The sequence below is a fragment of the Antechinus flavipes genome, chromosome X (genome assembly GCF_016432865.1).
Source record: "Antechinus flavipes isolate AdamAnt ecotype Samford, QLD, Australia chromosome X, AdamAnt_v2, whole genome shotgun sequence".
Lineage (NCBI taxonomy): Eukaryota > Metazoa > Chordata > Mammalia > Dasyuromorphia > Dasyuridae > Antechinus > Antechinus flavipes.
In genome coordinates this window covers 54,913,711-54,985,799 of record NC_067404.1, presented here as the reverse complement: position 1 = coordinate 54,985,799, position 72,089 = coordinate 54,913,711, and the positions used below count along the sequence as shown (strand labels likewise).

The window sequence follows — 72,089 nt, the reverse complement described above, 5'->3', positions numbered from 1 at the left end:
TTGGTGGGACTGTGAACTGATCCAACCATTTTGGAGAGCAATCTGGAATTATAACCATAGAATTATAAAACTATGTATGCTCTTTGACTCTACTCTAACATTATTAGATGTTTCCCAAAGTAATTAGGGGGAAAGGAAAAAAAATTATGTATTCTAAAATATTTATAGTAGTTCTCTTTGTAGTGGCAAAGAGCTGGAAAATGAGGGGATACCGATCAATTGGGGAATGACTGAATAAGTTGTGGCTTATGATTGTCATTGAATACTATTGTGTTATAAGAAATGACAAGCTGTTTGGTGTTAGAAAAAAAATGGAAAGCCTTGCATGAGATAATACAGCGAAATGAATAGAACCAAGAGAACATGGTACACAGTAACAGCAATATTGTTCTAAGAACAATCAACTACAAATGATTTCTGAAAGAAAATGCTATCCACCTCCAGAGGAAAAAAATGGATAAATTTATGTATGCTTTCCATTCATAAATATATATGTATGTGTGTGTTTATATTTGCAACAAATGGTGGTGTTCTCTAATGCAGAATGAGGAGGGAGGGAGGGGAAGCAGTTCAAAACTGAAAATGTAACAAAAATAAATCAAATTAAATATTTTTAAAATATAAGAAAGCAAAAAAGGACTATATTTGTTTGTTAAAAGGAGTCTGATGTTGTGCATTCCAATCATGATATAAGAATTCTTTTGTGAATCCATCAGGACCAGAAGTTCCTCCACCCTTTGGTAGTTCCTTTCCAGCTAGTTCTATTTCCTTTTCTGAGACTAGATTATTTAAGATCTCTATTTGGTCTTTTGTTAGTTTGACTATATGTTTGAAGGTATTCTTATGTTTCTTTTTGTTCTCAGATTTGATATTATATAACCATGCATATCTTATACTTTAAAAAATCTCTTCTGCTTTGTTATGATTTCACCTTATTCATCGGCTAGTTTGTTGATGTAATTCACAATTATTTTTTTCAGTTTGTCTAACTGAATCAGGATAACTAATCAGGATAACACATGATTTATCAGCTTCTACATTAAAGACTGGAGGGGCTTGGAATATGATATTCTGGAGAACAATGGAGCTAGGATTATAACCAAGAATCACCTACCTGATAAGACTGAGTATAATCCTTCAAGGGTAAAAGGGAAACATTCATTGAAAAAGAGGACTTTGAAACATTCATGATGAAAAGACCAGAGCTGAATGGAAAATTTGATTTTCAAATAGAGAACTCAGGAGAAGCATAAGGAGATAAACAGAAAAGTGATACCTTAAGGGACTTAACATGGTTTCTCTATTTACATTCCTACATGGAAGGATAATACTTGTAACTCATCAGAACTTTCTCATTATTATCGCAGTTTGAAGGAGTGTATATATAGATAGAGGGCACAGGTCTGAACTGAATATGGAGGGAAATTGTCTTTAAAAAATGAAATTAAGGGATGAGAGAGAAGGGTACTGAGAAAAAGGAAAAGGGAGAAGCAGAATAGTGCGAATTATCTGTCATAAAAAGAAGCAAGACAAAGCGTTTATAGTGGAGGGAGTAGAAGGGGAAGAGAGAGTGAGTGAACCTTTACTCTTATTAGAATTGGCTTAAAGAGGAAATAACATACACACTCAATATGGATATTGATAGATATAGAAAGAAATCTATTTTATCCTGCAGAAAAGTAGAGGGGATTAAAAATGAGGGGAGAGAAATAAAAGAAAGGGTATCTTGAGGAAAGAGTGGTAAGTAACAAAAAACACTTTCAAGGAGGGACAGGGTGAAAGGAGAGAGAGAATAGAATAGATGGGGAGAAATACAGTTAGAAATATCATTTCTCAAACATAGAGGAAACTGAGTAAAATTTACAAAAAATAAGAACCATTCCCCAATTGATAAACGATCATAAGATACAATCTATACCCAAAAGGCTATAAATTCTTGCATATCCTTTGACCTAACAATACCACAATTAGGTATGAACACCAAAAGAGATTTTTTTGAGATTTTATTTATTATTTAAAGGTAAAAATACTATGTTGTGATCCACATTCAGTCCCCATAGTCCACTTTCTGGATGCAGGTGGCTCTGTCCCTCACAAGTCTGTGGAATTGGCCAGAAGCACCTCACTGTTAAATAGAGCCACGTCCATCAGAATTGATCATCATATAATCTTGTTGTTGCTATGTACAATGTTTTCTTGGTTCTGCTCATCTCACTCAGGGTCGTTCATGTAAGTCTCCCCAGGCCTCTCTGAAATCCTCTTGCTGGTCGTTTTTTACAGAACAATAATATTCAATTGCGTTCATATACTATAACTTATTTAGCCATTCTCCAATTGATGGGCATTCACTCAGTTTCCAGTTCCTTGCCACTATTGCTATAAATATTTTTGCACACGTGAGTTCTTTTCCCTTTTTGATGATCTCAAAAGAGATTTTTAAAAAGGGAAAAGGACCTATATATACAAAAATCTTTATAACAGTTCATTTTTCAGAGCAAACCAATTGGAAAATGAGGTGATGCTCATCAATTGGGGAATGGCTAAATAAATTGTGGTATGTAATTACGATGGAATATTACTAATCTACGGGAAATGATGAGCAGGATGCTCTTGAAAAAAAAACCTGTAAAGTCCTCCATGAACTCAAGCAAAATGAAATGTACTGTGTATAAAGTAACAACAATATTCTGGGATGATCACTGTAAATGACTTTGCTATTTTCAGTAGTATAATCATCCATGAGTACTCTGAAGGATTTATGATGAAAAATCCTGTTCATACCCAGAAAAGTAACTGATTGTGTCTGAATACATATTGGAGCATGCTCTCCTTCCCTCCCTCTCTGTCCCTCCCCACCCCTCTTTAAAATTAATTTTGTACTTAATTTTTCATGAAGATTTTTTTTAGGGTGAGAGATCTACATTTTTTTTCACAACATGATTTCTTAAAATGTTTTACATAACTTCACATGTGGTTCCTTAATGGGGGGTAGAGATAGGGATAATGGAAAAATCTGGAACTCAAAAGTTTTAAAAGCAAATGTAAAAATTGTCTTAAATGTAAGCGGGGAACATATTAAATAAATACAATTTTAAAATGCATATTCAGTAAAGTTTTCCTTTTGTATTTTGTTAATTAATGCCTGTTTTTAAGGATATATTTTCCCTCCAGGGACCACTTTAGCTGAATCCCATACATTTTGTTATTCATTGTTATAATTTTTTCACAATATTGTTCATATGACCTGCTTTTTGACCTATTCATTTAGGGTTCCTTGTCCACTTTGGATTTTATTAAGCCTCTATTATATTTATTGTAATCATATGGAGTAGTAAGAGATATAAGGAAAAGATCACTTATTATTGGATGGGGGGGAGGAAGAGATAACTGGGAATTGTGGAAAAGAGAGGGAAGAGGCAAAGGGCAGGGATCACTCAAGATTTGGGTGGGAGGATAGAAGGACAAAATTAAAGGATCACTTTGGAGGGAAAAAAATAGTAGAAAGATAGGGGAAGGTAGAAAAGTAAAAGAAAGATACCAGAGAAAAAAGACAGAGAGAAAGAGACAAAATAATTACACTAGGTTCTGGGAATATGATAAAAATGAATCAGTCCTTGTCTTCAGGGAGTTTACATTCTTTTGGAGGGAAACAACATTTATACATATAATATTTATTTTATACACATATTTTTATTTTATTATTACAGTTATAATTATTTTATTTTTATATAATATGTATTTTACATATAATATATATAATTTATATAAAATAAATATGTAAAACATGTACATATTATATATTATATAATTATAATTATTTTATTATTATATTTATATATATAATTTTACATACAATACATTTTACATATAATGTAAAAAATATATCAAGTATGAGGACTGACCTGTGATTTCATTGGTACAGGAAAATTCCCAGGGAAGTAAAGTGACTATCAATGCAAGTGGCCACATTCTCTACAATTCATAGTCTTAGAGGGTTGTCCTGGGATACTGAGAGTTGAAGTGACTTAACCAAAGTAACTTCTAGGGGCATTATCAATTGGGGTGATCAGAAAAGGCTTCATGGAGGAGGTGATACTTAAGCTGAGTTCTGAATAAAGCTAGTAGGAATTCTCTGTAACAGAATGAAGGAGCAGGGCCCTCAGTAGGGGGTTTGCTGGAGCCACAGCTACACAATATGTGGGGAATGCCCTCTAGCAAGGTGCAGAGATAGAATTTATTGAGAAATGCAAAGAGCAATTTAAATCCATAGTGGTGGGGGGGGGAGGTGTCTTCTAAGCTATGAGGAAATAATCATCTAATGCAATATTGATAGTGAGGCAATGTGTTGGAATGAGTAGAGCCCCAGGCTTCAGAAAGACTCAGTTCTAAATTCAACCCATGTCACATATTGGTTTTATAACTTTTAACACCCAGGCAACTTTCTCTAAGACTAGGATTCTGATTTCAATAAAGAGATGAGGCCTCTTCATGGAATTCTTGATGCAGATAAAATCACAGATCTGGTGTGAAAAATCTTGAATTGAAAATCGATCCAATTTTAATTTTATTGGTACATTTTGTTTTTATATGTCATTTTTATACAGATCCTTTACAAGAAAAACAAAAAAGCAAAACAAACCACTCAATGACCTTGTCCGATGTTGTACACAATAGAAGGAGGAAGGTAGGGCAAACAAACGTTTTAGAGAACAAAATGCAACAAGTTACAAAACATCATTAAAATTCTGTAGCTAGAATTTTATCCTTTTTTAAAAAATCACAAAAAGGACCCATTTCTGAAGGAACATGGGAAATTAAAAAGAGGGATGAGGTGGTTCCCTCCACAAAGACAGTAATATTTAAAAGAATAGTTGAGTTTGTGGGGAGAAAGCTAATTCTCTTCATTTGGAGGCCACATTCTAGTGGAAAAAGTCTTGCATTTGGAATGAGATAACCCAGTTTTGAATGTCCTGGATCTAGCACTAACTAGTTATGGAACCCAGGGCATATCCCTGCCCCTAATTGGGCTTCCTCTGTCTCCTCTTTAAAATGAGACTGGACTGGATGATATCTGAGATTCCATGCCAACTAAAAAGAATGTGATCTTAAGCTACCACTCTTCAGATTGTAAATGCAAATGCTAAGTTATCACCGCCTCTGAGAATTTTTATAAACAATATCTTTTAAAAATTATTTTGTATCTTTTGTTTTTTCTTCTGAATCTCTTAAATGTTCTTGGACACACACCCAAAATGGGCTTTTGCTCCAAATTCTGTGAAAAATTTCGTTGAATGCTGTAGCGGATCACAGATAGTAGGGGAACTCTGGGTGAGGTATAACCTGCTGACTTGTCTGATTTGGTTCCCCATCCCCCCAAGGGCTCTCTGCCTTCCTGAGAAGTCAGGGAGCGGTGACAACCTGTGCTGTAATTGAAGCAGAGTGATACCAGGTGGCAAAGAGACATCATTACACAATAGCAAGTTGTTTATGTGGTCCCACATGTGCAATATATAATTAGTACATGTGCAGTGCATGTAAGGACATTATGTAAAGTTATTAGGGTATATAAAGCTGAGAGAATTTGGGATAAACAGACTCCATGTTTGACCAATCACATGAGTTCCACCTCTTCACTCCTCACCCATGATCAGGATTTGGGCTGGTATTGAAATCCTCCAGAGAGCAAGTCCAGACAGAATGCATCTAACAGAATGGCAACTCCCAGTGGACCTGTATGGAAATTGACTTTCCTCATATAACTGGCAGAGAGAATATTAGAGACATATAGGTAGTGTGGAACTGGCCTTGGAGTTAAGAAGATTGATTTCAATCTGGCCTCAGAAACTTATTTAATGGGTATAGCCATGGGCAAGGCACTTAACCTCTCTTTTTCTCAGATTCATCATCTGTAAAATGGGGAGATACTCCTCCCTCAACGGTCTTGTAAGGATTGAAAGAGAAAATATGTACAAAAAAAAAAATCTGCATACCTTAGAACAGTTAATAAAACTGTTAGCTAGAGTAGCCATTTGCTCTACAGGATAAGAGTTGAATCAGTCCTAAGCACAGAAATTACTTTCTAATGTTAAAGGTTGTTTTTTTTTAAGAGGGAAAGAGAGAACAAAACCATTTTTAAAATTTTCTGTCTTCATAATGAATCCGCCTCATTCCAGAATGGCAACTCATCTGTAACTTTTAGTCTCAATCATCAAGTTTGCCCAACAACGACACTCCAAGTATTTATCAGAAACTCTATTTGAATCCAGTTTTTCCTGCTGCCAAGGCCAGGATTGTGCTGTATCCACTGTGCTCTGGAACAACCCATCAGAATATGTTACAATTATTATCAAGAATTCCACTAGCTAAGATGGTGAAAAATTATTCTGTTAAAATGTCGGTCATTACACAACTGGTATCGGGAGAAAAGCCAGGCATTTATGTGTGGCCAGTAGAACAGCCATTCCATGAGAAAAAATACCTACCTCTTCAGTCTTGTGCTTCTTCCTTTGTGTGGAAGCCACAATCCAGTAATACTCGTTTTCTTGCTGTTCCTCAAACACAATGTTCTATCTTTTGACTGTTTCTCTCTACTGGTTGTCTCCCATGTTTTCCCAGTTTGTTGTTTCCCTTATAATCTTGTCTGCATTAGTTTTGTTTGTACAAAAACTTTTTAACTTGATATAATCAAAATTTTCTATTTTATGATCAATAATGACCTCTAGTTCTTGTTTGGTCATAAATTCCTTCCTCCTTTTCTTCCCGGGTTACTTATACTTTCTGAATCCAATTCTCCCTGTGCAACAAGAGAACTGTTCGGTTCTGCAAGGATATACTATAACCTATTTAACATGTATAGGACTGCTTGCCATCTTGGGGAGGGGGTGAAGGGAGAGAGGGGAAAAATCGGAACAGAAGTGAGTGCAAGGGATAATGTTGTAAAAAATTATCCTGGCATGGGTTCTGTCAATAAAAAGTTATTTTTAAAAAATAAAATAAATAAATTCCTTCCTCCTCCACAGGTTTGAGAGATAAACTATCCTATGTTCTTCTAATTTATTTATAATCTCATTCTTTATGTCTAGATCATGAACCCATTTTGACCTTATTTTGGTATAGGTGTCAAGTGTGGGTCAATACCTAATTTCTGCCATACTAATTTCCAATTTTCCCAGCAGACTTGTCAAACAGTGAATTCTTATCCCAAAAGTTGGGATCTTTGGGTCTATGAAACACTAGATTGCTATAGTTATTGCCTATTTTGTCCTATGAACCTAACCTATTCCATTGATCAACTAATCTATTTCTTAGGCAATACCAAATGGTTTTGGTGACTGTTGCTTTATAATATAGTTTTAGAACTGGAACAGCTAGGCCGCCTTCATTTGATTTTCTCTTCATAAATTCCATTGAGATTTTTGACCTTTTGCTCTTCAAGATGAACTTTGTTATTATTTTTCCTAGATCTCTAAAATAATTTCTTGGGAGTTTGATATGGCACTAAATAGGTAGTATTATCATTTTTATTATATTTGCTCAGCCTACCCATGAGTATCCTGTTATTTTTTCCAACTTAGTAGATCTGACTTTATTTGAATGGAAAGTGTTTTGTAGTTGTGTTCATATAGTTCCTGACTTTTTTTTGGCAGATAGATTCCTAAATATATTTTTTTTTAATGTTTGGATTGTGGCCTCTGTAGCCGTCCTTTGAAACCTAACACATTCTCATCTCCCCTTAGTGGAAGAGAATGTCTGTCAAGGACGGATCTGACTCTTGGAAATGGCTACAAGTCATTTAGAAGACTGATTTGGGGCATGACGGATTTGGTCGGATGTGAGGCAAAGAGGTGAGATGGGTGAGAAGTGGCCTTTTTTGTGGATGTGCCTTGTAAATCACCACTAATGGTCCAAAGGCCCACTTTTCCTTCCAAATAAAAAGAATTCCAAAACAGCCCTAGGGACCTGTTTGGAATGACGATGCTCCTCCTCTCCTCCAAGGATTCTGTTGCAAAGGAGGTAGATAATCCATTTGAGCATGTAAATCTGCTCTTGTGAGTTGCTTTAAAGTCTCCTTATTTACACCTTGCACCATATATGCTAATAAAGACAGAAGTATCATTTTCAGGGTATAGGCCTTTCTGGTTGTAACCAGGCTAGTCTTCAGATGAAAGGCATATGGTTCCACACCAGGCCTTTAACTGATCGTTGCTCTAGAGCTGAAAGGAAGCTCTGAAACTATCCCCTTTAGGCCCATCCCCTTCATTTTACAGAGGGAGAAACAGAGGCTCAGAGATGGGCAGAGACCTGTACAAGAGTATAGAGATACCAAGAGGCAGAATCAGATGTTAAAGGAGAAAATGGAAATAAGAGTCCCAGAGAAGATAGTCTTTGCTCAGGCAAGATAGACTGAGACAGTGGTTCAGAATAATCCCCTAGTGATTTTTTAAAATGTTTTAAAAATAATTATAACTTTTTATTGACAGAAGCCATGCCATAATTTTTTTTACATCATTATCCCTTGCACTCGCTTCTGTTCCGATTTTTCCCCTCCCTCCCTCCACCCCCTCCCCCAGATGGCAAGAAGTCCTTTACATGTTAAATAGGTTACAGTACATCCTAGATACAATATATGTGTGCAGAACCGAACAGTTCTCTTGTTGCACAGGGAGAATTGGATTCAGAAGGTAGAAATAACCGGGAAGAAAAACAAAAATGCAGATAGTTCACATTCGTTTCCCAGTGTTCTTTCTTTGGGTGTAGCTTCTTCTGTCCATCACTGATCAATTGAAACTGAATTAGCTCTCTTTATCGAAGAGATCCACTTCCATCAGAATACATCCTCATACAGTATTATTGTTGAGGTATATAATGATCTCCTGGTTCTGCTCATGTCACTTAGCATCAGTTCATGTAAGTCTCGCCAGTCCTCTCTGTATTCATCCTGCTGGTCATTTCTTACAGAACAATAATATTCCATAACGTTCATATACCACAATTTACCCAGCCATTCTCCAATTGATGGGCATCCATTCATTTTCCAGTTTCTGGCCACTACAAACAGGGCCGCCACAAACATTTTGGCACATACAGGTCCCTTTCCCTTCTTTAGTATCTCTTTGGGGTATAAGCCCAGTAGTAGCACTGCTGGATCAAAGGGTATGCACAGTTTGATAACTTTTGGGGCATAATTCCAGATTGCTCTCCAGAATGGTTGGATTCATTCACAATTCCACCAACAATGTATCAGTGTCCCTGTTTTCCTACATCCCCTCCTACATTGTGCATTATCTTTCCCTTGTCATTCTAGCCAATCTGACAGGTGTGTAGTGGTGTCTCAGAGTTGTCTTAATTTGCATTTTTCTGATCAATAATGATTTGGAACACTCTTTCATATGAGTGGAAATAGTTTCAATTGTCTGTTCATATCCTTTGTCCCCTACTAATCTTAAAATACCCATTTTGCTTTCCTTTCCTGAGAGCTCCTGGGACTAGGTTCTTTCTAGTCTTCAGTGTTTTAGATCCTGAAGGTTGGAGCTAGAGACTGTGACAAGAAACAGATGTAGTGTTGGTGGGGTGAGGTGGGCTGGCGCAGTTTGGGCTTCCTCCAAGCTTCCTATGCCTGATGTGGATGGAGCTATCAACAACAAAGAGGTATCTGCCTTCCAGCAAAGATTTGAATTTTAAAAATCCTTTGGTTCTAGTTAATTATGACAAGGGAACCAGAATCTCCACAAACAACTTCTGAAAATACATTAGCTTTAGCTGACATGAGTTGAGATATTGTTCTTAGTCTATTTTAGCCAGTGCTAGTCTCTGTGGGACTCAAAGGGCCTTACTCACCTTTTTACTGAAGCTCATCTCCATCCAAACATGGTGATCATATCACCCTGGGGAAATACTTGATTGGTGCAGTGGAAATGATTTAGTCAAGACTTCACAGATTGAAAGAAGTCAGAATTACAGCCTAAACTAGCTGTCGATTTTCTGAAAACCTCCCATCCAAAAAATCAAAAACAATTAAAAATAAGAAGTTCATTTGTTATCTTTTTACTCACAGCACCAAGGATGGGATCCAGAAAAGCTATCAGAAAGACACATGAGGAAACCCATGTTGCCATTATGTTCTGCCCATTGCTATAACAAGTACTGCCAACTAAGTTTTTAGTGGTAACAGTAAAATACGGCTTTACTGATTAGAATAGACGGATTGGTGTTAATGGACTCGTTAAGAAAACGAAAAATGATACAAAATAATTTCCATACTGAAAAAGGCCTTTTTTTCTAGTTCAAAAAGAATATCTCCTCCATCATAAACTTAGATGGCATTTCTTGTAACACCGAACTTGCTACTTAGTCCTCACTTTGAAGTTCTCAAGGGAAAAAAATGGTTCAGTTAGCATGAGTCATCCTTTTTGAACTTTGAGAAATGGCCAATTCCTTTTGAGTAACTAGGGCCAGCAAGTAACAGTTGAAGGGGATATGAAGAGTGGGACAGAAATAGCCTGAGACCTTCAAAGGAGCTTTCAGGAGGACAAGGATGAATTCTTACAGAAAACAGGAATTTTCAGGCTGAACATGGGAAAATTCACAGGTCTAACTTTCAGAGTCAGGGAGATTTTTCTTAGTGCAGAAAAGCAACAAAGATGGCCAGAAATTAAAAAGGACAAAATGACTCTTCCCTCCTCTAAAACCCAATGGCTTGAAAGTAATAATATTTATATAGCACTTACTATATAGCACTATATAAATGATATTTATATAGCACTTATAGACACTGTGCTAAGCACTTTAAAATTATCTCTTTCCTTGTGCAGCATGATAATTGGAGAAACATGGATAGAATTGCACATGTTTAACATATATTGGATTACTTGCTGTCTAGGGGAGGGAGTTGGGGAAGGGAAGGAAAAATTTGGAATACAAAGTTTTGCAAGGGTGAATTGTTGAAAAATTATCCATGCATATGTTCTGAAAATAAAAAGATAAATAAAAAGAAAAGAAATAAAAGAAAAGAGATCTTAAGAGTTTGAACTTTTTTATCTAAAATATAAAGATTTTTGTTTGAAATTCCTATCATTAAAACTATTTTAATTAATTTTAATTTTACAGAGGAGGAAACTGAGGGCCAGGAGGGGGACTTGTTGAAGTGAAATCTAGCATCCTAGATATAGAGCTAGAAGGAAACTCAGATGCCCTCTAGTTTAGTCATTTCATTTTACCAAGCAGGAAATTGAGGCTCAATGTTGGAAGTGACTTGTCCACAGTAATACCTAGGCTCCTAAAACTAGAAGGGCTCTCCAAGGCCCTCTAATCCAATCCCCTCATTTTGCAGACGAGGAAACTGAGACCCAGGGAGGAAGAAAGAGACTTGCCCAAGGACATCCGGGTGGGTAGTCTACTTGTGGATAGCCTCAAATTCTGCAGGTGGGATTTGAACCCAGGTCCTTTGACTTCAGGGCCAGTTCTCCTTCCAGACCACCACCTTTTCCCACTTAATTCCTTCGTAAGATCTAGTAAAATCAGAAAAATGGCTAAGAATTTGAGTGAAAACTAAAGGAATATGGAGAGTCAAGGGGGAAAGTGACTGTTTTTGTCCCTCTCTTTTTTGTGTGTCTTTACAGTTTAATGAATGAGTGCTTGTTGATTGATGCCCAATCAGATTCATTATTACCACTGCATTACAGTGGGGGATAGGGGAATAATAGAATAGGTTTCCCTCCCTCCATATTCATACTTCTTGGAAGTCATTTCATCTCTCATTAGATTCCTCTAAGATCCCTCTTGATTCTAAAACAGCGATCGATCCTATGATTTTCTAGGTTGGATTTGTTAGTAAAAAAAAAAAAAAAATTAGACTTTTCTTTGCCCAACCATTGAATTAATGAATTTCCTCAGAATTGTTTAATTTTGAAGCTGGACGTGACCTCAGGGATGACTTAGTTCCTGAAAAAGGTACTTCTTCCCTTCCTTCATCTTCCCCTGGCTGTTACATGTACCTGAAATATTAATTCATCGTGATCATCCAGCCTTTGCATATAACTTTCAACTGCTTTTAGGGGCCAAATAGAATGAATATAACTCATCTCTCTTCTGGGATACTAAGTGGCACTGCAGTGGATAGAGTACTGGGTCTGGAATCAAAATGACTCAGACTCCGTAATTGTGTGACCCTGGGAAAGTGACTTCATCCTGTTTGCCTCAGTTTCCTCACCTGTAAAATGAGCTGGAGAAGGAAATGGCCAACCACTCCAGTGTCTTTGTCAAGAAAACCTCAAATGGGGTCACGAAGAATCGGACAACTGAAAGAACTGAACAACCACTTGGAAAAAGCCAAGTGGAAATCCTTATCAACTGGCACGGGCTTATTTAGACTGTGTCGATGTGTTGACACTTTCCAAGGGAAGACACTTAGTGAAAACCCTCCAATCCCTAACCACCACCACCACCAGAAGAAAAGTTTGAAAGGGACACAGTCAAGGCAATTTTGAATGGTCTCATTAAAATTTCCTATTTCTAACAACGAAATGTAGCAAGTTCTGTTTGATGTACAGTCCTAGATTGTGAACTCCTTGGGAGCATTGATTGTATTTTGTTGTTGTTGTTGTTGTTGTTGTTCAGGCAATTGGGGTTTAAGTGATTTGCCCAGGATCACACAGCGAGGAAATGTTAAGTGTCTGAGACCAGGTCAGGACTGGTACTCTTATTCACTGCGCCATCTAGCTGCCTCACACTGGCTGTATTTTTGCCTTTTTTTGTATCCCTAGAAATACTGAGCAGGGCATGGCACGTAATAGGTGTGTTCTGCCCGACTGGATTTCATTCGTTTGTGAAGTTCATTCTAAAGAAAAAAAATAGGCTATGCCTGCCTGAGTTCACTTCATTTTTTTGATAGGGTCACTAGATAAATGAGGAAAATGATTCGGAAATGATACCTGGAGATTTCAGCAAGATTCTTGACAGAGCCTCTCATAACATCTTTCTGAGGCAGCTGGGTGGTACAATGAATGGGTAGAGGGCTAGACCTGGAACTAAGGCCCAAGTTCAAATTCTCCCTCAGATGCGTCCTGTGGTCCTTTCCCATCTCTTTGGTCCAGTGACATCAGCCAGCCTGTCCTCCCTTCCGTGAGACACTCCATCTCCTGGTCTAGAGCATTTTCTCTGGCTGTCCCCATTCCAGAAATGTTTTTTCTTTTCATCTCTGTTTACAGACTTGAAGTCTCAACTAAAATCCCATTGTTTTCGGGAAGCCTTTGCCAACTCCTCTTGCTTCCTACTTATTCTATATATGTGTTGTTTTGATTTATTTGCTTGTTGTCTCTCCCATTGAGCTTCTCTTGAGAAGAGACAGTCCTTTTTCTATCTCCAGTGTCTGGCACATAATCTTTCATCGATCCTGGGCAACTCACTTGCCTCAGTTTCCTCAACTGTAAAAAGGATCAGAATAGCACCTACTTCACAGGGTTGGGAGGATCAAATGAGGTTTTTTATAAAGTGGTCTGGCCTCTAGCAAATACCTAATAAAATCTTGTTCTCTACCCTCTGCCCTTACTTTGTGGGCAAGATGGACCCGTGGAGATGATCCAGTCATCTCAATGACTAGGTTTTCATAAAGAACCAGGCAGACCAGTAATGCATAAACCAATACCTTTATTATGGGGCAACCTGCTAAAGTAACAAGTGTTATTTAGATGAAGTTCCTAGAGGAAGGGATGGGAGAGGGAGGGAAAGAGAAGAGGGGAGCAGGATAAAAGGTATGAGCAGATCAGTCCCTGGGGTGTAGTGTCATGGATTTCTGGTAGTTATCATGGGAATCAGCTGCTGACAGAGGGGAATTGCCGAAGAATCTTTGAGCTGCCTTCGTGGTTACGTAGGACACCCGGATTCCTCATATCTTTCACATCCCGGTGGTTATTCTTCATTGAAATCTGGACCCAAATCCCTGCTAGCTAAATGAATGCTTATGAGTGCTTCTTGCGATGGAGCGCTAAAGTCAAGAAAGTGGGTAGAGCAAAAGGGGGCAACATGGAGGAGTAGGGGAATGGAGGGATCCTTTCACTGGGCAATTATCTCCAACTGCCATCGGGTGGATTCAGAAATGGGCCAACAGTGATTCCTTGACAGAAACACTACTTTTGGTTCCACAAGATATTTTAAAGCAATGACTTGGACATTTATTCAAATATGCAGATGATAAACTGAGGGATAGATGGCTAAGAGTGGGACACGGGATCATCATCTTCACCTCTCTGAAGGGATCGGCCAAGTGACTCTCTTGAAGTATGGGACTGTCATCAACTCCAGTGACTCACTAACACAGCCAGAATAGAGAGCATTTGTAAAGGTTTACTCTGTGCGAGGCATTGTGCTAAGGGCAGAGGATACAGAGAAAAGCAACTGGCCCTGTCCTCTAGTTCACATTCTAATGGGGAGGACAGCATGTAGAGAAAGTGGGTAAACGGGAAGTAACTTCAGAAAACAATAGGGAAAGGCCTCCTGTAGAAGGTGGGATTCAGAAGCCAGAAAAATCAAGTAATAGGTGGGCATAGGGGACAGCCAATGCAAAGGCCCAGAGATAGGAGATGGAAGGTCAAGGGTGAGCAGCAGCAAAGAGGTTGGATGGTAGAATGTGTAGAGGGGAGTAAAGTACAAAGCAGGGGTGGGAAACATCTGGCCTGAGGGCTGTACATGACCCCATGAAATCATCTGGTTTGGCCCTGCCAAGTCAACCACAGGCAATGATGAGTTGAAAGCTTGGGAAAACAACCTCCCACTGATTGAATTCTAAAACTTGATAATATTGTTTGGCCCATGAATGTTGTTATAACTATCCAGATGGCCTTTGGTAGAAAAAAGGTTCCTCATCCCTAGTGTAAAGGTAGGAAAGGGGCCAGGCTGGGAAGGGATTTAAGTATCAGAAGACCCATATTTGACTCTTCTTAGGACTACTAGCCTGCTTCCTGTGATGCTCCATTTCCCATTTTGGGACTGTTCTCCATGCCTGGAATACATCTCTTTTACATCTGCCTTGACAATCACTGGCTTCAAGATTTGGCTAAAGACCTCTTTTTCAGGCCTTCCTGGTCCCTTCAGCCACCTGAACACTTTTCTATGGTTATTTCTGAAGTTTTCCACATTCACTTCTTCAGTTCCTTGGGGACAGGGGTCGCTTTTATGTTTTTGCCTTTCTTTGTATCCTCAGTGCTTAGCAAAATGCTGGGGACATAGAAAACACTTACTAGGTGTTTGTTGATTGACATCTAAGGAGGCTTTTTGGCATTCTGTTTGGTCCTGAAATAACCAGGACTACTGGGCATGTTTCAGGGAGGCAGCTTCCGGCTTGACATGAGTTTCTGGAGAAAGTTGGGGTGCTAAGATAGGACTTGTGCTTTAGAACCATCGATCTGCCTGCTTATACTGAGTACCGACTAGATGGAGGAAGCTTGGTTGGGAGGCTGTTGTCACCTAATGTTCCAGGCAAAAGATAAAGAGAACCTGAAATGGAGTGCTGGTTATTGATAAGGGGATGGACACAAGAGCTGCTGTGGAGGCAGGTGCAGTGACACTAAACAACTGATGGTTCTCACACACGCTAACATTATATGAGCCAACAGGTCAATGACACCTTGGTACCCAATGTGGTGGTGGGGGGGGGGGGCAGTGAGAGATGATCAGCACTTGAAGTATATGGAATAGTGACATTTGATGGAAAACCACCACAGGAAATGCCACTCCAGGGGGCCATAATTACAGAGTGCTTTTAAAGCTGACTCCAGCAGTAGGCCAAGACTGGCGATTGGCACTGACCAACTTGAAGGTGGGTCAATCTCTGTGTAAGAGGGCAAAAGCACTTCACACAGCATGCCTGCACTACAGTGGCACTGAGGAACCTTGGCTCTTAACTCTCATGTTTTCGCTAGATACCGATACCTGACACCTTCAAATGGCTCAATAAGGCTCCTTGCGTAGATTGCGTGTGTTTTACCCTTTGGAGAGTTGGCTCTGGGGGCTGCTGCTAAGTGTATTTGTCCTCTGCCGGGGAGCATGTAGCGGAGTGTTTCTGACAATAGAGGGGGCAAATGATTCAAGGAGAGGTTGAGGAAGGTGACCATGTAAACTCCTCTTTGTGTCTATGACCGTTTATGCATTTTGTACACAACTCAAACTTCAATTTAATCACCTACAACAAGATGAAGTGATAGAACAAATTTATTAATTCCCCCCAATTTACCATTCCGAGTGTGAGGTTAATGTGGCAAATACTTGGAGAAACTTGAAGGAAGGGAAAAACAGAGGTGAGACAAAACTTTTTTTTTTTCAATTCAGAGTCTAACCAACAGCAAGGTGCCCAATGGACAATCGCAACTACCAAGAGCAGCGCTGTTCAAAATACAGGTTATTATTTAGTCCCAATTCTTCTTTGGGGTTTGCAAACACACTCTCCTCCCCGCTTCCCACCCGCCCCACCCCATCCCCTTATATCTTTAAACAACTCTTAGTCATACGCACAGTTCATGGCCACAGCCATTTTCTAGATGCACACGAGATACATGGAGCTACTACCACTGAGCAAACACAACCTCGTTGTTCTACTATGATCACAGATGAGTCACTAAGTAAAAATGATTAATCACAAATCGATGCTACTAGGCTCATTTCAAGACTATTCTCCCCTCACAAAGCAGGTACAAGCACTAAATTAATAGGCGAATGAGTTTATTCTGGCTATGGTAGTCATGTTATTGGTCTCAGCATCAGAGTGTACAGGAAGTTTGTGTGCAATTATGATGAAGTGATGACCCCTTATACACATTGTCAGCACATCTGTAACGGACAAAGCTATAAAATGCAATCAAGCATCACAGACAAATCAGGGTTAATGCAACAGCAAGAAGTATTCCAGAACTTTAATACATACGTCAATACAATATTTAAGAACCCTAAATTACACTCATTTTATCAGCCTGCAAATGGGCTTGTCCTAAGATCAAGCCTTTGCTTCATCTCCCAACGACCGGCACTTGTAGCAAGCTCAATCAACAACAATGTGCAGCTCCAAACCATTTTGAAGAGAACGAGGATCGGTAGAAAACATAGAATTTCACATCGGCTTTCAATTGACTGGACTCCTCTAAAACAGGAGGAAGGGAATGTTGTGCCTGGAGCTTTATGAAATTCTATTTGGGATCAAAATATATTCTTTCTGCACAAATCCTAAAAGCTCTCGTGACTAATAACGGCACTTCAGTATATACCTTCAGATACTCACAAGTGACTAAAGCTAAGTCACATTCAGAAACAGTACATCTTTGGATCCCCTAAAGCAACAGGGAGATTGTAGAGTAGAGGGAGAAATTTGTTTAAGCAATTTTCTGATTGATAGTTGTCCAAATTCATTTTGCTTCCAGTGTTAATTCAGTTCAATTCACTTAAGTAGCTATTGAACTCTGACAAAGTCCTCTCCCACTGAGCTAAGTGGAGAGGCCTAACAAAGAAACAGAAGGCAGTCCCTACTCTCAAGGAGCTTATACTCTACTTAAAGAGACACAACACACACAAACAACAATCAGATAATGATGCAAGTCAGGGACTTGTAGAGAGCCCAAAAAGCCAGAGTACCAGAATGGAACAGATATGGAAGGCCTCAGGGAAGGGGTGGTACTTGGTATGGGTCCTCGGAAAATGGATAAGATCTAGATAAGCATGAAGGAGGAGGAAAGAGACACTCCAGGTGTGTCCAGATGGCGTGGGTGGGTGGGGAGAAGCAGAAGCAAAGATTGTAAAGGCAGGAAAGAGTACAACCCACTTTTAGCACAGTGAGAAGACCCAAGTGACTGAAATGTTGAGTAGAAAACTAATCAATCAGTAGTGGGCTCCAAAGGAGCATCGTCAGTGATGGATCCTCATATATCCCTGATTCAAAGAATAATTATGACCATTTAGACAAGAATCCTCAAACCTATTCAAATACAGCTTCTCTCATTCACCTCCAGGAAAGCCTCCCATAACTTTAGGACCTGGCATATAATTCAGTTTCATTTGTCCTAAAACTGTGATGACCACATTAGCACCCAGGATACCTTAGAATCAGGCGGAGACAAGGATAAGCAAAAGCCCTTAGTCTTTATTCTTGGTCTTTAGGGGTAGAAGTGAGGGGATGGAAGAGAATCTCTGCAACCGCCTTCTTCCTCATCCATCGCAAAAAGTGACTCTGGCTACTTTTACTTCACCCCCTAGTCCCTCCTACAATCCTCTGTATACAACAATCATTGAGCCAGCACAGGCTAGTGGGAAGTACCATTTTCCAAGCATATGCCCATAGAGTATTGTCCAATCAGTAGTTAGTCTCAAGTGCTCCACTGTCCTGACCTCAGTGCACTGACTGAAGTTTCAGCCCTCTACATAAAATTACCTCTTGCCAAACTCTTAAGGAGTATCTCCTATTTCTAGAGTACTCTAGGAGTTGGCAGATAACTTGGTATAAATTTCACCCCCAATAGAGTCATTCACACAATCTGAGCAATTCTTTCCTCATTACAAGGTGAAACAAGGCAATGCTTTCTCACAAAGACTTGTGGGAATAGTATACCCCAATAGATAGAAGCACTGGTCTCTAAAAGGTTATGACATGGGAAGCTGGACAAGTACTAAATGAAGCCACGATCAATCTCTGCTTACCTTCTTTGGACTCTTTGGGAATGGTCTTATCTTGTTTTGGAACCAAAACCCTAAATCCCAGCTTGATTACCTAGTCTTGCCTCCAGATGATTTTTTGGTTAGTTTCCAAAACCAAATCCTTTCTCATAGAGATAAAAAGATCTGCCACCCCCTAAAATACACCTTCCAAAGAATTTAGTGGGTTTCCATGCCTGCCTACCTATGTAAAAGGAGACAACATAAACCAGAATGGAAAGAGCATCGGACCAGGAATTAGGAGACCAAGGTGCATATCCTGACTCTGACACCAACTGGCTTATGGTTCCTTCACTCACTTCATCCCAATGTCCTCATCTATAAAATGAGGGGGTTTGAACAAGATCACCTCTAATACACTTTTGAAATCTAAAATTAATTTGATCTAAGTCCTGGTACATTTTTTAAAAATAATAATCTTGATACAGTCACATATTTGGGAATTTCAACTAATTACAATTTCTAGAAAAACGAGGACAGGACTATGTTTTTTGTTTCTTTGAATTCCTTCAAATGGCTAGCAAAGTGCACTTGTATACCATAGATGCTCAACAATGTTTATTGATTAGTCTGGCCCAAACTAGCTCAGATTATTTAGGTCCTGGGGTTATTAGATAATTTCTGGTTTTGTCCTACTCCTCTTCAGTAGTTCCTCCTTTCCTCCTTCCCCCCATCCTCATGTTCTTTATTCCCCATGGCTCAAATGGAAGGAGAAAAACAGACACAGGCTTCTTTTAGCTCAAAATATTCACTGAGCTCAGTGAAAACATATTCAAACACCATCAGTAGTTTACTGCCTATCATACAATAATAGTATAAACAATTACTCTAGGAGTGATAGTCAAATGCACAATGATTAAGTCTAAATTTTAAGAGCTTAATTTAAAATGAAAAGGAACAGTGAACACTATATAGTTATTTAAAGATGAACTCTCTTTGATTCTTACTACTAAAATAAACATAAATGACAAAGATTCAGATGATGAATTTTACTCACTGGAAAAAAACAAATTCAGAGCCGGCTTTATTCTCTTTCAACCTGCTAAAATTCTAAGAAAACACACACACGTAAGAGACACACTCACTTTTACACACGCTCAAACACATCACCTACATTTCCCACTAACCCCCCAAAGATGAAGTAAAATGTACCCACCCAAGCATAACAAGAAGGGCTTCTCTGCCCTAGCAATGTACCAACACTGCACAATGTGCCACAAACACTTTATGGAGGATGGGTCTGGAGTTTCACATCATTGTCAATGGATTTTCTGATACCACAGTAATATATCAATGTAAAATGGATTTCTTTCCTTCCCCATGTTACTGATAACTGATCTTGACAGAGAGGAGTAATAGGCTAATAAGAAAAAGTTAAGTGGCAATGGACAGGGGAGAGAACTAGAATTTCCTAAGCTAGATTAATGAAGATAGAGAATTTCCTACACTAGTCAATCATTAGTTATCATCCCTCACCCAAACAAAACAGCTAAGATTTGAGAAGGCTGTTCACTCAGCTGTGTTAAACTGCCTGGCTCCCAAATTTAATGATAGTTTTCCATAAAGTTAAGCCACCATTTCCTTTCAAATACAATCCCCAAGTCCTCCATTTCTCGATCACCAAAGCTCATTCATAAACTGAGTGGTTTTGCATCCCATCCAAAGTTTTACATGACCAAAGGTAGGAGCATAAGCATGTGTGTATGTGTGTATATATATCTATATATATATATATATATGTATGTATGTATCATATGTTCTAAGCCACATTGTTCAAAATCTAAGATTACAGAGAAAGCATGAATTAGAATTTCATGAAAAACATGAATTATTTTCTTTTATCTTTGACCAAAAAAACTGCTTCTCCCAACTCCATTTTTTCTTCCCCAAAGCAATCTGAAACAGATCAGTCAATTTCATTCTATACAATCCTACAGCTTTTCCAAGAAGGTAGGTGTGGATGTGGGGTAATAAAGGCTATTGTTATTCTCCACTGCAACCCTCCCTCTAGTGGCAAAAATATTACTAAAAATCTAACTGAAGTCTGTCTCTGGATATTTCTTAACCATGGTTCAATGATAATCTTCAATTTAATCAGTAATGGAAATATTCTGTTCATAATTATTAATTTTTATAGAAAAATCTGTGAAAGGCAATATCTGAAGTGAGAAAGAATAAAAAAATACTATGTTACAGGTGCTATGCAAACCTTCTAGGCTGGTTTTATATTAGTTTTTTTTTTAATGACAAAAATGCACTTAATTATGATGCCCATAAAGTATCAGAAGTGTCTGATCTTTTTGGGCAAATTTTGGTATTACCAATGAATGAACCCTGGAAAACAACATCCACAAAAAAGTTTACAGGGACTAAAGAAAATCTTCCAAGGTGTAGGTAGGAGGGAGGGAGGGAGGGAGGGAGAGAAAGAGAGAGAGAGAGAGAGAGAGAGAGAGAGAGAGAGAGAGAGAGAGAGAGAGAAAGAGAGAGAGGAAAGGAGGGAGGGAAGAAGAGAGAGCAAGTGAGAGAGAAAGTGAGAGTGTGGGTGTGTAGGTGTGGAGAGGGAGAGGAAACAGAGTAAGGGAAGAAGCATCAAAATGCTTTTCTATGTAACCCATGTGTACAGTGTAGTAATTTATCAACTGCATCACAGTAGGTAGATAGCACCATTGTTATGTTCCTTCCTTGACAGTAAGTTGAGATTCTTGGGTAGAGTGAGAAAGGGAAGAGTAGGCAAGAGCAAGAGTGAAGTAAATGTGGGATGTGTATAAATCCAATGTGTAAACATAGATTGATCAATGGTATCTCTGCATGAAGGCCTCACAATCCAAACACTTCACTTGTATATACAATTTCAACAGACATCTCTGCCACGTTGTCAGTTTTAACTGCAACCCGTATGTGTTCGTTCTTAACTGCACGACAATTTTTAAATATGAGGGCCTCAAAGTAACAAAAACTATGAACATTGCAGCTATTATTAATTCCTTCACTTCAGAAAAAAGGCTTTTATATACATTGTGGTAGGTATAGAATATACAGAAACAGGTGTATGTACAAAAGTGCATTATAATGTAATATTATAGTGTAATAATATAGTGACCAGAGATCAGGAAGAAATCCTGATTTATCTTATACAGTAATTCAGAGAACTCAAAAATTACTCAGACCAGCCAATTTTATCCTTGTTTTGGTTCTGAGCTTGGGCTATATAACTACTGACCTTTGAAAGTGAAAAACTGATTTGAAATTTAACCACCTATGAAATGTTTTAAATCTATTTTCATTTCCTTCACTGATTCTGACAGCACAGCTACTGAATTTCAGACACACAAAGGCTCAGAACAGCAAATGATGAACTATCAAAATGAATCCAAACGTCAGTAATGGGAATTTGCTGCCATCTTTCTAAAACTTTCAAGCAAATAACCAAACACCAACCTGTCAGATTCAAAAGCTTAATGGATCAAACACTACTGAGAAACAAGCTGCCCCATGCATGGGAAGGGTTCTGGCTTCCACCTCCATTCAAGTCATCCAGCTGAAGCCTTAAAAAATAACTTAAGGAATTCTTTCTCTGTTTCCATAGTTAAGACGCACAGCTAGAGCAGAGCCCCAAGCCACACACATCCCCATCCTTCCATCTCAAAAGGTTCTACTCATCACAATGATGGAAAAATACATTTTCTAACAAATTACAAACTTTCACCATGGAACCCGGTGAAGACCAACTAGTCTGCTTACTGTGCTTAGTAAGAACTTCATTTTCAAGTGTTCTAAAAGTTTTCATTTAATGATTGTGCTAAGAGGCTGAAAAGCACTCAAGAACAGGTACTGAAAGACAAAATGAGCCAAGCAGCTGTTTTGCCCCCTTCCTGGGCAGCAGGATTTCAGAGCTGTTGCTTCTCTACAGTCCAGATGAAACTTAGTTGCCAATGTTCCTTTGAAGCCTAAAGTAGATAAATCATTACCAAAGGAAATAAAAGCTAAACATGATCTGAAATTGCTTAAGTGGAGCCTTTATGTCCCAGGCCCAAGCATGACAGCAGTGCTGAGGTGGGCATTATTCCTGTACCTCTCAACTGTTTCTCTTACTCATTGCAGTGTGAATATACTGTCTGATTCTAGATAGCAAATCTTATCACTTAATAGACCACGTCTCATTCCTGCATGGTCCCAAACTACACTGTTTGTTCTTAGGTGGAATGATAATGAGAAAGAAAAGTCTGGAACAGAAAAAGAGAATTGTTTATGGAATTTCTTACCCAGCTCTAGAGGCCTTGATGGCACAATTAAAATACTGAACCAGCAGGACTGATACACTTAAATGTGATTTAAGATTTTAAAAGCATTTGTAAATTTAGATCTAATTGTCATTTAACATAATATGTACTTCTTGTCCCCAGGTCAAAAAATAATCACATTTTTCAAATTTGGACAAGATTTGAGAACTGATTTTTCTTGTGTAGCATGATAATTGCAAAAATATGTATAGAAGTATTATACATGTATAACATATATTGGATTACTTGGTGTCTAGGGGAGGGAGTGGGGGGAAGAGAGGGAAAAGATTTTGGAACACAAGGTAAGAGTTATAACCTAACATAATAAAAATGACCACACATCCCAAATTAACTCACCTATTTAATGCAATACAAATCGAAATGTCATGGACTTCTTTACAGAGCAAGGCAAAAAACAAAATTGCCAAAGAGCACATTAAAGAAAAAAGCTGACTAAATCACCATGGATCAAAGAAATAAAAATTAGGACAACTCTGAGGTACCACTACACACCTCTCAGAAAGGCTAAGATGACAGGAAAAGATAATGATGAATGTTGGATGGGGATATGGGAAAACTGGGACACTAATACATTAGTGGTGGAGTTGTAAGCTTATCCAGCCATTCAGGAGAGCAATTTGGATCTATGTCCTTTGGGCTATCAAACTGTGCACACACTTTGATTCAGAAATGTTTCTACTGAGCCTGAATCCCAAAAAGATCTTAAAGAAGGGAAAGGGACTCACGTGTGCAAAAATGTTTGTGACAAGAAACTGGAAACTGAGTGGATGCCCATCCATTGGAGAATGGCTGAATAAATTGTGGTATGTGAATGTCATGGAACATTATTGTTCTGTAAGAAATGACCAGCAGGAGGATTTCAGAGAGGCCTGGAGAGAGTCACAAGAACTGATGCAAAGTGAAGTGAGTAAAACCAGGAGATCATCGTACATGGCAGCAAGAAGATTATACGATGATCAATTCTGATGGACGTGGCTCTTCTCAACAATGAGGTGATTCAGACCAGTTCCAATGACCTTGTGGTGAAGAGAGCCATCTACATTAGAGAGAAGATTGTAGGAACTGAGTGTGAATCACAACATTTGCTTGCATTTTGTTTTCTTTCTCAATTTTTTCCTTTTTGATCTGATTTTTCTTGTGTAGCATGATAATTGCAAAAATATGTATAGAAGTATTATACATGTATAACATATATTGGATTACTTGGTGTCTAGGGGAGGGAGTGGGGGGAAGAGAGGGAAAAGGTTTTGGAACACAAGGTTTTGCAAGGGTGAATGTTGAAAATTATCTATGCATATGTTTTGAAAATCACAAGCTTTAATTTTAAAAAGGATGAATGCTGAAAACTATCTTTGCTTATATTTTGAAAATAAAAAGTTATTATTTAAAAAAAAAAAGAAAAAAAGCTGAAAAGGTGGTCTTACCTTGCCAGACTTTAAAACAAATTATTCCCAAGTGGTTATTATGAAAATGATCTGATACTCTACAAAGAATGGAACAGGTTAGATACATCCAACCAAACATCTACAAAAGATCAGTGTTCGGTAAATTGATAGAAAAGAAAGAGACTGAGCAGAAGATTCATTACTCATTTTGGGTAAACTGGCTGGCAATCTGGTGGAAAAGGATTTAGCCTCATTTTTTTACATACTACATCCCAGTAAATTTCAGCTAAAAGACAAACTTAAACAGAAAAATATGTAAGAGGATAAAATAAAGTATTTATCTAAATTGTAGAAAATGGATAGATTTTTCAAAAAATTCAAACAGAAGACAAAACTGATATGCTTAACTATATTAAGACAAAAATTTTCTGTACAATAAAACTCAAATGTAACTTTTTAAAAAGAATAGATTGAGAATAGAATCTCAATTCTCAAAATGAAATTGAGAAAAAGAAAATATTTAAGGATAAATATGACAGATAAAGATTAATATCTAAACTATATATGGAACTTTTAAAAAATTACAGTGGTAACTACCTCGCTCCCCACTCCCCACACCTCATCTACAATGGGTAAACGCCTAAAGCATACAATTTTCAAAAGAAAAGCAAGTTACTAACCACTTTAAAAATGTTTAACCTCACTAATAATCAAAGAAATGCCAAATGAAACCAACTCTGAGGTATCACCCCACAACTATCAAACTGGCAAAAATAACTAAAAGCAACAGGGGTTGCTGTGAAACAACTCATTCACTGCTGGCAGAATCTTTCTGGAGAGCCATCTGGCCAGGGCAAGTTATAAAACATAATCATGCTTGAGTTTCAAAGAGGCATTAATATGCTTGCAAAAGACCTGGAAGTAAACTAAATGTCTGACAATAGGGAAATAGTGAAACAATTGTGGAATATCAACAAAATATAATTATGACCACCAATTTAAGGAATACAAAAAAATCTGGACCTTTATGAAATAATGTGAAATGAAACAAGCAGAAGCAGTAGAAACAAGTACATGTCAATAACAAACATGAAAAAGGGAAAGGGAAAGAATCAAGACGGCCAAGGTAGGACTTAAAAGAAATACAAACATGGTGCAGTAGTATCTTCCACATATGGACTGGAGAGATTTCCCTACTGTTTCTGAACTCAAATGCATATTTGAGTCAACAACATGGAAACATGTCATGAATTCAGTCTTAGGAGCAGAACTATTCAAAAAAAAAAAAAGTAAACACAATGGGCTATTCCTTCAAGAGGGGATTTTTACAATTTTATAAGGCAGATTAAAATAATATCTGCATCAAATCTGTGAGGAATCACAAATGTCAGTATCTCAGGATTCCTTTTGCAATAATGATTTTATTTGAAGGAAAGCAGGCTTGGTCAAAGTACTGTTATATTTTATGAAGTCTGACCAAGTTTTATTTCATGGGCAAGGAAGATGGTACTCAACAAACACTAGTTGAGACAACAGATCAAATGATCCTTTCTGTATCTCACTAGACATTCAATTTCTTTCTCATGACTCCTCTTTATGAATTTTGTTGACCTGAAAGTTGGGTGTTGCCATCTTGATCAGGACCTATGGTTTTTTGGTGAGGAATGTTGCCACAGTAGGGACTGAATTTCTACTCATGGTGATTACATCTCCTTGACAATAAGATTTTCCTGGAGCAATGAGAGGTGTCATACAACTAGACTAAAAAGGAAACAGGACTTGAACTAATTGGTTCAATTTTGCCTTTAAAACCCTTGGAAGGGAGAAAAAGAATGAAAGCTAAAGTGCAGAGTCATTATAAATGATTCTGCTACATCTGTGAACATGGATCAAATTTAGAATAAATTCAATATTGAAATTAGTAAATTCAAATCATTCAATGATATCTGCAGAAATAATGTCTCTTTTTTGTTATAAACTAAAAGTATAATTTGATTTCTAATTTTTTAAATACATAAGGAGAAACTGGTTCATTTCTTTATCATGGCCTTATCATGGCCAGAACAGTGACTCTAGATTCTCCAAGGTTATTAAGTCCAGGGGGCTATGACTACTTTGTAAGGAATAGTTCCAACTGGTGTGTTCATTACCTATAGGCTGTCCATAGAGTGATCATTTGCCCAGTGTCTCATGAAACAAGGAGAACTATAAAATGGCTCTCAGTTATATAAGAGTGGCAGAAAAAAGAGAATACTAAATGCTCAAGTCATTAACAAGAGAAATACAAAAACGCTGAGGCTTTACCTAACACCCATCAAATCGGCAAGTATTTTACATGATGAAAACAGTCAACATTGGAGGACAATACGTAAGACAGATATACCAGTGCACTATTGGTAGAGCTATGAACTGGTTCAACCATTCTAGAAAACAATTTGGTTATTATGTTTACATCCTTTGATCTACTCACTACTCATATTTGATAGAGATCAATGACAGGAAGTAAGGTTCTATATATATATTAAAATAGCAGAGTAGCAACTTTTTACAGTAGAAAAAAGGCAAGGGGCGAAAGGGGAGTGAATCACATGCCCAACAAACTGAGGAATGGAAAAAAATTATCTTGCCATCTCAATGCCATGGCCTGCTATTGTGCTGTTAGAAACAATATGAAGAATTCAGAGACATATGCTTAGAATTATATGAACTGATACAGAGCAAAGAAAGAACCAAAAGATCATATATAATGGCTACAAATAATGTAAATGAAGACAAATGAATTCAAATCAAATACAATGACATGTTGGGTTCACAGGACTAATAGTAGTTTCACACAACTAATATAATTTCACACCACTAATATTAAAACATGCTTCTTTACTCTCTAAGAGCATAAAGTGACATGTGCAGTCAATTGCAATTGCAATATTAGACGATTTAAGAAAAGGTAGTATGAAAGGGGTATATATTTCATAGTGATCACTCATAAACCAAAGTATGTCAAGATTTATAAAAAACAAATGAAGAATGTGTACTGTGTAGACTACAGCATGCAGTTGAAATGGAAACCCCTCTACTTTTGACATACTGTGGGTGTACAGTGACCTGAGCACGAAGTTGAGTAGGAGGAAGAAGACTGACGGAATTGCCTTTGGAAATGTGTGCAGGGCTTTCAATGACCCCAAATTTCACCATAAAACAAAGGTCCGTATTTTTGGTATTAAGATTCCTCCTGTGATATATAGTATGACTCCAGGTCATGGGATACCCCAGCAGTCTTTTACAATATAAAGTTGAGGGTTAATCAAAGACAATGGAAAGCTATATGTGAATAGGCTACCACAGATTATCAAAGAGTAACTACGCACAAAAGTGGTATAAAGGATACCAGTGAAATCTATGATTTGTTTCAAGTGACACAAAGCAAAGACATCCAAATCAAAGAATATATACATAGTGATTATATAATGGAAATGAAGACAAGATTTCAAATCAAGTACGATATTGACTTCACACAACTAATGTTACAACATGCTTCCTTTCTGTTAAGAAATGGAAAACAATAATAGTATAAAGTGACATGTGCAGTCAGTTGCAATTGCAATATTAGACAGTTTTAAGGAAAGTTACTATGAAGGGGATGGGCTAGTTCTGTATAAAGAAAGGGATAACCAATGATTATTAACTCACTCCTCTAGTATCCCCAATTCTCTCTGTATCACAAGATCTTGTGGTAGAGTCCCACATTGGGAGAAACTCTAGTGAAGGAGTTTCAAGAGAACATAGACAAGAATCACAAGATGGACACGGATGGGTTACTCTCTGCAGTGCTGCAGGGAGTACTCAAATGGATAAGATGGATCACAGATCCACTGAAGTGAGGTGTACTTGGGAAGGGATATCACTGAATGGGGAAAAGGCATCCGACTAAAGGGAGAGCACAAATTCTCAAGCATCCATTCATTATCCAACATGCCCACGTGGGTACGATAAAAAACATCAGCCAAGACAGAACACTTATGGAGTCTGACAGATGGGTCTTGAAGGTTATCACTGAATTAGAAACACTTTCATAGTCAAAAGAAATGAAATGGAAATGAAATTCATCTGAATTCACATTTGGATAAATTTCTATTTATCTGATGGACAAATGATACTTTTTTCAAACATTTTCCTTGAAACACAGCTCCAAAGACCAACTAATCATTCTCTTGAACTTTTTTGGCTAAACTTTTCAAGATTCAGTTATAAATTATCTAGAGCAGAGGTATCAAACTTAATGCCATGGGTTGATCCAGATTAATGGGGAATGTTTAACAAAACAAATAAAAATTTACAACGTAACATAGATAATGTTGTTTTGTTGTTTTCCAAGTCATTATGGAGTCTCAAGGAGCTGTTTCTATTTGAATTTGACATTCCTGGCCTAGAGCGACGTGGTCCAACCTGGCTTTGCCTACCCTTTCTTGGAGAATTTCAGTGTCTGGCTTTCTTGCTCCTGAAGCAAAAGAACCATTTGAAGGCGTAAAAAGTAGCAAAGAAAGAAGTATAACTACTGTGAGAAAACAATAGGATTTCTTACAAATGGGATCTTTTACAATATATTTGCAAAAGTCACATTCCCATTGTTCTGTGTCACAAAAGTTACACTAGTTCTTTTTCATTTGTCATTTTTCTTTCCCCTCAGCGTCATTATTTAAGCCTCTAGGTATCAAAGTGAAATAAAAATAAAGTCACTGGAGATATCAAAGTAGGAATCGGGAGCACTTCTCTCTTCAGTAAATTACCTGCTTAGAACTAAATATAGAAAAGTAAAATACTGGAGAAGAATGTGGACTCTAGGGCATGATTACTCTGACTTGTTTCTTTTACAGAGCTATAATCACACATATTTTACCCCCAAGAATGTAATCATCAAACAATTATAAAAAGCAGCCCATCAACTGTCAACAGTAGTCTCCAACATAAACTTCCCTATAGAAAGATTCAAGATCTATCTTAATTAAACTACTTAAAATTTTCAGTATTTCTAATACTCATCAAACATACTACTACGAAAATACTTAAAAGAATGCCCTCATTTCACACTATCTTACAAAGCAGTGATTAACTAGTCAATATAAACATGTACTTAGTTCACGTTCATGGCAGATACTTTAAATTATGGTTCTGATGGAAAACCCTGATGGTTCAAAGGTTTTGTGCACTAAAAATGTTTCACACGGAAGTTCAGAATTTCCAGGATTATCACCAAGGAATTTTGTACATGCCAGAAAGTATCACTCAAACTTAAAGGTCCAAGTTGGGCTAAGTGAAATCAACTGCAAAGATTAGCTCAAATTGAAAAGGAAAATCAGCTTTGAAGAGAACAAAAAAAATTCTAGATGCTAAAAGTCCAGAAAATGTCAGAAAGAAATTCCTCCTTTAAAAGTTTTCTCACCCAAGGACTATTCAACATGATGTCAAGCTCCCCAGTTATGTGATTGCATGCAAAACTATTCCCCCTACAATCATCAGGCTCAAATTCCAATGGGATTTTGACTTCACAAAGAATGGAAAGGAGAAAAAAAGTAGGATCTAATCTTATAACTATGATTTTGTGAATAAATAACAGGTGAAGACATAAGACAATACTCCCTAAAAATATACAAATGGTACCTTCATCTACAGCCCTGCCTTCTTGCCCTCAATACCACAAAAAAGGTTTTCAGCTGGGCATCAAACACAGAAAGAGCAACCCTTTGGAAAAGGTACTACTGCAAAGAGAATTATCTATCATGGAGAAGGATTTAAATCTATACACTGATAGGAAGGAATTTAACTAAAACCAATCTGTGAAGTCTTCTAACTTGGAAAAGCATTTGTCTTTTTGCAAAAAGCCACTTTCAATACTACACTTCAGTTTGAGGAGTCAAACATTTACCTAGATCATCAGCACAGCTCTAATCAAAATTTTGGTTAAAAAAAATCCACATAAACTGTGAGGATAATGTTAAGGCTTAGAAACCCCACGGCCAAATTCACCCTGGTCACATTAAAACATCAACATCTCCTTCATGATCTTCTTCGGTCACTTTCAAAGACAGCACTTCTTCATTGAGGAAGAGCCCACTCAACCTCTCTTTGCGGGCCTGCCTCTGCTCCTTCAGCTGCCTCTTGCGGAAGGCCTTCTGCTGTAACTTCCGCTGCTTGGAACGTTTCTGGGAAAATCAAGTTTTAAAAATGGCATCAGTTCTGGTGTATTCTCTACAAGAACTTCACAAATCAAACACAACACTATTCAGAATGCTAAGGGACTGCTCAGATTTCATTGCTATAACTCATAATGCTTGAGTAAAGAGATCACAACCTGGGGCTTAGAAGTTTTAATAAATAAATACAGGTAATGGTACTAAATCCACATTTAGTCACATGAAAATTTCTTGTTATTCTATATACATTTTTGATGCTGAATCAAAAAATGAATAAGAAATTTATCTAGCACCCACTGTTATGGACTAACAAATAAACTGTGATATACATTATATAATATGAAGCAGTAATGAAGTATAGTTTGGGGGGGAGCAAAGTCACTGGTAGAAAGACAGAGTTTATATGGCTGTATGTTGGACATCATTTGGTAAATATTCTTCTCCCTAGTTTGTCCCCAAATGTTTTGTGCTGTAGAGATACTGTGTACATTACTCTACTCTTCCCTATGCCTTAGAAGTGTATTGATGACTTTGTGGACGAAGCCCTAACACGTAACGCTCAAAAATGGAAGCTTTCCCTATTTCCCAAGTTAGGAAAGTAGAGGTTACAAAATAAACCCTCAAGATAAATCTTAAAGAACTTTAGAGGAGTGATTTAATCCATGGATCTCAGCATTTGCCTTTTAAGGTTCCTAAAATTTGGAGGGAAAAACCCAAAAAGACCATTCAAAAGAATTTGCTATTTTTGCTAAATATAACAGGATAAAATCTTGTTTAAATAGCAAACTACCTGCTGCAGACACTTGGGGTGTGAATGGAAAAAGATGAACCTGATGGTCCTGATTCTAAAGATGAGGCTGCTCAGCAGAAGACTATGTAGGTGGTGACTGATCCCTTATTGGAACTCACTCTCTGTTCAAAGAGCTTCAGTTAACAATTCAAAAAGACACAGATGAGCTTGTTTGGGTCTTAATACATCCAAAAAATAAAGCTGAATTTTTAGCTTCCAGACCAAAAAAAGAAGGATGGCAAGAGGACACCAAAGTATGTTCTAAACAGAACACTTCTCCCGAGAAACATTCCATATGAAAGCCATTTTTGGCATCTGTGTGGGGATCTGCTCTTTTATTAGGATTACAATGTGCCTCTCTGAGAATGCTACTTTATTTATAAGTGGGACTGGAGAAAAAGAAAAACAAGCCACAATAGATTAAAAAATACTGACCTCAAAGAAAAGAACTGATTCTCAAAAAGAATGAGGGATAAAGAAAAATTAGCTGGCAACAAGTCCTGAAAGTTACCTCATTTATCATTAAAAATTAAAACTTTGTCCCGTGAAAAATGGATCAAACATACAGATTTTCCGTATCTGAAAAATACATTTTCTAAGGACTTGTGAAGCTAAAACTCAATGAGAGGATATTTTGGGGGTGCCCCAGTAAGAAATGATAAAAGATGAACCTTCTGAAGAACAACTGAATGAAGTGATGTGACTACATGGAGACTGTTTTTCAAAGGGACCAAAAAGGTTTTCTTTTTTGGGCAACCAGGAAGCATGAAATTACCAAGAATCTGTCAAGGATGTTCTCAAGCATTCATTTACATTTGGAATCCTTCTCCCCAAAACCTCATAGAGGGCCCCCGAAAGCCCCAGCAATGTTTCCAAAAAGAAATCCCCACAATGGAAAAATTTCACTGGGGCAAGTAGAATCCCTATGCGCTGTCTAATGCTAGATGTTGAGGAAAGCTGGTACACAGGTGAAATACCACAGAAATATAGTGGTGGCTACATTTTGGAGAGTAAAAAGGATGCAATTTGTTTAGAAAAACAATTTTTTTAGAACTATACAACTATATTCCCTGTGAAAACAGTGGGTGATAGATAAAAATCTGAAATTATACTTGATGTCACCACAATAATATTATACATAGGTCACTTATTTTTCTGTTTGTGACGAGAAGGAAAAAAACAAAACCAAAAAAGCTATTTTTCAGCTGTGGTCCAGGGCTATGCTGAAATGATATGACTAATAACTCTCCTCCCTTTTTAGATAAAGAGAAGGTAAATAGGTAATTTTACCTAGTACCAGGGACTCAGTTAACTTTAGTTTAAATGAACTTCTCTGTAAATGTAATTAAGGCCCACTAGCAAAAAAGCTAAATGAACATGACTGATGCTGCCCATAAGGTCCAGGTAAAACTGTGGGACTCTTTTGAGACTATTGCCTTTCTCCCCTTCCTGTCTGGTATTCCCCCATCTCCATACCAAGGCTCCTCACTGGTCCCTATGGATCCTCCAGCTCCAATCATCCATTTTTCTTGTGAAACTAACCCCACTCCCTGACTCGCTCCCCTCCCCAGACTCCCATCAGGCAGCTCCTGCTCTTGGGAACCTCTGCAGATTTCCTTCACCCCCAGTTTTTCTTGGTAACTCAATTGGCCCTCCCCTTTACAATACTAACATTTGCTTTCCTCCCCAATTTACTTGACTTGGTTTACTGCCTATTGTGTGTCATCCCTATGAGGGCAGGCTTGGTCCCATTACAGATCTGGATGCCTGGACATAGAGGAGGCTTTTTAAATGCAGGTGGAAATAAGTACCTTGGAACTGGGCCATGTAGGCTAGGGAAGAATCAGAATACTTCTCTTTTCCTACAAAGCTAGCTATAGTCCTGCCTCCAAGGATCATGGTGTTCTTCTCTACTGGTTCCAGAGTTGGAGGAACACCTCCATGCTCAAGAACCAGGCTTGAGGCTCTGTTGCCATGGCAAGGACCCCAAAACCCCACTGAGAGACATCAAAGAATTCTATTAACATGACTTCTGTTTGTTACTGCCAGGAAAAAAACCATACATAAAGTTCATCCTCTGAGGAAGAAAAGAATTTTGTCAGGCAGAAATCACCAGGAAGAAGTATGTCCTATACAAACTAGTATGGAACAAGCAGTTATAGCATACAAGTTTGTAAGCACACACACCTAAGAGCTGACAGGGCCCTTGGAGAATAAGGAGGCCACATGTACGACAGTCTGTTCTGCCAAGGCACTATCCACATCTCAAGTTCCATGGTGACACTGACTCAACAGTGAACCTCAAGAAGTAGCGAAACCCTCCGAATCACTAATTCTATTTTCAGCAGTTCTTTTGCGCATAACGGACAATGTATTTCTACATAGTTTACATTTGAACAAACCTGAAAACTGTTGTCTGGAAGAACATCATAATAGTTACTGACATTTGCAGAACACTATATATTAGCTTCTTTGATGCCCGGTGCTGTGAGGCAGGTGCTCTGGGCGTCGGTGAGGTTAAATGATCACACGGCTAAGCAGGTGTGATGAAGACTAGAGCTCAGGAAGAGCTGGGTCCCAATCTAGCCTCAGATACTTCCAGGCTCCATGATCCTGGCCAAGTCCTTTCCCCTTCCTGGGTGTCTCAGTTTCCCCACCTTCGATGACCTCTAAGGTCCCCTTTCCAGCTCTAGAAGTAACAGAAGCAGGCATCTCCTGCACCAAACCCAGAGCCACCTGTGCCTGAGCACCTGGTATACCTTCACATGGTGGAGAGAGCAGGGGAAAGGGAAATTTCAACAGCATGCCAAGCCCTCCTTTACTCAGACTGGGAAGACTTGAATGAACTGATGCAAAGTGAATTGAGCAGAATCAGGAAAACAACTGAAATCAGAATACTGTCACGATATACAATTTTGAAAGATCTATGAAGGTCTTGAATGACCAACCACAATTCCAGAGGAACCATGATGACGGCGACCACTTAACAGAGAAGTGAAGGACTCAAAATGCAGAATGAGACATAGATTTTGGCCATGATCAATTCAGGACTTTGTTTTGCTTGACGGAATTACTTGTCAGATTGTGTTGTTCTTTCTCAATTGGAGAGGAAGAGGGAGAAAATAAATGCTTGCTAATTAAAAAAAATAGTTAAAATAAACCGTCCTGTTTTCTAGTCCAGTGGTCTCAAACTTAAATAGAAACAGGGGTTGCCAAAAGTACATAAGGATCCTTACAAGCCACATACTTAGAAAACCATGACAACTTTATCTGTTCTATTGTATTTCTAATTATTTTGTTAATTCCCAATGTTCAGATGGCTGTGGAGAATTGTGGGCTGTAGCCCATTCAGCATGTTTTGACATCTCTATTCTAAATGATGCTTTAAAAACATGGCAATGGAGGTGAGGTAATAAACCTGTAAGGATAAAAAAATCATTTTCCTGATTCTTTTGTGGAAAACAACATTATCAAGCGTCATGAACAAACTAAAAAAATGATGGTCTGTTCCCACAGATCATGCGATTTTCAACACTGCATCCAGCTCATGCAACAAAACAGCCAAGCCCTATCTTGGAACCTAGTTTGTAAAGCAACTCAATGGGTTCCAAGTTTGGGCACAGCAGTACTATCACTAACTACCAAAACCACAATAGGCCCTTGCACTTACCAATGAGACACTTTACCTTAGAATCTCGAATCCGCTCGGCTGCACTGGTAGATAGGTTGCTGTCACTGTGTGCCCGGCTCATGTTGGCGCTTGAGTTGGAAGCGGAGTTGCCCACACTGGAACCAGTACTGCTGGCAGAACTGACCATGCTGGCACTGCTGCTGCTGGCGCTGGCGCCACTCACACCACTGGTGCTGCCACAGTTGTAGCTGCTTCTTTTCCAGGGCTCTCTCGTGGCCCGCTGGCGAGGCCCATGCTCCTTGATGTAGTTTCTCACCTTGAGGCACACACAGAAAAAATGGTTTAAGTCTGGGCCCTCAATGACCTTTCATTAAACCACTACAAAATCAAATCAGATTTCCATCCCAATGTGCTAGGCATGTCCAAGGAAGAGGTCAGTTTTAAAAGAGAAAAGCATGAGTGTTTGAGGTTTCCAAAAAAAAAAAAAAAATCTAACACATAGCTTGATGATCAAAAAATAAAAGCATTATCAGAGACTAATGTTTGTGGTATAAAGCAATAATTCTCAGGGTGTGGTCCTCCAACCCCTGGGAGACTTTTGGGGGATCTTTGAGGTAAAAACTATTTTTATAATGATACTAAGATGTTTTAATTTCTGATATCGACAGGTATAATTCACATAAACATAATTTACAGGGGAAGAGAGACCCTCAAAAAATTTTAACAGCATAAAGGAGTCCTGAGACCAAAAAAAAATTGATAACCATTAATATAAAAAAGATACCAAATTAAAAGGCAAGCTCCAGCTCTGCCCCTTACTATGCATCTGATTTTGTGCCAGTCAATCTCTCTGAGCTTCAATTTCCTCATCTTTAAAAGGAAGATAATACTATCTGACTTGCCGACTTTAAAGCCCTGGAGTAAAGATCAAATGACATGTACATACAACTTAGTAAAACATAATGTGCTATCTAAAAGCATAATTGTTATATCAATTGTAATATTTTAATCATTCATGTATATTTCCACAGAAATCTGACCTTTTATATATTACCATTTGTGATTCTTTCTGATTACATCTATAGACATGAATTTTTTTTCCTCACATACCTGTTTGAGTTTTTCATCTGTGAGACAGTTCAGTTCAATAATAAACTCACTGTCTGTAGGGGAGATCTGTGCAGTGGGATCAATAATTTTAATGATATCAAGTTGTTCCCGAAGACCCATTTCAGTACTGACTTTACGACTCAAGTACTCAATATATTCAACCTATTTAATGAAAAAGAGCGCTGTTACTAAAACCTGTTAATGTTTAGTATATAGTTCATGGATAGATACTTTGTCACATTTCAAAAAGTACTTTCCAATGCCATATTTTGCTTGAAGAGATCAGGTGGAGCTCCTTCCCCCTCCCCACCCCCCCCTTCCCACCGACATCTGGCTCTCCTACCTCATAAGGCTGTTGTGAGCAAAGCTCTTTGAAAGCCTGAAAGCTCTATTTGGGTAACAAAAAGCTGTCTCTAAGGGCAAATTCAAGTTCGGATTGCCTACATGTGCACTCTGGCTTTAGAGAGTTATTCCACTGACCTTCACCTTTTAATTACAGATGGAGGAGAGAGTTCTACCTGCTCATCATTTGTCATGGCACTCCAGGGAAGCTCATCGAGATTTCGGTGTTTGTTTTTCTTCTTGGGAAGCAGGCATGGTGAGCTGGGAATGCTTGGGATGACATCAGAGAATACATCGCTCCCACTTGCAATGTCACTGCCTGGTAACTTCAAAAGGGAGGAAAAAAGAGCCAAACTTTCAGTTCTGTAGAAGCCAAGGGTCTGAGCAAACAAAATCAGTTCAATCACTCAATCGACATTAAGTACCTACTATGTGCCATGTATTTCCCTAAGGTTGGAATACAAAAGAGGTAAAAGAACCAGCACCTGTCATTAAAGAGCTTACAATCATTAGAGATTACAAGATAAGTCTAATGGCAAATAAAAGAACTCAGAATATCAATTTTTTAGCCAAAATTTCAGACACCTGAACAAGAAATACTAGGTGGTTATTCAATGAGCCAGTTGATGCAGTTTGATTTGGTAATATCATATGCAAGTTATCCTTTGAAAATAGATATGGAAAAAAAGAGAATAGTACCTAAGGGTGGGACATAGAAAGCTTTGAAGAAGATAAATATAAAATCCTTAAAGTGCTAAGTCTGTTGCTTTAGAATGAAAAGAGTTAACAGTGGATGGAAGGGCTTTATTACTATGTATTCCTGTGACACAAGCATAGATCGAAGCCCATGATACCCTGGTTCAGCTGCCAACTCAGACAGTTTCCAATTGTATGACGTAAGCCAAGTCACTTCGGACAATGTTACTTCAACTATGTGCTTCGTAGGGTGGTTGTAACAAGTTACCCTTGAAAAACTACAGAAACATGAGCTATTTTATTATTGTGCTTCACAGGGTGCAAGGAAGTCTTGGTACCCTAGTACTACAACTTGAATAGGGTTTTATGGTAGATTCTTTTTTGTTGCTGTTCAGTTAGGTCTTTGTGACAAAGATACTATGGTGTTTTGCCATTTGCTTCTCCAGTGGATAAAGGCAAACAAAAAGGAAGTGACTTGTCAAGGACCATACAGTCAGTGAGGTCATATCTGAACTCAGATCTTCCTGACTCTAAGCCTGGACCATTTAGCTAACCCTAAAATTTGTTTTAAAGATTTCTATTTCTCAAAAACATCCAAAGGACTTTAAAATCCAACAAAATAGAACCAAAGCAATGGGAGATCTCTTTCTGGAGGAGCAGTGTAGAGTAGGGAAAGAAAGAAGACCATTCAGGTGCATCTCTGGCTAAGATTAGTCTTTCAAAGTTTGGTCATACTTCAGTGGATAATTTAACTTTGATTCAATTAGTTTTAAAAACCTTTATACACAAAACTTAAAACAAGTCTACTTTAAAATTTGACCAACTTTTAATTTATTTAGTATTCCTGCTACCACTGGTTGTTAGAGAAAACTGAAACACCATAGGTTCAGAATTATTTATGTAAGAGAAATATTGATAACAAAATGACCTAATATTACTTAAGAAATATTTTACCCAATTTTTAAAATACTATCGTGTTTGCTCATTGATATAACAAAAGACGGGCAGCTTGTTGGTACAGTGGATAGAACTCCTGCCCTGAAGTCAGGAGAACCTGAGTTCAAATCTGGTCTCAGACACTTAATACTTCCTAGCTGTGCCACCCTGGGCAAGTCACTTAACCCCAATTGCTCCAGCCCCCAAAAAATATAACAAAAAAGTTTTCAGAAATGATTTCACACACAAATCATAATAATACTTTATGAAATAAAATTTTTATCATGAGTCTTTTGGAATTATCTTGGATCACTGTATTGTTCATAATAGCTAAGTCATTCATAACTGACCATCTTTGTAATATTACTGTAACTGTTCTATACACAGAACACAGCGTACACTGTACACTGTTTGGGGCAATGAAATGATCATAGAGACCTAAATAATCCCGAAAAGGCAATTAGTTTCAATGACTTAGTGATGAGTTAGCATGACAGGGTGAAGGGGGTGTCAATCTTAGGGTCAAGGAGACTTAGGTTTAAGTCTGCTTCTGATACCATGACCACAGGCCTATCATGTCATTTCTCAGTACCCCAGCTGATTTGATAACTTCAATTGGGTATCTGCATTAGTAGAGGGAGCTTCTATATGAGGAATCCTCAAATCATCATAAAAAGGGCCCCGGACCCCCTCCACACTGCTTGGAAAATAGGTCAAGCTTGACTATGGCTATTACCGATAGTGCAGTAAATCTGGACAGAGTTCCTTCTGAATCCTTGTATTTTCCAAGCAAAACTATATCCAAGTCTATCTTGAACCAAAGGGGACCAGGAGATGACATGTCCCTGATGAATTTATAAGGGCATGCTAGCAAACTTTTAAAGAACAATTAATATCTAATTATATAAATTATTCTCTAAAATTGAAAAGATTATCCCTACTAAGCTCCTCTTATAAAACAAATAGCTCTAACACTTAAACTACGGAGTCTGAAGCAAAGAAAACCAATATAACCAAGAGATATCAAACATTTTAAAATAATATCCTGACCAAAAAACAGTAGTGGGTCCTAAACCTCACACCAAAATTACTTTGTACACTAAGGTTTTTGAATCTAGGGTCCATAAATTTGTTTTAAAAAAATGTGACTTAACACGTCCTAGCTTGTGACCCTAGGCAAGTCACTTAACCCCAATTACCTTAGCAAAAAAAAAATTGTGAGAACTGTAGCATTGCTGATAGATTAGGAAACTGATCTAACTAATGTGTAGAGCATTAATGCCCAAAGGAATATAAAAGTGTGCATACCATTTGATCCAGCAATATCACTACTGTGATCTGTATCCCAGAGAGGTTTTTTTTAAAGGAAAATGATATGTTTAAAAATATTTATAATAGCTCTTTTTTGTGGTGGCAAAGAATTGGAGAACAGCTGGACAAATTATGGTATAGGATTGTAATGGAATATTATGCTATGAGAAATGAAGGGCAGGACGCTTTCAGAAAAACCTGTAAAGACTTACATGAACTGATACAAAAAAAGGTGAGAAGAAGCAGAACAGTATACACAGTTACAGTAATATTACAAAGACGGTCAATTATAAATGACTTAGCTATTATGAATACAATGATTCAAGATAATTCCAAAAGGCTCATGATAAAAATGCTATCTGCCTCCAGAGAGAGAACTGATGGAGACTGAATGCAGATGGAAGCATACTGGTTTTTTTTTTTTGTTTGTTTGTTTGTTTTTTTGTGGGAGTTTTTGTTATTGTTGTTGTTCTAAGACATGACTAATATGGAAATATGTTTTCTTCACATATAACCTATATAAAATTGCTTGCCTTCTCAATAGAGGGCGAGGAGAGGGACAGAAAATTTGGAACTAGAAATTTTTAAAAACAAATATTAAAATTTGTTTTTCCAATATAATTGGGAAAAATAAAATGTTTAAATGAAAACATTTTAAATATGGCTTTGAGAAAGGGATAGTCAACCAAATGTATATGAAATGTTAGTGTTTGGTGAACCTGCAGAAAAGAAAAAGTGAGCAAAGGATTCACTATTTAACTTGGGAAAATTGCCTGGCAATTAGGTAGGAAAGGGATTTAAATTCACATCTTGTCAATAAAACATAGTAGTGAATTCCTGCAGACTGATAGACTTAAAGATAAAAAACTACTATCAGAATAGAGAATGACATGTTTATCTGAATTGTAGAAATGGGATGAATTTTTTGAAATTCAACAAATAAAAAGGCAATGTTAGCAATAAAGCTGATATGCTTGACTAAATTAAAATATAAAATAGACTATATTAAAATATAAGCTCAATCATGTTAAAATAAAAGCTTTATACAATATAGATCAATAATTTTAATACTGCTTATAATAAAATTTTATTAATAATCTTTTCCATGGCCTAAATTTCTCCCTGTATCTCTCTTCTAATCAATAGACTGGGGAAAATATTGATAGTCATATACACATATATATATGTCAGATAAAGATACATAGACACACACAAAATAGATATATATAAGACATATTTAAAGTATATACAAAATATGCAAGGTATAGATAGCTATCTTAGACATCTAATATAGAGATATGTATGCTATCTAATAGACAAATATAGGACATCTAAAATATATAAATATACTATTATGACACAAAAAAAATCACATTGGCATCAGCAAACATGTCTAACATATATAGGACTGCTTGCCATCTAGGGGAGGGGGTGGAGGGATGGAGGGGAAAAATCGGAACAGAAGCGAGTGCAAGGGATAATGTTGTAAAAAAATTACTCTGGCATGGATTCTGTCAATATAAAGTCATTATAAAATAAAATAAAATATTAAAAAAAAAAACATTGGCAGCAGCACCCAGTCCACAATAGAAAATGGTTCCAGAATAGAAACAATTTCCAAAAGGAAACATTTTGTTACTTGAAAAACACCCAACTTCACTAACAATCAGAAAGGAAATGAAAGCAACTTTTAGATACTAACTTGCACTCATCAATTTAGAAGGGAAGGGAAAGAAGAAGGGGAAGGAAAGGGGAAGGTAAAGGGAAAGGACGGGAAGAGAAGGAGGGAAATAGTGAAGGAAGGGAAGAAGGAAAGGAAAGAAAGAGAAAGAAATAGGACAAATAGGGGATGTGATGTGGAGAAACAGTTTAAGGGCTGGTAGAATCTCAAACTCATACCATTTCTTGGAAAGCAATCTGGAAGCAGTGAGCATCAGTCATAAATAATAATAATAATCATATTCTTTGACCACTCAATTACTGAAAATGTACCTTGAAAGTGTAGCTTTAAAAAAAAAAATCAAGGTATTTTCTGTCCCAAAAATGTTCATACATATAATTACATTATATGTAATTGCAAAAACCTGGATACAAGAGAAACATCCAATGATAGGGGAAGAAACAGACCAAGTGTGGCACATCAGAGTGTAGTCCTACTAGAGGCAGCCTGATGAAGGCAGAGGAAAGAGCACAGGCTCTGGAAGTGGAGTGCCTACATTCCACATCTTGCTTTGTTCACAGCTATTCCCTATGGGATCCTGGATAAGTCACCTCATTTCTCTAGGACTCAATTTGTTCACATTGAGGGGGTTGGTCTCTATGGCCTCTTCCTTATGACTTATAGTCCCTTCTAGTTAGGATCCTGTGAGCTGGGTTCAAATACTACTTCTCCCTGGATGATTTTGAGCATCACCTAATCTCATCTGATAGGAGCTTCATCATCTGTAAAATAACAGGGTTAAGTTAGATGACCACTATGAATATCATGAATATTCTTGAACACTAAATACGAACATTACAAAACTATTAACACCAACATATGAGGAGGAAAGATACCCAGAAAAACCTTTCTGAAAGAAAGCAAACAGAAGAAAGCAGAACCACAGTGGGAAATCTCAGAGGTGGTAACTAAAAAATTATTATATTTCATGCATAAAAGTTAAGCAATTTAAATATTAATAGCTGCTGAGAAAGTTTAGATGGGGGTATTGATGTTCAATACTAAAAGTTTTTTAAATGTTATTTGTTGAGTCCTTAGTTTTCTATATCACATTCACTTCCAAATATGTCCCTCTTCACTCCTACACAGCGAACAAAGAAAAACAAAAGCAATTGAGGAAAACAAATCAACATACAAAAAGTGGAGGAAAAAAAGAAGCATGAAAAAACTAAAAATCACAAAGATTTAAAAGGAGTAACTGAAAGGTTGTGACAATTTAAGCATCACAACTGATTAAATAAAATAAAAATAACTACTGAGAAGTCTTTAATGAAAGATGTAGTAATACAAAAGGACTGGAGCATGAGTGATAATACTCAACAAGAACCTGAGGTCGCAGGAACCCAGATGAGGGTGACAGCAATGGTAAGAAGGAACAAGTGGTTCATGGATAGGTCTAATTAATGCAGGAAAATTAACATGCACCAAATTAATGGATTGCATTTAATATTATGTCAAACAAATTACAAAGGAACTCCCTTTATTGAACACGAGAAAATAACGAAATTTATGTGAAAAAAACAAAGTTTTTGTGATAAAGGAAAGCATCTATGGGGGGCAGGAGGAGATGCAATGTAAAGTGAGCAAAATCAGAATATCTGTACACAGTAACAGCAATATTATAAGATGATCAATTGTGAGTGACTTAGCTACTCTGATTAATACAACGATCTAAGACAATTCCAAAAGACTTGTGATGAAAGATGTTCTCTCTCTCAGAAAAAGAACTGATGATTCAAACATTTTTTTTTCTTTGTTTTTCTTGCTTTTTTCCCCTTGGAACACAGCTAATGCAGAAACATGCTTTGCATGATTTCATGTTTATAATAATAGGTATCACATTTCTTGTCTTCTCGATGGGTAGGGGTGGGGTTGGGAATTTGGTACTGAAAATAAATAACTTTTTAAAGAAACAAAGGAAAGAAAGGCAGGCAGCAAAGAGAGTTGAATTTGAAGTCAGAGGACTTGGTTTCAGTTCCCAGTTCTGCTCCTTACTACCTGTATGAAAGTAAGTGACCGGTTTGGACTTCAGTTTCCCACAGATTTGAGAAAAGAGATCATAAATATCTAATCCGATCTCTTCATCATACAGATAAGGAACAGAGGAAAGAAAAGGTAAAGAGACTTGCCTGAGGTCACACAAATTAAGTCAGGAATTGAACCACAATCCTCCACATAACAGGACATACTTGCCACATTCTCAAAACAGATCCATGTGCTCCAGAGAGAAAAGAAACAGTACAGGGATGATGACAACAGTTTAAAATTTCATCAGTGTGGCCACTACCCCAGTTCACTGTCTGCTCCCTTAGTGCAAGGATTCATAATCTGCGGTCTGTGGATTTCTTTGATTTTCTTTTTTAAAATATTTTGCCAACTATTTCATTATTTGCATCTCATGGATCTTTAGGCATTTAAAAAATCCTGAGAAGGACATTCACAGGCTTCACTACACTGCCAAAGGGGTACAGGACACAGCAAAAGGTTAAGGCCCTCTGTATCAGTACTATGGCCAAAACCATTCGTCAACATCTAACAGAAAGATGGCATAATGGATAGGGCTGGATTTGAAGTCAGGAAGACCTGCATTTGAATCCTGCAGAAGACATTTAGTATCTTTGAGACCCTCTTTTTTAGTCTCAGATTCATCCTCATAAAACAAGGATAACAACAGCACCTGTCTCTCAGAATGTGGTGAAGATTAAATGAGGTAACACAGGTTAAAATGTTTTGTAAGCCTTAAAGTGTTAAAGACTAGCTACAATCATCACCATTACCCAAGTTCTCAGAGATGAAGCAGCTCAGGAGCAGATGGAGTGTTTTGCCCAATGGAGGCAGGTACCTCAATTTGAGGCAGAGTTTGACTTCAACTCTAGTGCTCTTTAATAAAAACCCACATTTCGATGGTGCTTGAAGGTCTGTAAGATGCTTAACATACCTCTACTTATTTGATCCTTGTAACAACCTCAGCAAGTGATAAGCCTTCTAAAGACAGTGTGGCATTGTGACAAGCAAATTGTATGGAGCTGGAGTCAAAAGACATGGTTTGAAACTCTGCTTCTTCTACTTCGGATATGTGCAACTCAGCATCTCCTCGACTTCTTCTAGCTCCAATTCTACTTAATACTGTTTTGCATATTAGGTGATCCAAAAACCCTCATGTACTTTAACTTAGCCTAAATACTTTAACTTAACAGTTTCCTCACCTATAAAATGGGGATGATAATAGCACTATCTTTCAGGGATGTTGTGGAAATCAAATGCAATTACATATCAAATACTTAGCAAATCTAATGTGCCCTAAAATGGGATTATAATTATTATTTTCACATAATTCTCATCTGTGGTCCTTAGCCTAAGTGATTCTATACAGAGTCTTATCATTATAACTATAACATCAAACAATATAAAAATTACAATTATTACATCCTTGAATTAGGTTAGGTTATCAGATCCAAGAGACACCAGAAGAACTCAGTTTGAAGTTAAGGTGAAAAGCAAGTGCCATCAAGGGAATCATATTTTGTGTACCTGCTGATAAAGAGAAAATAAAGAAAAAACATACCTGCCACTCAAACTCACTGTCTGACCAGTCCCAGTAAGTGCTAATAGAAGAAGACACATCACTGCAGACACTTCCTTCAGGGAATAAATCAAAAGATGTGAACTCCTGGTCATCTAACAGGGAATAACAATCATCCTGGTCACCAACAGAAACTGATGAAAAGAGCTCCTCGCTGCACTCTGAGCTCGCTACACTGGTTCCGCAGGAAGTTAAGTTCCACCTGTATAAAACCCAACGAAGAGTAAATGAGTAGTAACAACCATTTACAACAAAAGGAGCAATACTTTAATTCAAAATCAGACATGCACGCACACATGTGTGCATCTCACAAACAGCCACAGCCTCGTACACAACAGACCAATGTTTGATGAACTGAAGCCACAGGTGGGATGCCTGGGCTAAGGTAGGCACAGTCAAGAAAAAACTGACCTCAGAGTTTAAAGGAGGACTCAAACCCTAAAGGTAACAATGAAACTACTGGGTTTAATTTAAGAGATATTTTAAAAAACAGATTTATATGTAATATAGTTATAGTGAAATCAGATACAACTCTCCCTGATATTTTTGTTTTGTTTTATTTTCCTAATTTTTAAAAGTTTTTATTTTCAAAACATATGCGTGGATAATTTTTCAACATTGACCCTTGCATAGCCTTGTGTTTCAGATTTTCCCCTCCTGAGCTTTTTTGTATAAAGAAACATTTGTGTTTGTTGATGTGTGTCAAATTCATAATAATAAAAATACAAACAAAAAGAATTTACCTCCTTCATAAAAGATTCATCACTAAAAAGTGAACCTGGTATCTAAAAGTGCTTAAGAGGAAAAAAAGTTTTAAATGCAAAAACATAAACCCAATCTCCTTGATACCTGTGAATTTAGAAGAATGTTATCATCTTCAGATTTTAATAACTGTATACATTATTATAAGGGGAAACTGAGGTATGCACTGATTGAGAAATCAAGCAAATTATGAAATCATAGATGTCAGTTAGAAATGGGCCTTAGAGGTCACCAAGTCCAACCATCTCATTTTTAAAATGAGAAAACAAAATCAGAAAAGGGTGGCCCTCCCCAAGTAATTGGTCAGTGGCAGGATTAGGCTTAGAACCCAAGTCTCCTGGCTCCCAGTACATTTTTTCAACTCCTCCCCCCCAAAAAAAAAGCAATGAATTCCATGCCCCCAGTTTGCAAAAATGTTTGTACAAAAAGAATTTCTATGAAAAACAGGCGCAGTCGGACTGAAACCATAGGGACTCTAAGGAAGAACTTGTGATTTCTAAGCACAGCTTTGCTAGTGACTCACTACAAGGCACAGCAAAGTCAGCAAATTCCTCCCCTTTTACCACCTACCGGTAGGGATGCTGTGAAGTTAATATTTGTAACAAGCTCGAGTCCTAGAATTAGATAGTTTGTTTATAATATGTTACTGTATTCCAAAGGAGGCCCCCTTCTTACCGATACTGACTGAAATTTGAGGGAAAATCAGAAAGTATGAAAAGATGTTCAAGCTCAAGACAAACATACCACTTTATCCAGTTAAAAAAAATAAATACAAAAATGCTTCGCACCCCACTATTATTTGACACAGAACTGGAAAAGATAAACACAGCTATAAAACAACAGAAGAACTGAAAGTATAAACATTTGCAAAGAGAAAACAAAACTCTCTATTTGCAGAAGATCTTAATGGCTTACTTAGAAAACTGAATCATTAAAACTGAAATACTTAACAATAAAAAGTATATATTAAATAAAACTAAACAAAACCAAATTTTGGAGGAATACGATGGAAAAAAAAGTAGGAATGAAGGCCCACAATTAGCAGATCTCAACTGTAACATAAAAGGAGTAATCATCAAAATCATCTGATACTAGCTAAAAAACTGAAAAACAGATTACTGTTACAGGCTAGACAAGAAGTAGCAACAAGCATTTACTGAGTAACTAGACAATGGAAATACAAAGGCAAAAAGGGAATAGTCCCTGTCTTCAATGAGCTTGTGACACCTAAAAGCAAACACTGTGTCCTACCGCTCTGCTCATAGTCACTTCAGGCCCTTTTCCTTTTCCCTTTCAAAGGGTTGAGGATCAACTGGTAAAAATTTGTGATGGGGTCTAATCCTCTGTCAGTCACTAACACATAGGGAATGGGCACCATGTGCCGAGCACTAAGCCACAAACTTATAAAGGCAAGGCTATTTAAAACGGAAATGGAGGCAGCTAACTGGCACGGTGGATAGAAGTCAGCCCGTCAGGAGGACCTGAATTCAAATCTGGCTTCAAACACTTAACACTTACTAGCTGTGTGACTCTGGGCAAGTCACTTAACCCCAATTGCCTTGGGGGGTGGGGGGAATAAAAATAAAGAATATATAACATGGAAATGTTTCAAATATATGAAAAAGCAAAATTCATGAGGTGGTGTTTAACTCAATAAGCTACTGGGAAAGAAATCTTAGCAGCTGCAAGAACAGTAAAGACAGTCTTAGGAGAGATTTTGAGGATGTGACATGAAACTATTCGGGCCATTTTTAAACAGTGTGCTATGAACTAAAGAACCACCTTAGAAGGAATGACCGAGCAGCTATCCATGCTGGGTCACTGAATCTTTCAAGTTATGATCAATCAATTAGGTTCTGAGACCCAATTTCTTCATTGTAGATATGCAAGAGTATGAAAAGTGTGGAGTTCTGTGAAGGCCTGTATGAAATCATTATTAATCCATAGTTTCAAAACTCCTAAGTCACAGAAAAAAGGCAGTGTGGTAGTCAAAACAGAATTAATCACAAAACCTGGATTGATGTCCTGACACTTCCAAGCTATGTGACTACATCATTTCCCCCTTGAGTCTCAATTTTCTCACCTGCAAAATGGGGATAATAAATCTCTACTAACTATAGCACAGGATTGTTGTTTGGGAGTTGGGGGGGAGAGGGGGAATCGGTTCTTACTGCTCTGGCAAAGTGCCTTTGGCCTTGGCTGTATGAGTGGTAAATGAGGTACAATCCTTCTATAGTTTCCACAATTTTCTAATGTTAAAGGATTCATACATACATGGGGAATAAAGAGAATAGTTTTAGGGGTGATATTCTTCTACACTAGAAAATCTTTCCTGGCAAATAAAACATATAGTACATATGAGCCCTTTAAAAAAGTGATAGCTGAAGGGAGAAAAGAAATCAAGAGATTCAAGTTCGGTGCACTGAGCACTAATAATGCAGATTGATACAAAAAGGATATTTGTCCAGAGCCTAAACTTCATTGAAGTGCGGCATAATGGTCCCTTCTTTTTCGTTTCAGTGTGTGTGTAAAGGGGGAACAAATAATAATAATTCTATAGCACCTCAAATGCTTTTGAAAATGGCAAAACTGGTTCTGTCAATAAAAAGTTACAATAAAAAAAGAAAGAAAATGGCAAACTGGGAAGCCAGGAAGATGGGAAAGGAAGGCTAACATGGCGTATTGCAAAGCAATAGGGTCCCTGACACTTAGAAGGGCAAGGTATGTACACTAAAAACATTAGTCTTCAAGTGTAAGCAACTCCAGGGAGCAGACAGCGGGTTGTGGGTGAGAGTGCTACATCTTGGCAGAGATACTGGAGTGGGTTGTCATTTCCTTCTCCTGTTCATTTTATAGATGAGGAAACTGGGGCAAACAGGGTTAATTGACTTGCCCAGGGTCACACAGCTAGTGTCTGAATTCAGAAAAATGAGTCTTTGGCACTCTGTCCATTGTGCTACTTAGCTGCCCATCAACTCATATGGATTTAATGATCATCTCTAAGCAATTCTTAGATGTATTTGTCCAACCTTAACCTATCTTTCCACGTCCAGACTTGCAGCTCCCAACTGCATATCGGACATTTCAAACTGGAAGTCTTGTAGAGATTTATGGAACTCGCTATTTCCAAAAGGAATTATCCTTCCCCACAAAACCTCCCCTGTTCCTAACTTGCTCAACTAACTCTCACCCTGCCCCTGCCACCAACATCTATTCAGCTGTCAAATCTTGTCATTGTCACCTTCAAAATTTCTCTCAAATATGCCCCCATCACCTCACAGCCGGACTATAGCAATAGTCAGCCAGTTAGTCTCTCTTCCACAAGTCTCTCCCAACTCCTCTCTATCCTCCACTCCGCTGTCAAACTGATCTTCCTCAAACACAGGTCTGAACATGTTTATGTCTCTTGCTGGCACACACCAATTCAATTAACTCCAGGGGTCCCCTATTGGCCCCAGAATCAAACACAAAATATCTTCAGTTTGGCTTTCAAAGTCCTTCATAACCTGACCCTAGGCTTCTTAGACCCCCCTCAAACTCTTTGATCCACCCACACTGGCCATCTTGCTATTACAGGACATTCTATCTCCTGGCTCCAGGCATTTTCACTGACCGTCCTCCAAACTTGAAACATTCTGCTTCCTGGCTTCTTTTAAGTTCTCAACATTATCAGTGGTGATTATCTCCACTTAGAAGACAGCTAGATTTTGGGGCAATTAGGACAGAACGCTTGTCCTGAAATCAGGAAGACCTTGGTTAAAATCTAGTCTCAGATACTTCCTAGCAGTTATATGAGCCTGGCAAGTCTATTTAACCTGCCTCAGTTTCCTCATCTGCACCACAGTGGCACTTACATTGAAGGGTTATTATTGTGAAAATCAAATGAGGTAATATTTGCAAAGTGTCGGGCACACAGTAGCCACTCACTGAATGGTTCCGAGTTTAGTACTTTGTTCATTCTGGGCTTCTTTTAGACAAGTGCCGATTTCAAAGGACATGACAACCGGGCTTTCTCCAATCTCTCCTCTCTCAGATCACCATCTCCCAGTTAATGTTCTTTCTTTCCTCAGAAATACCTATTTAAATTTATTTACCTATGCTGTAATCAATCTCCCCAGTAGAACGTAAGCATCTTGAGAGCAAGAACTGTTTTATTTCCTTTTTACCTGATTTAATAAATGTTGGATTCTTGAACTAGTCAGAGAAAGGGAGGCTTGGGGTGGCTGGCAGCTTCTGAAGGATGGGGGAAGAGGAAAAAAGAAGAGGGAGGGTTTTCCAGATGGAGACCAGGCTAGCAAAAATCTGAAAGCTTAACTTGCATTTAAGAGGGCAGTCTAACCCAGCTGAAGTATATTTCGAGGGGTGAGGAGATGGTAGATAAGTTCCTTAGGTCAAATTGGAGATAATCCTGGAAAGGCAAAATGGAAATACATTATGTATGGCCCTGAATTCAGCATTAACAAATTTAGGCTTTATATTCCAGGCAGTGGGAGCCATTAAAGGTGGGTTTTGTTTTGGCAGAGAAGTGATATGCACCATTTTAGGAACTTGAGGAACACTGGCTTTCAAAACAAAAGCAATCAAAATGGAGGATTAGATTCAGAGAATGCAGAGCTTCAAGAGAATCTATATAAGATCAGAAGTGTGAAAACTATGGCATGGAAAGCCAGTGTCAGCTAAGTAGTGAGGAAAGGAGCCAGAATTCAAAACCAGGTTTGTGGCTTCCCAAGCCACTGCTTTTTCCTCCGAATCATGTGGCCTTTCCCCCTACATTATCTCCCAAAGTCTCAGGCAAGTTAGAGGTGCTTGTTATTCCACATGCCTTCTTTCTGTTTTAATCAGGCACCAAGCATTTATTAAGTACTTACTGAGTGCCAGGCACATCAGGATTCAAAGAAAGACTCAAGCTCACAGTCTAATGAGAGATAACATGTAAACAACTATGTGCAAAGAGGATATATACTGGATAGACGGGAGATAATCAGCAAAAATAAGGCAGTAAGATGCCACAGTTAATAAGTGAGACGGAATTTGAACTCAGATCTTTCCTACTCCAGGCCCATTGCTCTATCTGCACCTTCCAGCCACCTCAAAAATTTAGTTATCTTCAAAATGGAGATAACCACCCACTAATAGTGTCTGCCTCCGAGGGTTTCGGTGAAGTGAAAATGAAGTAATGGACGTAAAGCATTTTGAAAATCCTCAAAAACAAAAAAAATGATCTGCTCTAAGGCAACAAGTGTTAGAAATTGCAAGCAGAGCTGAGATTACTGCCTGGTCATTATTTTTTCTGTATTTTTGTCTTCCACGATTATATAAGCTCTATAAATGTTACCTAACTATCATTATGCCTACTTAAGTCAACATAATTTGTGCCTTGTTCCCACAACCAGAATGCTAGTCCCTTGAGTACAACCACCATTTTCTGTGCTCCCCACAGAATCCAGCAATACTAGTAGCTGAGATATAGGAGGCACTCAAATACCGGGTGACTGGGGGGAAAGTGGTAAATTGTTTCATTTGCCTGTCATCACATGGGGAGCTGCTGAATACATCAGAAACAAAAACTATAACTTTGTAATCTCTTCTCCGATTTTCTTAGACCTTTATATCCCAACACTTTATTACTAAGAAAGAACGTATTCATGAACAAATCTTTATCTTTACAACTGATACTATCCTTGCCTCCCTTCCACTGGGTATGCTAAAAGGAAAACAACTTGTACAAGGGGAGAAGGAGGAAGGGATGGAGGATGAGATACCTTGGACTGCTGGAAGGACCCAAAGTATTTGATAAAAAAAGAAAAAGAGTGGGAGTCTTTATTCTGCAAATCTTTAGCAGAAGGGAGAGGTCCTGAACTGTGTCAAGGTCAGAGAAGACTCCCTGCCAATAGCACAGTTCAGGCAGAGCTGTAACATCAATAAGAGATTTAACCCTGTGTTTTGTCAGACATTCAACTGAGACAGCTGTATCACAGAAGATTGCTAACTGCTGTCTGAAGAAAATCCCATGCCTGGTGTACCCCAAAGTTAGGAACTCTAGAGCTCAGAGGTGACAGAGGGCTGATGTCCATATGTTCTGGTTGAATATCCCTGACAATAGCCTTGATGAGCCGAGTACCCAAGAGCCATGGCGCCTGGACATGGCTCTTGTCCCAGTATCTGTTTTTCTTCCTTTGAAGTTCTCCTTGCCCTGGAACTTACTGCTACTTGTGGAGGAATCTCTGCTCTGTCCTAGGCTGCCAAACCATCTGAGAAAACAAGGCAATAGCCATTTGTTATTACTGAAGGTTCAGGGACTATATCTGAAGGCCACTTCTCTCTGGAACTTACCCCCACATACGCAAACACTGTCAACTTCACCTTGGGACACAAAATCAGGATAAGTAACAATACCTCAGCCTCCCCTGTCCAACAGCCACCAGCCCCCACAAAGAACCAAGAGCCACATGCAGGGTATCTTCTAAGGCTGCACCATCCTTTCTCGCTTTGGAATAAGGCAAAGGATCTGCCCAGTGCCAATCAGGCCTCATGAGACCTGATCCCCAGATATTTATCACCCTAACCCACTCTCCTTTTGGTTCAAACCATTTCTCCCTGTTGTAGAGGGTAGTATTCCACTGTCACCAGGACCCTAGAGAATGGGACCTCTGGCCAGCTGCGGTTTCCCACCTCCTTTTGATCTAGTGTCTGATTCAAAGGTGCCATCTTTTGCGAGATTATCATCCCCTTTCCTCTACTACCACTATACATACTCTCATCCCTTAATTCCTTTAAGTCCTGTATTTCCCCTAACTCCTACTGTGGCCTATGGGATTCTCATTTTATCATTAATAAACTCTTTATCCTAAACCTCCTCTTCTCAAATTCTATTTCCTGATACATAGAGAAATCTGGCTGCTTCAGGAATATACATCTCTGGCAACCCTCTTCAATTCTAGATACTCCTCTCATGTCCCTGGTACACTAGGCAAAAAAGAAGAATAGCCACATTTCTTGCTCCTTGATGCCACCTCCAGATTGTCCTTTTGCCAGCGACCTCCTTTGAGGTTTATTGTCTTTATCACATGGTTCAAACCTAACGTACCATATATTCTGGTACATTGTATCTCAGAATTTCAGCATTCCAGCACCCAGTGTACACCTGCAAAATGATGGCCCCAACATACCTGATATCCTTCCTTTTCAGGTACTCTACATTCTAGCCAAACTGGCTAACCTCCCACTCACGCTCTTGATAACATCCCTTTCTATCTGCACTGAGAGTTTGGCCACTACATCATTCACTCTCATCTTCATCCTCTTATCTCCTGGCTCCTTTCCTATTACCTACCAACATGCCCAGGTCTCTCCCTTAAATATCCTTCACTCATTTCTGCTACCTCAAGCTATTTCTTGTACCTCTTCTCTCTTTTGTAGTCAGTCAGTTAATGTCTTCTAAATCTAATTTCTAGATTAGTCTCCATTTCTTCACCTCCCACTCACTTTTTAACTCCTTATTCCCTGGGTTTCTGACCCTACTGTTTAATAAACTGTCCTCATCAATGTTACCAATGATCTCAAAATCTGATGGCTTGTTCTCATTTCTTTTGTCTTTGAATTCTCTGAAGCTTTTAGGATGGTCAACTATCTTCTCTTGGAACCTCTCCTCCTTCGGTTTCTGCAACATGGCTCTTTCCTGATTCTTCTCTCATCTACCTAACCAATCTCAGTTTCCATTGCTATCTCCATCCATCTCCTATCTACTCATAATAAGTATTCAGCAAGGCTCTACACTGTGCCTTCTGTATCTATATAATTCTCAATAAGTTTGGCAGAACAGTTTTCAATCTAAATTGATAGGGACTTCCTACATTAGTAAAATTGCAGCTTAAAAAAAAAAAACCTAAAAATTATGTTTGGAAATAATGCTTCTTTTTCAAAGAATAAAATCTAGTATTTGATTGTATATGACTCAAAGAGTCTAGTAACTATTCACAATTTTGGAGCAAGTCAAGGGAGGATATTTTTCCCAGGTGCAATCTAGAGAAATGGCTGCTTAATAAATGTTTGTTGAATTTTACTGAAGATTAAGCTAAGGCCTTAGGTATAAGATAAACTCAAAAGGGCGTACTTTTCAGAGTTAGGGATTCTTATAGCAGAAAAAATGGTTTATGTTGAGCCCTTAGTTGTTCAGTTAAAAGCACTTTAGAATGACTAGAGCCTTGGAGATGCAACTATAGATATACCTTCCCTTTTACCTTACCAATATTACGAAAGCTATCTTCAAATATTTATAAGAGGCTGTCAGGTTGAAGAAATATTAGACTTGTGCTGTGTGGTTTCTGAAAATAGAGCTAGAATAAATGGGGAAAAGTTAAATCAATATAAGGCAAAACTTTCTAACAATTAGAGCTGTCCAACCATGGCTTTCTAGGCAGCAAATTTCCCACCATTCAGTGAAAATGTTCAATCAAAGCACAGAGAGAATAACTCCATGGAATGGAAAGTTGGATTCAAAAGTTCTGAGATTCTATATACTGGACTTGGAATTTGAGAAATTAAGTTCTAAGAAATGTGGCAAAAGATAGGGTCTTGGGACTTAGCACTGGTATTGACCAAATAAGGATAAAGGGTATATTTAAAATATTTAAAATAAGGAAAATAAGAACAAAATACATGTAACAGGGTAAACAATGGGCCTGGGCCGATCTAGAGATAGAAAGAGTTTAAGAGGGAATGGTACTTGATAAGGAAACTTTGTATGGGGAGCCCGATTCTGGGGGAGATGCTGGATTTGGAATCTCCGGAGTGGGATTAGAACCCATCACTTATTAGTTGCAATGTTGTCTCTGGGCCTCAGATTCTATATCTGTAAATGAGGATGTGGTATTAGAGGATTTTACGGTCCTTTCCAGCTTTAAATCTATGAATTTAAGCATGTAATATGTAAAAGATGGTTGCTGGGAAAAAAACAGGCTAACAGCTGGGCAATGCAGAACACTGAATGGAAAATGGAGGGGGGGGGTGTGGACCCCGAAGCTTCTTCTAGCTCTAGACCTAAAATCCTATGGGTGACCTTGGGTAAATCACTTCCCTTTCTTGGGCCTCAGTTTCCTTCCCTGTAATAAGGGGCGGGAGGATTGGACTATGGTCTCAAGGATCCCTTCTAGGTCTGGATCTAGGATCCTAGGAGTGATCTTTAACAAAGGTGGGCTAACTTCACCTCCCAGACCCTCAATTTCCTCATGCTCCCTCTGGACATTTTCCAGCTAGTCAATGTCCTCTTTCCAACTGTAGCTTTCAATATTGAACAAATACTCCCGGGGTTCCACTGTGCCTTCCCAGCTGCCCATCTCTGATCCTTCCCGGCTCTAGATTTGTGGACCTATGAGGTACAGAGAGGATGAAGGTCGAGGGTAGAGAAGACTCAGGGCTCTGGCGAGTGAGTTGGGTTGCTAGGAGCAGAGAATGGCAAGGGGCCCACCGTGGGGGAAAGGAACCTAGGGAAACGGGGTGAGGGGGGCGGGGGCCGAGAGGGAAAGAAGAGACAAAATGGGGGAGGGGAGGAGCTAAGGTCTCGGGCGACCGTGAGGGGGGGGCTTGGAAGGGTTTCCCCGTGGGTGTAGGGGGGACGAGGAGCGGAGCAGGTACCAGGGTCCCGGGGGGTGGGGTGGGGCTCCGCATGGGAAGGGCGAGAGCCGTGACGAGGAGGGGGGGGTGATAGCAAGAAGGGGAGTCGACAAGCAGGTGCCAGGGTCCGGGAAAAGAGGGTACGCCTAGGTGGGGGGGGAGCCGCGGAGGGGAGAAGCAGGTGCCAGGGTCCCCGGGGAAGGGGCGAGAATCGAGGAGGGATGCGGCAGGAGCAAGTGGCGGGGTCGCGGGGAAGGGCTCGGGGGTGGGCGGTGCCATACCTGTTGGTGTGGAAGCGGTGCAGGGGGTCGGTGCGGTGGCAGGAGGACAGTTGACAGCCGAAGTCGCTGACATCCAGGCAGCCCGATTCCTCGCTGAAGCAGGTGCCCGGGCCGCGCGGGGGCCCCAGAAGAGGGAAGGGCTCGTCAGGCGTCAGGAACTTCTCGGCCAAAGCCGCCGCCGCGGCCCCGTCGTCCGCCATACTGCCGCCGCTGCTATCACCGCTGCCTCTGCCTCAGCCGCTCCCTCCTCCGGGTCTGGGCGGGCGGGCACCGGCGGCGCTGCTTATAGGCCGCCCGCGGGCATGGGGGAGGGGGCCCCAGCGAGGCCCCGGACGCTAGGAGAGCGCGACCGCCGCCGCCGCCCAGAGAGCCCAAGCTGCGGCACTGGCCTGCTCTTTCTCCTCCTCCTTCGCCTCGCCCGACGACGACTACGCCGCCGCCACGCCCGCCACAGGCGCTGCTAAGTACAGCGGGCGGCTGCGGGCGCCTGGAGGGGACGCCGAGTGCGCGTGCGCGGGGCTCTGCCCTCTGCCGGCCCGGAGGAGAAACTGAGGGCCCTGCGGTGGCTGGGCGAGCGGGGGCGGTGACTCAAGGCCAAGGCCAGGTAACTCTATCCCGGGAGGAAGCGGAAAAGGAGATGATCTCTGACCTCTGGTCTTACACCTAACAGAGCCACTGCAGAACAAACCCCACGCCCTCGGGAGATCTCGGTCTTTCCGAGGAGTGGGTGGAGGGAAACGTGAACTTTACCTAGAACTTTGAGAACTCAGGGGAGCGCTGGCGGGCCTGAGAATACGGGCAGAGAAGGAAAGGAGGTGATAAGTTGGAGGATCTTTGAGGGCCTCCACTGTTTCCTTTTGGTTTGGCTCTGTCTTTGAGATCCCGAGGGCCCGTCCTCTACTGTGTGATGGGGTCGAGATAGCCACACCTAGATCGAAATAAACACCTGACAGAGTCACAATGGTCATTCTCTTTAGCAAAAGGCAGGCTTATTTAGGGGAGGAGATTACCGACAAAATAAAGATAAAATAGGCACCAGGAGTGGCAAATGTGAAATAGAGTTGAGAGAACATATAGTTACACTAAGGAAAAAGCTAAATCCCCCGGGGGAACTCCCACTTAACCGGGAGAGAGGAAATATGGTGTAAGGGGGAAAAAGTCGTTGTCTGGAAGATTAGACTGACCAGAGTTAGCCAGAGTAAGGAGAATGCTACCATTAAAGGGAAGGCAGTATGATCCAGAGAGAATACCTTAGGCTATTGAGCAAAGATTTTCATCATAAGCAGATCTTTTATAAGGGAAAACGGAGCTGGGGGGAGGGACGGTGGGGGTTGCCAAGGCTCAAACTGAAAAGAGAGGGTCAGAGAAGCAGTTGGCAGATCAGGTCCAAATCCTGCCTAAAGATATGCTAATCAATTTCTCCAAAGGTTGATTGAAGATACCCCGAGGGTGGGGGATGGATCCTGGGGAGCTGCTAAAGAGTTCCTTCCTAATTGTCTAGGAAAGCTAAATTGCCTTCTAGATGGGCTCCAAGATTTGTGGTGAATGGCTTTAAAGATGCTAACTAGATTGGAGACCGGATGGATGAATTAACCACAGACTCTGACTTCACAGTATTCTATAGGAACGGGATTTGGCAGTTCCCATCAGTGTTTAAAAATGCTTGTGAACTTACAAAATGGATTCACAAATGCCCCTATACGTGATCAAGTGCCCCTTCCCATCTCTTCTACCTGGAAATCCCTCACTAGGAATGCTTTTCCTTCTGCTCCTTTCTAGGAATCCTTCAAAGCCCATTTCCCTGAAAGTGCTCCAGTCTAAACTGATTATCCCTTTCTCAAGCATTGCTCATGAACCTAGAAATGACTCACTCTTTGAGGGAACCAAACATACTGCCTTGCATTCATAGATACATAAAACTGGAAGGGGATCTTAAGATCCCAGGCTGGCTAGTCTGGCACGACCTGTTCCTAATGAAACCATACTGACTCTTTGTAATCACCACTTCCTTTTCTAAGTCATCTAGAGCTGAAAGGAACTTCAGCGGCCATTTTAGGCTTACTCCCTCATTTTATAGAGGAGGAAACTGAGGCCCAGGAGATGAAGGAACTTGTTCATGCTGCTATTGATGAGGGCCTGAATGGTGTTTTACACTGAGTAAAATTAAAGCCTTAATTCCTGAAGCAAGTAGGCAGAAGGCACGGATAGAGACGAGTTTAACTCCACAGTGCACCACTCTGGGGAGGTCAGTCAGTCAGAAATCCAAGTTATGCCAAACTCCAGAGAACTTCCCTCTGTAGAGGTCTCAAGCAGTATTACCTCGCCATGCCCTGCCAGAAATCCCAGTTATGTCCCCGAGATTAAATTGTAAATTTTCCCTATAAAACCTACTTATGGGCCATCCCATGGTTGCTGCCATCCTTTGGGTCAGTCCACCACAGCACTCTGCCTCCTCTTCTTCTTCCCCTATGCCATGTGGTATCTCCCCTAATTTCACTATGCTTCCCAACCCCACTTCTCCTCCATACAGATAATTTTTAAGGGACTAAGTCCCTGTCAGGATTTAGCCTGTCAGCTAAGGCCATGCCCCAGCTTCATGAAGTGCTCCCTTTCTACTGGGTAATTGTGAGTTCCACTGAGGAACTGGTCTTTCATATACTCTCCTACTCCATATCATATTTACCATTGCCATTGTCTATTGCATTCCTTCATTTTGTCTGTAACCTCTTCCTTAAATAAATCTACCTTTTGCCAAAGAGAATGGCCATTGTGTTTCTTCACATGATCAAACCCCAATGTTTGGTGCCTCCCATCATCTGGTGTTTACATCAACTACATCATGTTGGTCCTCAAACCACGTCATTTGGTGCTAAACCCCACATCATAGATCATATCATTTTGGTGCTCAAAACCCTTAACCTTCTTGACCAAAGGTAAGCAATGTGTGCCTCAATATTTTTCCTGCTACTCAATCCCTGCTCCTCAGTCAAGGTGGGGAGTAACTAGAAGCCCAGCAAACACCTGGTGCTTTGAAACCCACTGGCCTTCTACATCTAAATAGAAAGGGGGTCCCGCAATTTAAAGTCCTATTCCTCAACTGAGTGGATGCCCATCAGTTGGAGAATGGCTGAATAAATTGTGGTATATGAATATTACGGAATATTATTGTTCTGTAAGGAATGACCAGCAGGATGAATACAGAGAGGACTGGCGAGACTTACATGAACTGATGCTGAGTGAAATGAACAGGACCAGGAGATCATTATATACTTCAACAACAATACTACATGATGATCAATTCTGATGGACGTGGCCCTCTTCAACAATGAGATGAACCAAATCAGTTCCAATAGAGCAGTAATAAACTGAACCAGCTACACCCAGGGAAAGAATTCTGGGAGATGACTATGAACCACTACACAGAATTCCCAATCCCTCTATTTTTGTCCTCCTGCATTTTTGATTTCCTTCACAGGCTAACTGTACACTATTTCAAAGTCTGACTCTTTTTATACAGCAAAATAACTGTTTGAACATGTATACATATATTTTATTTAACTTATACTTTAACATCTTTAACATGTATTGGTCAACCTGCCATCTGGGGGAAGAGGTGGGGAGAAGGAGGGAAAAGTTGGAACTAAAGGATTTGCAATTGTCAATGCTGAAAAATTACCTATGCATATATTTGTAAATAAAAAGCTATAATAAAAAAATAAATATTTTTTTAAAAGTCCTATTCCTCCATGTAGCAGAACTTTTGGGGATAGACCCACTGTTTTTTGCCTTTCCAAGGCTTGTTAATCACTTGGCAAAACTGGGGACTAGTGGTCAAACTTATTTGGGGGATATCCTGAATGAAGTTGTTTTGCCATTTCTGGTGAGGACCCCACTATTCTGGGAAGCTGGATCTGTGGATGTGGGCTACGAGTATGGGATGGGAATGGGAGAGGCTGCAAAAGTGTAGGATTGTGTTTGGGGCTTTTAGGGGTGTTTGCATCCTCAATATTGCAAAAGGAACTAGTGTAATATCTGGCCATCTAAGATTAAAAAGCACAATTCTTTCTGTTTTGTTCCTGTCTCTATATTCTCCTTTCTGTCTCCATCTTTGACAGTATGCCTTGACTTTGCAATTCAAATGAACTGAAATTTTTCTTAAGTTAAGCTTCTCTTCCTTGAGGAGAGATTTATTGTCCAAGACTGTCCTGATTAGATCAGTGTTCTCCAGGGATAAAGATCTCTGGTTAAGTACATCTCTCTGATGTGAGGTAGCTCCCCTGAGTTTCTCTCTAAATGGGGACCTCCTGGGGCCTCAACTTCCTGAATCCTAAAATCCAAATCTCAAGACCCCAAACGGGTAAAAGGTCATGGCTTATTAGCCTAATCATCCTGTACCCTCTTTCTTTTCAACCTTAACTACAAAAGGGTTGAATTGAATAGACAGACTTAAAGGGGAAGTTTTCTGACACCTTTAAATTTGCAGGCTATTATGTGTTTACATTGGAATTCTGATTCTAAAATTGAATGAGAGAATTGTATGAGATAATTACTATTAACTGGTCTGTGCTAAACTGTGAACTGGTTTATTTTGGGTAAAAGATCTTAGAAAGCTCTTAGAAAGCAAGAAGATCTCTCTGGTAACTTACTCAAAGGGGTCATATTTTTGTATCTCTTAATCAGATGAAATATGTTTAAGGTGTTATGTTGTTTTCTAAACTGTACATTGTATCATTTGTGAAAATTTTATGAGCTATGTTTTTAAAAATTCTGTCAGCCCTGCTGGATGTGAGCTTTATTTTATGAAGTTTTAGCTCAACATTATTTAGCCATCACCTGTGTTCTGAATTTTAGAAGCTTGAGGTAGCTGAAATTCATTTTCAAATCTAAAACTGATACTGTGTATAGGACAGTAAAACACTTCTCTAGATTTTCTTTTCTGACCAGTTAGCCCTTCCCCATCCCCACCCTCCCCCAGTGAGTGAATCTCCCGGAACCATTCTAGCGAGCAAGGACATAAACTCTAGGAAATGACCTTGATAGGAAATTCCTATTCAAGAAAGAAAATACAGGTGACAGTTTGGTTATCATTTCAAAACATTCTAAAGGATTTTTGGTTGTAATCTGAAATTTAGGATTGAAAACTATCGTTTTATTTTATTTTAGATCAATTGACATCATGATACATGGGGGTGTAGTCCACCCTTCTCTCATTAGGTGTGGCTGCTCTCTTAGTCTGATTTGAGGCCTTCCTCCCCCCACGTCACTGATTATTGAGGGAAGTGGAAATAATCCTGTTGCTCAGTCCTTTTCTGAGTCCCCCTGGTGGTTAAATGATATTTCTTCAACTCAAGACATTTCATTATGTGGAAATTAGCACTAACCTTCCACCAAGCCACCCACCTGAAAAAGGGGTCCCTCTACAGCCTATGTTTTACAAGGTGTTTTATACCTGAATATTTGGGGGTTTTCCCAAGCCTGTGGTGGTGGTTTTAAGAACAAAATCATTTCCATAATGCTAAAGATCACTTAGGTAAGATGCTGTCTCAAGGTTCTACTGCTTAGTAATGGAAGGAAATTTTAAGAGAAGTTTGTTAGATTTCTGGCTAACTACAAGTTCTCTGAAAATGGTTATTTCAAACCCCATTCAGCAAATTAGCTAATATTTATTAAATGCGTCACGGTCTCATTGTTTACTGCCTCTCATCATGTATCTAGCCTGAGATAGTTTTAGGCACAATGATTTGTAAGCTTTTTTTTTCTTTTTTAGATCTAAAATGGATTGGGCTATTGGAGAGGGAAAAAATGGGCAGAACTATAACTAATATTACTTCTCAAGTTTGAATCCAGGTATGGATAAGGACCAATGTCCTCTAGTATGGACTGGGCTATTTGAGAGAAAAAAAATTGGATAGAACTATAATTAATATTACTTCCCAAGTTTGAATCCAGCTCTAGAATGGATTGGGCTATTTGAGAGGGAAAAAATGGGCAGAACTATAACTAATATTACTTCCCAAGTTTGAATCCAGGTATGGATAAGGACCAATGTCCTCTAGTATGGATTGGGCTATTGGAGAGAGAAAAAATTGGACAGAACTATAATTAATATTACTTCCCAAGTTTGAATCCAGCTCTAGAATGGATTGGGCTATTTGAGAGGGAAAAAATGGACAGAACTATAATATTAGTTCCCAAGTTTGAATCCAGGTATGGATAAGGACCAATGTCCTCTAATATGGATTGGGTTATTGGAGAGGGAAAAAAATGGGCAGAACTATAACTAATATTACTTCTCAAGTTTGAATCCAGGTATGGATAAGGACCAATGTTCTCTAGTATGGATTGGGCTATTTAAGAGAAAAAATTGGGCAGAACTATAACTAATATTACTTCCCAAGTTTGAATCCAGATATGGATAAGGACCAATAAATCAGAAAACCCGCCATCCCACAAAAATTCCACAGAACTTCAGAAGGTAGAAGTTTGTTCATCTGGGCAAAAAAGAGTATAAAGGATGACTTTTTGAGCTCCACTTTAGGTCAGGCCCTTCTAACTTGATTCCCAAGATCCTGCTCCTTTCTATAGCAATGATTTCCACCTATTCCTGAGTCTGGCAAGGGGGTGGAATTCATCTGTGGTTTTCATACTTAAAATCAATCAGCTAAGGATGTTTTGTCCTGTCCCTGCTTTTTTTTTTCTTATCACAAATATCTCTATTCAGAGCAAGTGAACTTTAAGCTTTAAGTTGACCGTGATCATTAAAAGCCGTGAGCAAAACTGTAAGTACAAAATCTTCCTGTTTTCTCTCTGAAAATGTGTAGTCATTAGGTAAATGACTGTTTTCCATCACTGGGTAGATGAATATTTGGCCTACTCATCTGCCTGGTACTGGAGACATATTTTATTAGAAACATGCCTGTATAAGGTCTCTAAATCTTTCAGAATGGAGGAACATTTAGCTATTGATGTAACCCTTTGTGAGACCCAGCTGCTATTCTCATGCAATGTGACTCAGAGTAGAAAATTTTAGTGCAAAGTTTATTTTTAAGAAATAAAACTTAGAGGGTTTTTGATTACCTCCATGCAGTCAATTCTATTTAAGCTAATTGGGAATAACCTCTATTTGTCCTCTGTGTCTGTGACACAAGCATGCTTTCTTGGAACTTATTTGATATGCACATAGACTAAGCCATAGGAAATGACCACACAAGAGACTGCTATTGCATTGGCCTTCTTATTCCCCCAGTTCTCCAAGAAATGGATTTCTGATTAAAGTCCCATCACCAGTAGGGAGATCTGGAAACCCCACCTTTACTGTATCCAGACAGAAAGCCATGTTACCATATCAAACCCCCAAGATTTCTCTGCTGGGGTCATATCTCCCCAATTAAGTCTGTTTTTAATCCTGATACAGAGAAAATTCCCCAGGAGGAACAGTCAGGCCAGCCCAAGAATAGCAAAGTCTTTGCTAAAAGACATCATACTTTATTTTGGCCTGCCCAGCTCTTTACAGAGTGACTAGCCTTCAGGTCACCAAAACTATGGTGAAGGCACTTAAAATTGATTATTATCTCCACTTTCCCTGGCATCCTCAACCTTTAAGGAAGGTGGAGAAAACTGATCATAGTCTCTCCAGATGAATTGTTTTTCCCCACACTTCTTAAACCATTTTTTATGCTCTTTTAAGCATATATCCCAAGGATGAGAGCCCTGCTCTCAGTGCTCTCTCTCAAGCTCTCCCTGCCTCATCCTGTGAGCTCCCGTCAGAGCAAGATAGTATAACTTTTGGTCAAACTAGGACGAAGCCTGATGGCACCCTGTTATCCTCTCTACCCAATTTCTAAGTTCCTTTGAACACTTTGGCACATGTGTCCTTGGCCACCCAAGAGACTCCTTTTCTGTTTGAAATAACACTGTCCCTCTGTTTGGTAGGTCTGTTTTCTTCTAGGCTTTGCTCAATTCACATTCACATGGCCAGCACTAGACTACTAGATTGACCAACTTCAGGGATCTGACTCATTGGATCCCTCACTTCAGTCACATCCTGGTCTATCCCTCCAAATCGACTCTATACCTATGTCCAGCAGGAAGTAGTTGCAGAAAGTAAGATCATTGTCCCATATCCCAAAGGAAACTGATTGTTGGGGCGAACAGACCCCAGCAAAATACTATCGGTATCTGAGTGGATTCCCAGTAAGATGCAAACTGACTTTGTGCTAATCTCTACCCTAGTAACTAACTTTGGACCCTTATGATATCACCAAACTTTGGCTTCAGTAAATCTCTGTAACACTCCAATCTCATAGACCACTGTATTTCACTCACAGTTTTTGAACACTACTTAACAAGTGTCCCAGGATTTGGCCCCTAAAATTTCAGTGTTGGTCTGATAGACCCTCTTCTATTTAAGGATTCCCAACCCACTTTTCAAAAGATTTCTTTAACAAATTAAAAGTGTGGGGAACGATGAAGTCCTGAAGGATGTTTTGGTCCAAGTGAAACTAAAGAATTGATGTCAGAGACAAGCAGGCAGAAAGTACTGATAGAGATCAGTTCAGCTCCATGGTCTCACCCTCTGGGGAGGTGGTCCAATTTAAAATTCAAATTATGTCAAACTCCTGTGAATCTTCCTCTGTAGAAGTTTCAGTCTCACCTCACCATGCCCTACCAGAAATCCTAGTCATGTCCTTGACTTTAAATTTTTCCGATAAAATCTACTTACAGGCCATTCCATGGCTGCTGCCCTCCTTTGGGTCAGTCCCCATCATGGTGTCTTTCCCCCCTCTCATGCCACATGGTCTCTCCCTTAACTTCACTCTGCTTCCCAATCCCACTTCTCCTGCTTACAGCTAACCCTTTTAGGGTGCTAAGCCCCTGTCAGGATTTAGTCTACCAACTAAGGGCATGCCCCAACCTAATGGGGTGCTCCCTTTCTACTGGGTAATTGGGAGTTCCACTGAAGAATTGGTCTTTCATATGCCCTCCCACTCTATTTCATATTTACCATTTCTGGTATCTATGTATCCCTTCATTTTGTCTGAACCCTCTTCCCTAAATAAATCTACCTTTTGCCAAAGAGAATGGCCATTGTGAATTCTTTACATGACCAAACCCCAACTTTTGGTGCCTGCCATCATCTAGTGTCTACATCAACTACATCTTGTTGGTCCTCGAACCACATCAGTATCAGAGGCAGGATCTGAACCAAGATTCTCTGACTAGGTATAGCACCATAGTAGATAAGGGTGACAGGCCTGGAGTCAGGTTAGATGATAGCAATTTTTTAAGCAATAAAGTATCTTTAAGTTATATACATTGTTTTTTTAGATACACTATAACACACTTCATAGACTACAGATAATGTAAAAAAAACCTTTTAAGTGCATTGTAGGAAACTTCAAACCCTTGCTAGCTGTGTGACTCTATACCCAGTTAACCCCAAATTGCCTGTTTCCTTATCTGTCAAATGAGTCGGAGAAAGCAATGGCAAGCCACCCCAGTATCTTTGCCAAGAAAACCACAAATGGGGTCACAGAGTTGAATAGGAATGGACTGAACATTAATCTCTGATTCCAGGGTCAGTGTTCTTTCTACAGTATTACACTTCCTTAGAAGTTTAACCAGATTTTCCAAATGAAGAAACTAAGGGCCAGGGAAGTGAGGTAACATGCTCAAAATTACCCAGGCAACCTCATAATAAAGCCAGCATTTGGATTCAGGTACTCTACTCTGACTCTAAAATCTTTCTCTACCATGATGAATTGGGCACTTAATTATTTGAAGTCTATATATAATCTTGTCACTCTCCCAGGTCAGAAGTGCCTGAAATTCAGTTTATTAAATACCCACTGGGTCAGTTGGGGAATGGCTGAATAAGTTATGGTATATGGATATTATGGAATATTATTGTTCTATAAGAAATGATCAACAGGAAGAATTTCAGAGAAACCTGGAGAGACTGACATGAACTGATGCTAAGTGAAGTAAGCAGAACTAGGAAATCATTGTACACAGCAACAAGATTATGCGATGATCAACTGTGACAAAGATGGCTCTTTACCACAATGATTCAGGCCAATTCCAATAGATATGTGATGGAAAGAGCCATCTGTATCCAGAGAAAGACTGTGGAGACCACATGTGTATCAGAACATAGTTTTTCCTACCTTTTGGTTGTTGTTTGCTTGCCTTTTCTCATTTTTTTCCCTTTTTGATCTTATTTTTCTTGTGCAGCATGATAATTGTGGAAACATGTATCAGAAGAATTGTACATATTTAACATATATTGGATTACTTGCTATCTAGAGGAGAGGTTGGGAGAAAAGAGGGAGAAAAATTTGGAACACAAGATTTTGCAAGAGTGAATGTTGAAAACTATCTTTGCATGGATTTTGAATTTAAAAGCTATTATCTTTAAAAATAAATTTTAAAAAATACCCACCGATCAAGATGCGGGGAATACAAATACAAAAATGAAACAAGTCTTGGCCTCCAGGGACTACAATATGTAGTCAAAGAAATAAACACCATTTATGTACAAAATTAAGAAAGTTTAAAAAAAGTTATTAAAGTAATTTCAAAAGCTAAAGAATGCCACCGACTAGGGGTGGGGACAGGAAAGGCCCCAGATAGAAGAGAATTATCTCAGCTGTAATTTAAGGCAGTGGGGGTTCTAAGAGGCAAGGGGAAAATAGACTGTCTCAAGGTTGGGAGATGGGAAATGGTACATGGCCCAGGTCACGGACACTTGCTCCTTCAAAGGGACAGTTTGTGAACCAACTTTCAGAGTTGATAAATAAGTATATTTATTAATTTCCTACTGTGTGTTTGGCATTGGAAAAAAAAGTATAGATAGACCTTAGAGCTCTATGGATTCAGTTCCAGACCATCACAATAAAGGAGATACCACAATAAAGTGAGTCACAAATTTTTTGTTTCCCAGTGTGTATAAAAATGATGTTTATACTATACTGTAGTCTATGAACTCTGTAACAGTATGTCTAAAAACCAACATATATACCTTACTTAAAGATACTTCATGCTAAAAATGCTAACCATCATCTGAGCCTTTAGCAAGTCGTAATCTTTTTGCTGGTATAGGGTCTTGCCTCAATTTTGAGGCTGCTCACTGATCAGGGTGATGTGTGCTGAAGGTTGGGATGACGATGGCAATCCACACCGATTGACTCTACCTTTCACTTGCATACTTAGAGGGCATTGTAGGGTTATTATCTGACTTTATATCAATATTGTTGTGTCCCAGAATCTCAATATTGTTGTGTCATCCCCAAGGAGAGGGAAAAAGAGTGGGTGAAACAGTGAGAACAAATATCACATTTATCAAGTTTACTGTCTTATAATGGGCAGTTTGTGAAAGCCTAAAACAGGAACATCAAAGATCACCGATCGTAGATCACCATAACAGATAGAACAATGATGAAAGAGTTTGAAATATTGAGAGAACTATTCAACTATGACAGAAACACAATGTGAGCACTTGATGTTGGTAAAGTGCAAATATCTGCAAAATATCAAAATATCAAAGCAAAGCACAATAAAACAAGGTATGTGTGTCCAAAGAGTGGAACAATCCCTACCCACAAAGGGGTTCACGTTTTAATAGGCAAGTGCACATAAAAATGTATTAACGTAAAATATATTACCAAAAAGTCAACAAACTAACAAAAAGTGCACATACAAATATATTGACATCAAAGTGCCAAAAATATTAACAAAGTTTAACAAGTACACATAAAATATATTACCAAAATATTAACAAACATTAATAAGTACACATAAAATATATTAATATAAAATATATTTCCCCAAATATTAACACAGATTAATACAAGTGCACATAAAGTATATTAACATAAAAATTAAGGTTATACACTCACAAAAGTTCAATCAAGTGTAGTTTTGGGAGACAGTACATTAGCATTTTGGGGCAACAAGAAAAGCTTCCTGCAAAAGACAAGGGCCTCATATAAAAACTATATCAAAATGCTTACTATCTTAGGGAAGAGAATGGAGGAAAATTTAAAACTTAAAAATTTTATTAAAAATGAATGTTAATGGGGACAGTTAAGTGGCATAGTGCATAAGAGCACCAGCCCTGAAGTCAGAAGGACCACAATTCAAATGTGACCTGACACTTAACACTTCCTAGCTGTGTGACCCTGGGCAAATCATATAACCCCAATTGCCTCAGCAAAAAAAAAAAAAAGAATGTTAATGAAACTATGCCCAAAGGGCTATCAAACTGTAATTTGATATCATATAAACTTTGATTCAGCAGTGTCTCTACTAGGTCTGTATCCCAAAAAGATCATAAAAAAGGAAAAAGGACCCACATGTGCAAAAAATTTTGTATCAGCCCTTTTTGTAGTGGCAAGGAATTGGAAACTAGATGCCCATCAGTTGGGAAATGGCAAATAAGTTGTAGTATATGAATGTTATGGAATATTATTGATCTGTAAGATGATCAGCAAGATGAATACAGAGAGGCCTGGAGAGACTTATATGAATTGATGCTGAGTGAAGTAAGCAGAACCAAGAGAACATTGTACACAGTAACAATATTATGTGATGATCAATTGTGATGGATTTGGTTCTTCTCAACAATGAGGAGATTCAAGGCCATTCCAATAGACTTGGAATGGAAAATGTCAATTGCATCCAGACAGAGAACTATGAAGACTGAATAACAATAGAAGCATAGTCTTTTCACCTTTTTTGTTTGTTTTCTTTCTTGTGTTTTTTCCCTTTTGTTCTGATTTTTCTTTCACAAAATGACAAATATGGAAATATATTTAAAAGAATTGCATATATTTAACCTGTATCACATTGCTTGCTGTCTTGAGGAGGGAGGTGGTAAGGGAAGGAGGGAGAAAAATCTGGAACATCAAATCTTACAAATATGAATGTTGAAACTATCTTTACATGTATTTGGAAAATAAAAGACAATTAAAAATGAATGTTAAAAATTGTCTTTCCATGAAATTGAAAAAAATACTATTTAAAAAAAAGATAAATGCCCCATTTATATGTTGAAGGAAAAAAGGGGTCTTATTAGGCAGACATAAGAAGGGTGTACATTCTAAGCATGGGACACAGCCAAAGCACTGAATGCAATTAAATGTACCTTGAGGAAAGGAGAGAGCCAATTTGGCTGGATTATAGAGTTGGGGAGGAGAAAGGTTGGGGACTCTGGGGACTTCATGATAATTTAAAGAAAGAGAAAGAATCCTAAAGAAAATAAAAGTTCAGTTCATAAATTGGCTGTTTGACTTGCAACCAGACCAATATCACTTTCTTTGACTTTGCTTCTGATATACTTTTTTAAAAAAATAATTATAACTTTTTATTGACAGAACCCATGCCTGGGTAATTTTTTACAACATTATCCCTTGCACTCACTTCTGTTCCGACTTTTGCCCTCCCTCTCTCCACTCCCTCCCCAAGATGGCAAGCAGTCCTTTACATGTTAAATATGTTGTGAAGTATTTTAAAAGCTAAACAGGGGAGTTTCTACTTAATCCTAGAAAACCACTGGCACTTATTGAGTAAATGACATGATATGATTTTATCTGAGCTTAAGAAAAGTTGTTCTAGAGTGCTGAATAAGTTATGGCATATGACAGCTATGGAATATTATTGTTCTATAAGAAACAATGTGCAGGATGATTTCAGAGAGGCCTGGAGAGACTTACATGAACTGATACTGAGTGAAATGAGCAGAACCAAGAGATCATTATATAAGGCAACAATAAGATTACAGGATGATCAATTCTTTGTATTATTATTATTATTGCTTTTTAATGATAGAACATATGCATGGGTAATTTTTCAACATTGTCCCTTGCAATGTCTTCTATCCCAACTTTTGCTTTCCCTCCCTCCATGCCCTCCCCTAGATGGCAGGCAGTCTTATACATGTTAAATATGTTAAAATATATCTTAAATACAATATATCTGTACACATCCCTACAGTTCTCTTGTTGCACAAGAAAAATCAGATTCAGAAGGATAAAAATAACCTGGGAAGAAAATAAAAAATGCAAGCAGTCCACATTCATTTCACAGTGTTCTTTCACTGGGTGTAGCTGGTTCTGTTCATCATTGATCAACTGGAACTGATTTGGATCTTCTCATTGGTCAAGATATCCACTTCCATCAAAATTTATCCTCATAAAGTATTGTTATTGAAGTGTATAATGATCTCCTGGTCCTGCTCATCTCACTCAATATTACTTCATGTAAGGCTCTCCAGGCCTTTCTAAAATCATCCTGCTGGTAATTTCTTACAAAATAATAATATTCCATAACACTCATATACCACAATTTATTCAGTCATTCTCCAACTGATGGGCATCTAGTCTGTTTCCAGTTCCATGCCACTACAAAGAGGGTTGCCACAAACATTCTTGCACATACAGGTCCCTTTCCATTCTTTAAAATCTCTTTGGGATATAAGCCCAGTAATAACACTGCTGGCTGAAAGGGTATGCACAGTCTGATAACTTTTTGAGCATAGTTCCAAATTGCTCTCCAGAATGGCTGGATGTATTCACAATTCCACCAACAATGTATCAGTGTCCCTGTTTTCCCACATCCCCTCCAACATTCCCTATTATCTTTCCCTTGTCATTCTAGCCAATCTGACAGGTGTGTAGTAGTATCTCAGAGTTGTCTTAATTTGCATTTCTCTGATTAATAATGACTTGGAGCATCTTTTCATATGGCTAGAAATAGTTTTAATTTCTTCATTTGAGAACTGTCTGTTCATATCTTTTGACCATTTGTCAACTGCAGAATGGTTTGATTTCTTATAAATTAGAGTCAATTCTCTATATTTTTTAGAAATGAAGCCTTTATCAGAACTTTTAACTGTATAAATGTTTTCCCAGTTTATTGGTTCCCTTCTAATCTTGTTTGTATTAGCTTTGTTTCTACAAAAGCCTTTTAACTTGATATCATCAAAATTGTCTATTTTGTGATCAGTAATGATCTCTAGTTCTTCTTTGGTCACAAATTCCTTCCTCCTACACAAGTCTTAGAGGTAAACTATCCTATGTTCTTCTAATTTATCTATAATCTCATTCTTTATGCCTAACACATGAACCCATTTTGATCTTATCTTGGGGTACAAGGTTAGGTGTAGGTCCATGCCTAGTTTCTGCCATACTAATTTCCAGTTTTTCCAGCAGTTTTTGTCAAATAGTGAATTCTTGTCCCAAAAGATGGTGTCTTTTGGTTTGTCAAACACTAGATTATTAAAGTTATTAACTATTTTGTCCTGAGAACCTAACCTATTCCACTGAACAACTAGTCTATTTCTTAGCCAATACCAAATGGTTTTAGTGACTACTGCTTTGTAATAAGTTTTAGATCTGGTACAGCTAGACCACCTTCATTTGATTTTTTCCCCTTAGTTCCCTTGAAATTCTTGTCCTTTTGTTCTTCCAGATGAATTTTCTTGTTATTTTTTCTAGGTCATTAAAATAATTTCTTGAGAGTCTGATTGGTATAGCACTAAATAAATAGATTAGTTTAAGTAGTATTGCCATCTTTATTATATTCGCTCGGCCTATCCAAGAGCACTTAATATTTTTCCAATTGCTTAGATCTCACTTTATTTGTGTGGAAAGTGTTTTGTAGTTTTGCTCATATCATTCCTGACTTTCCCTTGGCAGAGAGATTCCCAAACATTTTATGCTATCGACAGTTATTTTGAATGGAATTTCTCTTTGTATTTCTTGCTTTTGGATTTTGTTGGTGATGTATAAAAATGCTAATGATTTCTGTGGATTTATTTTGTATCCTGCAACTTTGCTAAAGGTGTGGATTATTTCTAATAGCTTATTAGTAGAATCTCTGGGGTTCTCTAGGTATACCATCATATCATCTGCAAAGAGTGATAATTTGGGTTCCTCATTACCTACTCTAATTCCTTTAATCTGTTTCCCAACTCTTATTGCTGAAGCTTGCATTTCTCATACAATATTGAACAGCAATGGTGATAGTGGGAAACCTTGTTTTATTCTTGAGCTATTGGGATTAGTTGCAGTTTATGCTCATTACATATGATGCTGACTGATGGTTTTAAATAGAGGCTCCTGGCTATTTTAAGGAGGATGCTCAATTCTGAGGGATGTGGCTCTTTCCAACAATGAGATGATTCAGGCCAGTTCCAACGATCATGTGATGAAGAGAGCCATCTACACCCAAAGAGAGGACTGTGGGAACTGAGTGTGGACCACAACATAGCATTTTTACTCTTGCTGTTGTTGTTTGCTTGCATTTTGTTTTATTTCTCATTTTTTCCCCTTTTTGATCTGATTTTTCTTGTGCAGGAAGATAATTGTATAAATATGTATACATATATTTGATTTAACTATACTTTAACATGTTTAACATGTATGGGACTACCTGCCATCTAGCGAAGTAGGTGGGAGGAAGGAGGGGAAAATTCAGAACACAAGGTTTGGCAAGGGTCAATGTTGAAAAAATATCCATGTATATGTTTTGAAAATAAAAAGCTTTAATAAAAAAAGAAACGTTGTTCTGCTGACAAATAGAAATATGTCAAGTTTGATCTTACATATATGTATCTGTATGTATGCATAGATTTATATGCGCGAGTGTATATTTCTCAGCGTGTGTGCGTGTATTCATGTTTAATTGTAACCTTCTCTAAGGTAGGATGGGTGTTCATAGTGGAGAACAAAAGAAAACTTGGAAAACAAAAA

General features: G+C 38.6%; 1 protein-coding gene across 1 annotated transcript; it reads right to left on the bottom strand.

The window, feature by feature from the left end:
• Positions 1-27,963: 27,963 nt before the first annotated feature.
• Positions 27,964-56,527, bottom strand: FAM199X (family with sequence similarity 199, X-linked). Its single transcript, XM_051968160.1, has 6 exons — positions 55,339-56,527; positions 44,666-44,885; positions 36,614-36,763; positions 36,096-36,257; positions 35,041-35,301; positions 27,964-30,573 (listed from the first exon to the last, which is right to left on the bottom strand). The coding sequence occupies exons 1-6, from the start codon at positions 55,536-55,538 to the stop codon at positions 30,403-30,405; spliced, it is 1,164 nt and encodes a 387-aa protein (XP_051824120.1). The 5' UTR covers positions 55,539-56,527; the 3' UTR covers positions 27,964-30,402.
• Positions 56,528-72,089: the final 15,562 nt, after the last annotated feature.

Coding starts and splice junctions, on each gene's coding strand:
- FAM199X (XM_051968160.1), bottom strand. CDS start 55,538: ATGGCGGACGACGGGGCCGCGGCGGCGGCTTTGGCCGAGAAGTTCCTG. Junction 36,764..44,665: donor ACAGTGAGTTTGAGTGGCAG/GTATGTTTTTTC, acceptor TCCCTTTTGAAG/TTACCAGGCAGTGACATTGC. Junction 35,302..36,095: donor CAGATGAAAAACTCAAACAG/GTATGTGAGGAA, acceptor GTGTGCCTCAAG/GTGAGAAACTACATCAAGGA.